This window comes from Euprymna scolopes, chromosome 23, assembly GCF_053919585.1.
Source record: "Euprymna scolopes isolate OS-2025 chromosome 23, ASM5391958v1, whole genome shotgun sequence".
Classification (NCBI taxonomy): Eukaryota; Metazoa; Mollusca; class Cephalopoda; order Sepiida; family Sepiolidae; genus Euprymna; species Euprymna scolopes.
In genome coordinates, this window is record NC_136504.1 from 96,949,013 (window position 1) to 97,021,101 (window position 72,089).

The window sequence follows — 72,089 nt, forward strand, 5'->3', positions numbered from 1 at the left end:
CATCTTCAAAACGCATTTATGCTTCGGAATAACTATGTACTTTACGTTTTACCATAAAATCGATATTCATTCTATAACCCTTGGAAATGTACGAGTAGATTTATTTCGACTTAAAAATAGTCTAAGTTTATATTTCCCCGATAAAATCAATATCAGAATTCATTATAAAGTATGAAACCCAAATATGTATAAACGATATTTTTCTGAGTTATTTTTAAAAAGTATCAGCGTTTCAGTATAACTTTTATATGTTGACATGTTTTTTTTTATCTGTTTATCATAGAAAATATTCCCGATTAATCTTGGTAAGACAAACATCTTTGGTGATTAATCACATTTTTTACACTTTCTCTAACATTCGCTTTCTTTTGTGAACTTTTGTTTCAGTATCTGATGTCTAAATTATTTTAATTTGTTCAAAGAACTCCAAATATATGCAAAAAGTGTATGGCAGAGATGAGTTAGAATATCATATTTAATATTCTCGAATAACACCGATTATTTATTACTCTAGGTATACTTTATATTTAGTTTTTTTTATTTTTCTTTGTGTAAGTACAGCTATATCTTGCTACGATATGCAGACCGTTTCAAACATAATTGATCTCATTAGGCAGGAGAATTAAAACGGTTCAAGACCATCTTCAATTTTAGAAGAGAGAAAATATACTTTGCCATGACTGACGTGAGGCAAGGTTACTGTTCCTATGGATTTTAATTTAATTACAAAAATCAAATTTCTATTAAAAGAAGGGGGCAACATGATAGTTTTGGGGAAGGATTAGAGAGAGTTATAAGAAGAGAAACGGATAATACATAGGTATAGAGGAGGATATAAATTCACTTAGAAGGAAAGGTAGAAAGCAGAGGTGGGAAAGAAGTCGTATAAACGAAAACAGTTGACACGGAACGAAGAGGATGTCAGGAGGCGATATTTACTATTTTAAAATTCAAGCCATATGAAAAGGTCTACACCACAGAGAAAGGTTAACTGAATTGGGTTATACTGTATGTCTATAAAACACGACGTTTTTGTGCAATTTTTATTTATTTATTTATTATTTCATTTTTTATGAATTATATCTTTTGTTTTAAATTTGACATTGACTTTTTGTGGCCAGGATAAGACGTTTTTATGTACTTTCTAGTTATATCAATTCAATTAATTTATACCTTAATAAGTTAATATATTTAACTTTATCAAATAGTTATTGTGTAAGGATACATCACACACCTTCTATAGACTCAATAGATGGTGTGTGATTAATCCTTACAGTTTGCGAGTCCAGGGACATAGGAAGCTGATGCCGTGTGGCTCTCAAAATGGCACAGCAACTCTACTAGAACTTTCCAGTCGGTTCTACTTCATGCGAAAAATGAGAAAAATATCATGAATGAGATTTTGCTTAATCGCCATATATATTTTATTACTTACTAATATATATATATATATATATATATATATATATATATATATATATATATATATAATATATAGCTGAATGTATGTGTGTATGTGTGTGTCTGGTCACGAATAGGCTCTTATATGGTTGACTATTTTAAACAACTGATTACATATAATGATAGATGTATCCAGACACAGGAATGAGTATGTTTGATCTGGTAGAACGGTGGTTCATTAAAATTATGGGATCTGCGTTCGCGCCTGGTCCACAAAGTATGGAAATAAAAAATTTAAAAAATTAAAAAAAACGTTTACAAGTGTTTTTGATATAGATGTACATAAGAATACTTTGATAAGTATGTTTTAACTTAAATAGGGATGGTATAATAGAATTGTGGGGTCTACGTTCGCGCCTGGCCTCCATAGAATGGAAATAGACACACATTTAATAAAGGCATGCCATATCTATCTGCGTAAGTATACTTTGATAATTATGTTTCAGTTTGAAGAAATATGGTATAATAAATTATGGGGTGTTCGTTCGCACCTGACCTCCATAGAATGGAAATATGTCACAAAGTTTAACAAGGTTTTTTTAATATAGATCCACAAAAGATTGTGATAAGCGTTTCAGTGTGAACAGGTATGGTATAATAAATTATGGTGTTTATCTATTTTATTTTAACTTTCATTATATTTTGCTTTGGTTTTGATACCCCCAAATTCGAATCTATCTATTTACAACCTTTCCTTTTCATAATCTATCATACTTTCATATATCAGAATCCATTTTCTGTAGGCTGTTTTTGAACCCAGTCAACGACGGGTACTTTTGCTAATATATATATATATATATATATATATATATATATATATATATATATATATATATATATTTAGTTTAAAAATTATTTGTTTTTATTTTACTTTATTATTCATAATTAGCATTGCTTACTTGTTTCCCTTTTTCTTGTCTTTTGCACAATTGATTTTTTTATTTTTATTTGTTTCAATATACAAAAGGGCGTATTCTTATTACAATTATTTTCCAAGGATTTTCAAAGAATTTTAAAATCCATTTAAGATCCCCTATTATCTCTATGGTTTTATAGTCTTTTCGAAAATTCTCAAGTTTTTTTATGACCTTAATTAATCTTTATAATATCACCATTTGTTCTTAACGCTTCGTATATATTGGACAGTATATTTTTTAAATTATATTATGGGGATCATTAAGTCGGACAATTTTCAATATACGTTAGGGAATAAAGAATATATATAACAAACTCAGCATCTAAAAATAAAAAAAATGATTTGAGGCAAATGGTCGAAAAGAACTATATATCGTATACATTAATCTAGAATACAAATATATACTTATTGGACGAATGAAATGACCCTCTCAAACATAACTTCAGCACACATTTTATGTGCTAATATAGTCTAAGTTTGATAAAAATCGATTATATGTTTGTTTTTTAATTTTAGGCTCAAGCTTAAGGAGCCTTAATAATGAATGAAATGTAAATAATATTTTTTACTTTGAAACTTTAATGTCTATGCACATCGCAACTGTGTGGATTTTCACATCATGCATTATATTAAAATTATGAGGACTATTTACTAGCTGTGGTCTATTGTTAACGTTCCAGTTCCCTTGGATTCATGGAAATTTTATTTTTATAATTTTGAATGTGCTTATACATTATATGTACGTGGCTTGTTTAGCATAATCAATTTATTGTTTTAGTGCATTTTCTCTTTTCTGGACGTTAGGCAGTTCGTCCGCAATTAAGGTTCTGTATCTGATATAAAATGCCCTTTACTGATATAGTAGAGGTTTTAATCAGTAAGTGTTCTTTATTTCTTACCTAAAGTCAGTAGTTTCTTTATCTCTTATGAAATGTCGGTAAACGTTCTTTATCGCTTTTATAAAAATTAGTGAAATGTCTTTACCGCTTACCAAATGTCTGTAGACGTTACTTTATCGTTTAGCAAATGTTAGTAAAAGTTCTTTATAGCTTAGAAAATATCAGTAAAAGTTCTTTATAATGTCAGTAGACGTTAATTTATAGCTTTCAAAATGTCCATTAGATGTTCTTTATCGCTTTGCAAATGTCAGTAGAGCTTCTATATCGCTTAGCAAATGTCAGTAGAGGTTCTATATCGCTTAGCAAATGTCAGTAGATGTTCTATATCGCTTAGCAAATGTCAGTAGAGGTTCTGTATCGCTTAGCAAATGTCAGTAGAGGTTCTATATCGCTTAGCAAATGTCAGTAGAGGTTCTATATCGCTTAGCAAATGTCAGTAGCGGTTCTATATCGCTTAGCAAATGTCAGTAGAAGTTCTTTATCGCTAAGCAAATGTCACTTGAGGTTCTATATCGCTTAGCAAATGCCATTAGAATTTCTATATTGCTTAGCAAGTGTCATTATAGGTTCTATATCGCTTAGCAAAAGTTTATCTGATATATAATTTACAACGCCCTGGAAATTGTTTAGCTTATTGGTTTTTTCGTGATAAGTGGCAAATTACCTCTACGATCTCTCCCAAATTACTCAGACAATCTCTAGTATAAACATTTGAAATTTTACGCAAAGGATATTCAGAGATAGGGCAAGCTTTTTAATTGATTGGGTTGAAAATTTTTAGTTACCCATATATAAATGTATGTATGTTTGCATGTCTGCCTAAAACTTTCGACAGAGGCAACGGATTTTTACATGATTAGAATATTTTTGAAGTTCGACCTTTCAGACGACAATATCGAAAAACTGACTAAAAAAATTAATATGTTCACCTTAAACTGGGCACTTTTTTACAGGGTGGGGGCGCTTTTTTCGTCGATATTTTTGAAAGTCATCCTCTCCTTTAGCCTTTATTAAATCCCACGTCACTTCCGGTTTGGCGATGGTCGTAACAGCAAAGATGCCAGGGTTTTCCCCCGTAATTTTCCTCCTTTGCGGTAAGTGTTCGAGCCTGCCTTACTACTACCACTTTTTTTTTTTTTTGCTCAACATACTCATCCAAACACCCGGGCAACGCCGGGCTGAAATGCTAGTAAAAATAAAATATATCAACTTTAATATTTCTACACCGAACAATTAAAACGATTATGTTCCTAATGTACATTAATAACATAGTAGTTATTATTATTAAACTATATTTCTTTAATGTTATTTACAATTGATGCATTAAGTTTAATGTGGATTTCTTTTGAATAACAATTTATATAAGCCGTTTTCTGTTGAAACAGTGTCGTTTTGTATGCATTAATCAAATTGAAAACCAACTAACAAACCATACAGAAAGGAATACGACCACATACACACATATATATACATATATATCATATCATATATCACTTATACAGTATTATTTTTTAAGAAATCAGTTTACTCTAGACCTAAGTATTCGCGTGGAAATTAGTCGAATAAAAACAGTAATCGAGTCGAGTCCACGATATTTAGTCGACAGAACTTCCGTCTGAACCGAATTTCCAAAATAAATCGGTTTCAAACAATGGCTTAAATTTCGAAATATTTTTACATTTTTTTATATTGGCGTCCATAAACTGGAAGCGCAAACAATTGGGAGCAATTACAAAGTTCGTCTGAAAGGTAAGGCACAAAAAACACAATAGTCGAATATTACGTATTTTATTAAACGAACACATTTCAGCGACTCAAAGAGGAATTTAAAAAACTATTAGCGAAACTTTAAATACAACGCTAATTCGTCTTTTATTTTTAACTAGCAAGGCGATCGGTCTTGTCCGGTCGTAAAATACGCTTAGATCTGATGTACTAATTCATGCAGAGTTGGTATTTGTTATTATAGAGCGAATTCTGTATTGATAATTAAACTGTCCATAATATATAGTAGTGGTCGTACTCTATGTAGTCTGTAGTAGTAGTCGTACTCTCCGCATGATATAGAAGTGGTCGTACTCTACATAGTCTATAGTAGTGGGCGTACTCTACGCAGGATATAGAAGTGGGCGTACTCTATATAGTCTATAGTAGTGGTCGTACTCTACATAGTCTATTGTAGTGGTCATACTCTACGTAGTCTATTGTAGTGGTCGTACTCTACGTAGTCTATTGTAGTGGTCGTACTCTACGTAGTCTATTGTAGTGGTCGTACTCTACGTAGTCTATTGTAGTGGTCATACTCTACGTAGTCTATTGTAGTGGTCGTACTCTACGTAGTCTATTGTAGTGGTCGTACTCTACGTAGTCTATTGTAGTGGTCGTACTCTACGTAGTCTATTGTAGTGGTCGTACTCTACGTAGTCTATTGTAGTGGTCGTACTCTACGTAGTCTATTGTAGTGGTCGTACTCTACGTAGTCTATTGTAGTGGTCGTACTCTACGTAGTCTATTGTAGTGGTCGTACTCTACGTAGTCTATTGTAGTGGTCGTACTCTACGTAGTCTATTGTAGTGGTCGTACTCTACGTAGTCTATTGTAGTGGTCGTACTCTACGTAGTCTATTGTAGTGGTCGTACTCTACGTAGTCTATTGTAGTGGTCGTACTCTACGTAGTCTATTGTAGTGGTCGTACTCTACGTAGTCTATTGTAGTGGTCGTACTCTACGTAGTCTATTGTAGTGGTCGTACTCTACGTAGTCTATTGTAGTGGTCGTACTCTACATAGTCTATTGTAGTAGTCGTACTCCACGCATGATATAGAAGCGGCCATACTCTACGCAGTCTATAGTAGTGGTCGTACTCTATGCAGTCTATAGAAGTGGCTGTACTCTATGCAGTCTATAGAAGTGGCCGTACTCTACGTAGTCTATAGAAGTGGTCGTACTCTACATAGTCTATAGAAGTGGTCGTACTCTACGTAGTATATAGTAGTTATCTAAAGAGTAAAAGAAAACTAACTTTAGTGTTTTCAGCTAGAATCAAAACAAGAAATATTTAAAAATGAACAATCTTTAACATATAAATGTATATTTACGCATGCCTGCAAATGCACTTTAAATTGATTACGCCTGACAAATTCCAATTTCTTTTCAATCTTGATATATCAGCAGATAATTTTCCTGGTTTATATTTATATAAAACAACGTTCCACAATCTGCGACCTTTTGTCTTGGAGGAGATGCACTTCGACAAAATTGTGACATATGAACATAGTTTTATATATATATATATATATATATATATATATATATATATATATATATATATATATATATACTAGCAGGTTACCCGGCGTTGCACGATCGTAAAATAATAAAGTTGGGATATTAATAAATTAGAGATAACAAACTAGCAAATAAACAAAACATGTAAAATCTAAAAAAATAAACGGCTCTGTCTGTCTGTCTCCATATTTCAAACTATCTTCTCCGAAACTAAAAGGAGCAGAGCGGCGCTAGGGGCCTCAAATGATTGTTTTTTTTTTTGTTTTTTTTACATGCCGTTCTTTTATGGGTCTTTAGCCGGTTTAAATAGATTTTAGGTGTCAAAAATGGTTAAAAGTTGTAAAAATCGTAATACATTTTCTATATTCATCTTTTTAATCAGTTCATATGTATGTCACGTTCGTACAGTTGAAACGTCACCAGCTTTGAATGCTAGCTTTGCTTTCGGTTTCGAATCTGCGTGATGGCAGCCAAATACTTTTTTTTTACTTTTGAAATCACGACTCCATAATATATACGGAATCAGGTAAAAAGATATATATCTCTTCTTTTTTCTATCTTCTCTGTTATTCTATCTTCTATCTTTCTATCTTCTTCTGTCTTCTTTCTATCTTCTTCTATCTATCTATCTTCTTTTTTCTATCTATCTTATCTTATATATATATATATATGAACTCATTTTTTCCCTGAGATTTTAACCTTAATAGGATTGAAAATCAAGACATTTCATGCAAATGTAATGTGAACGCACTGCAGCACATTGCCTTGGGTGTGTTATAGGCCTATCATCTATCCACTTACTCGATAATCTTAGATCCATATATTTTTTCTGCTGAGAGTCCACGGCCAAATTCGGTTACAATCAATGGAAGTGGTAAAATCTTTCCCCTCTATTATATTCATACTCCTCCCGCGCCCACTTATCACCGGTGGGGATATGTCCACAATGGCCATTACGAGGAAGCACCGGGTGTAGTTCGTAGTTGCTTTAAAAAAAAACGGATTGGCATTTTTCCGTCAGTTGAAACGCAACTTTCGATTACCTCGAATCCAATGTTTACTTATGCCATTTCTTCCTTTTCTTTTTTTATTGTATTTATATTGGGGGTGGAGTAATGAACCGAAGGGTAACTGACGCTATCTTTTTAGTTTTTTTCGTTTTCACTATATTTTTTGTCTATTTCATTTACAATCGGGGGTGGGGGGTTACGGACCTAAGGTTTACTGCTGCCGTCTTTTTTTGCAGACTTTCTTAGCCCATGTTCAATTTTACCTTGCTTAAATAGCAGTCTATGACAACGCTCTCTTACTGAAACCCTTTCTCCCCCGCATTAAAAATACAGTTTACACAGAGAAAATCGCGTTTATTACATAAATAAACAAACAAACGAAACCAACTACCATTGGATTCCCAACTGTATTTATGCCACGTTCCTTTCTTTTTCGACATAACCTCATCAATTAACACTACAAAGCCAACATTCAGGTGAATACAGTTCAGTTCTCTTACAGAAATCCGTTCTCCGCCGCATTCTACTGAGAGAGAGATCACCTTCTTTCGCATAACTGAGAGCGAGATAACCTTCTATCGCATTTGATTTTGTTTTTAAGTTGATGTTTAAAATAAAAAATCAAATAACGATGATAAGTCGGGCCCTCACGCCCTATCTCTAAGCTCGAAGTCCACACTACTAGTTTAGCTACGGTTGAGGTCGCTATGAACACCATTCGTTTCTTTCTAAGCCACAATGGATCTGCGTTGTAGACTACGTATGCGAAATCCAAGATCGTCTCCTGATCGAGGACGATGCGAGCTGTGACCTCACTGACATACTCCAAGAATTCACGGAGCTTGAACCAAGTAAAAATGCATGATCACTAGTTTCCATAATATGTTCCTCGCACAGATGACAAAAAGGATTAATTTTTAATTAATCTCCAGGTCAGGGAAAATTCGGAGTTGCTAAGATAGCCCCGATCTGGTGCCCAATTTCATAGAGAGCGGACCTCCCTCTCCGACAAAGGCAACCGTTTCCTTAGCGAGTCTGGAGCGGTTTCCACCACTTATGTCCGATAAAATGCCATTCTAGGCCGCGTAAGGTCACTGGATCCTGACAACACTCTTAGCGCATCTCGGCATTCGTTGAAGAACTGCGACTGATTTGTTGGTCTCCGTCGACATTCGACCAAATAATCGGGGATAAGATTGGGAACCCACGCATACTCCTCCATTAGGGTTCTACCCAGGAACGCCAATCTTTTGGCATTTTTATGACAAGCCAGGTAAGGCATCCTCATGGTCCTCATCAACGGCTAGTTGACCGCTACAGACGAATGTTTTTTTTTTCTTCTGATTTTCACATATTATGTATCTGGGGCATTGCCCTATCAGATAGTACCACTTATCACCCGCTCTGATGCGGATGACAAAACTTTTTACTAGACAGCCAAACAAACACACACAGTAACACACAGACAACTCTCCTTTATAAAATAGAAGATAACAATGTATGGATACGCCGTATTGCCACTTTCGTTGTATTTATGATTTATGTTTTTATTCTAATTTACGTGAGTAAAATATTTAAAAATATGTTTATATTTTTATGTTTACTAAAATATTTTAGTTTGTTAAAAATAGTTGATCCCTTTCCCAAAAATATGGCTTTTAAATCGTAAACTTCTTCGACAATTTCAGGAGAAAATAATAAATATAAGTAGATGTCTGTACAACCCACTTACAAAGAATCTTGTTTAAGAAGTCTTCACTCAAAAATGGAAAATCTGATGGATTGTGAAAATAGCATGTGTTATGATCGAACAATATTTTTGTAGAATCAATTCCTATTTGAGTCACGTAAATTCTTTCGGGGTGAGAACAGACAAAGTTGTTTTTGTTTTCTTCACGACGAAACAAATACGTTTTCGTGATTGAACGATATTTTTAAGAGATCAATTCCTATTTCATCCATGGAATTACTTTCTAGTTGAGATAATACCCAATTAATAGTAGTGATTTCAAAATATATAAATACATCGCTGCAGCTTCCATTCTGAAATTCGATCGGTAACTGACGTTGTCAGGTCGTAAAATATATTTTAATTTATCCAGCTTTCGTATATATCATTATCGGTTATTTCATATAATATTGTACCGAATGTACTCAATATATATATAGGATACTCAATATATATAGTGTTTTAAAAAGTAAAAAATATAATTATGTTGTCATCAGCTAGACCTGAAACCAAAATATTCAACTATTCACTAACATATTACTTACATCGTTAAAGATTGACTTAGTTGCGCGTGTAGTTGCACACGCGAAAAGGATATAAATTATGTCAACTTGCTCCTGCTAAGTTCCATTTCTCCCAATTTTAAAACCTTAGCAGCTACTTTTACGAGCGAAAACCTACTCAGATATGTTTTACAGGTCCAAATTCGCCATTTACCAAGTTTCAAGTAGACCAAATATTAAAAGTGCTTTGACAGAAAAAGTAACATTTTTAATATATATATATATTGTTTGAGATAATTATGCTATGATATGAGAGGAAGGAAAGTTTTAAATTTCAATTAAAATTTTCAATTTTATTTTTGTCTCATTTTTTTGTGTCTTTAATTCCTGTTTATTACGTTGCCAATAGTCATGAATGGGATTAATTGAGCATTTTCGAAAAAAAGTATATAATAGTGTATTGAACCACCCTTGTTTTATCAGTATTTTTGCTCGGAAAATTGCGGTAAAATACAATTGATCAGTTCTAACAGATACATCATATATTCACTGGATGTTATCAGAATTGTAATGGATAAAGTTTACATGCTGATTACGTAATTCAGCAGGTTGTAACTTTAATACTGATATAATAGTGATAATTTAATGGTTTATAAAACGCGCTTATATATTGATAAACATTGTAAAGTGTTGAATTAAGCTTTATTATGAAATTATAACTTTTATTTTTTTTATGCCATAAATTTTATACGCATAACAATACTTGAAAAGTACTAACAATATATTTCTATACTGAGATTATTTTTTCTGCACTATACACATATACACATTTCATCTGTTTCTGTATAAGTTTTATATACACATTTCATCTGTTTTTGTATAAGTTTTCGAATGTTCTTTCTTTAATATCAGGTTAGTGAAATAATAATGCGTTTTTACGTATATATCTAATAAGAAACGACATTATTTTTGCATTAACCTAATATAAACTGTTTTAGTATTATTTTTAGATAAATAGTTACAATACATGAATAAAAAAACACTAAAAATAAATTTATAAACTCATTAATGATTAATATACCATGTTCCTTCAATGAGTTTGCTGACTTTTTTCGTATGGCCACTTTTACATACATAAAAATCTACTCTCCTTTAAAGTAATCTCCTCCGGCTGCAATGCACTAGTTGTACATTTTAACAACTTCTGGACGGCCCCATAACAGTCCTCTTTCATTTAATCAATGGCCTAATGACGACAGCATCTAATGTTTTTATGTAGCATAAGGAATAATCATTAGCCACAGGGAGCAACTTCTGGTGTGGAACTATTTTAATACCAATACTCTGTGAAAAGAATAGAGCACCGTTGGGAAAACTTCTTTGCGATTAATTGTGTGTATAGTTCCTGTACCGACATCAAAATGTGCACTTATTGTCTATTGACACACGACTGTCCTTATCCATGAAATTCTTTATTTGGCCAATCAGCTCTGGTATTCCGACTTATTTTCTTCTTCCACACATCTCATCCCTCAGACTCCCTGCCTCCTTAAATCTCTTATACCACTCATAAACTGATGGCTGATTCATGCAAGATAGTCCAAAAGCAGTCTGAAGCATTCATACGTTTTTGTGGTATTTTCTATGTTTAAAACCATTTTATTGCATATCATTCTTCTAACGTGTTCTCACGTCCAGATTGCGTTATTGAAATTCACCTGTCGTAAAAATCAGGATTTAATAAGCTGTATTCCAATCAGTTTTTTGTCTCTGTTCATTCGAACATGGAATCATAAAAATTTGTCATCTCATAAAATGTATAGAAATACCATAGTGAATTTTCAAGAGTCTACGACAATTTTAAATGCCTGCACACGAATGTCTGGAAACTTATTGAAGACACCTTGTATCATTTTTATAAGAGGCTAATGTACAATGGGCGCTCGAAACAGTGTAAAAGAAAGTCTAGAAACTTACTGAAGGCACCTCGTATTATTAATATTCGTAAATGAATACGATATTTCTCGTTAAGATGGAAATAGATATGAATAAGATTCTAGCTATCAAAAATCATCCGAATCTTATTGAATTCTAATTTGAATTTATTTTAATAATTCGTCATATGATTTAGGTTCGTGGGAATGGTTGAGAAAGAAATATAAAAATAATTCGTATTTTAAAATTGATAAGTTATATACTTAACTAATTAAGAAACAAAATATTTAATAATGTTAGAAAACGCCATTATATTTCACTATGGAATTATTCTTCTTGATTTTGTTTTAATTGGATGAATGAATCTTAGTACACATCTTTAAAAATTGATGTTAATACTTTTTTCGGCTTGTGATAGTAAATGAAAAATGTTTAAACTCTTGAGATGACATCTCCTTATGGAGATTGAAATATATATTTACGTACATAATTAAGTGTTTTAATTAAAAGTATATTTGATTTGTAAGTAGTTTCAGTGTCGTAAGTTATGCCTTAAGTTTTTCATAGATTAGTGAATCGAATTAAATATTGATGTATTTTTATACACATTTTATAAAAAAAATTTTCCAGGCTTATTTCTAATTATAATCCTAACACTAAAATTTTAACAATATAACGATATATCTTTTTTTTAATATAAGGGGGATTACATAATAAGACTGATTCCACATCTATGGTTTGAGGTCAATGAGATTTCATTTATAAATACTACAATAAGTAAGATTTATTTATTCTAATATTGTTATGAATTCTAAAATTCTCTATTTTCTTATATCAACATTATTTCTTATCAACCCATTTTACGTTTGAAAGGCAGAAATTCTTTCCGAATATTTTATGAGGAATATATTTGCGTCTATGTGCGCGGATTACACTATTCAATGATATCTCTGAATAGCTACTTAAAAGTATATGAATTAAATAGGGGCGAGAATTATATGTATCTTCCGGTTTTAGAAAGGTCAATTCTGTAGATTAAAATATGCATGAAAGAAAAAGAAAGAATTTGTTTGAAACAAGGAATATATGGAGAAGAATTATATTTATTTCCTTAATCCATGGATTTTTAATTATTGATATGATATAAAAAAATTACTTTTTCAAAAAGTGGGGATCACTTCTCTATATAAATTTAACGTAAAAGCTGTTTTGGTAAGTTTTTGTTTACTTTTCCCTTTAAAAATCACTTAAAATGGCGATTTGTGTAGATTTTCTGGTATGCTGAAAGGACCATCGCATTTATAGTTGGCATAAAGAAGTAATTTTCCGGATATTACACAATGTAATTACGGTAAATTTTGACTTATATTCCACCTTGCGCGCACTTAGGCGCACAAAAAATTTCCACCACTCATAACATAAGGAATTTCCTTGCTTAATATCCGGAAAATTAATAACTGGTCAAAATTGAAAAATAAAACATTTAACGTTGACGAGATTGTGTTGCCTTCTGAGCATGCGTATGTGTACACTTTTATCGTGAAGTATAATTTTTTTTTAATTCATCTGGCCATAGTTCATAGTCTGAATACTCGATATAATAAATTTCAAGACTGTATCTCAAAAATTCGTTGTGTATGGAGGTTGAAAAGTGTCTTCATGCGCACGTTCTCACTTTTAAAGATATGTAAATAATGTATTATCTTATGTTATTATAAATGCATATAAATAAAATAGCAATAGATATATTTATTCATCGCAAAGTATCTCAATTTTATAATATTTTGGAAATAATGCGTACCCCAGTATAAACGGATGTACATGTTTTTAAAGAACTATATAGCAAACATTTTCGTAAAGAAACTTAATTTTGCAAAGTAATACTTAAATCAATCTATAAAAGTGAAATTGTCTGCCTGTGTGTTTAGATTTTCCTACCTAATTATTCTGTAGATTTTCAGTCTACAGACTCGAGATTTGACATAAGAGGTATTGAGATTTGGGAAAATCCTTTTAATCGGTTTTTGGCCAGAAATTTGGCTTCCAAGAGGTCAAAGTTCAACGATTTTCTCTTTGTAAATTTTACCAAACTCCTCCGCTAATTTTGGGCCAAAACACTTGAAATTTTAGATGTAGATTCCTTGGATATGAATCAATTTTTAAAATTCATTTTGAGACCCAAACAAATGTCAACAGGTAAAAATTGGGGTCAAATTTGTTAAAAATTTGTACCTTTCAGACAATCTTAAACACTTGAAATTTTAGATATAGGTTACGTGGACAGGAGTCAAACTTTGTAAAATAGGGCCCTAGCAAAGCTGGGATGAACTGCTAGTATGCAATAAATAATACTGGAAAAAAATCGTTTAGAAAATTAAAGGGCCAAGCATATAAATTTTAATTACATTTAGCAATCACACTCCAAAACGACAGTGGAAACTGTTGAAAGGATTATGTCTTAGGTAAGCAATCCGAAACGTTAAGGAAAGCACGACTGGTATGGAAGATTTAACTGTCTTGAGTTTTGGCAGAATATTGATTCACAGACAGGAAGTCCCTATTGATACGTAGATGATAAGTGGATCTGTTGTTTATCGTTTGTTTTGAACTACGAATCGTCGTGTGGAAAGTAGTTCTCCTCATACGAAATGTTTTGGGTTTAAACGGAAAAGTGACACATGTATTACCTATGTATGTGTTATGCTCCCTATTTAAAGAAAATACACGAAAACATTGTTAATCCTATATTATTGTGTGCTGTCTTAATAGCTTTTAAAGTTGCTATTATTAAAAGGGAGAAAAAGATGCTTGAAATAAAAAAAATACGACAAAAACAGAGCGATGTCACTATCCACCGAGCAACAACTTAGGCCGTAGCACAAATAGTTATTTCATGTGCGCATTACAACACGATAGCCAGAGATGAATGTTTACAGTTTGGATTCAATAAATTAATATTCAATTATCTACAATCGTAGATATTGTAACTAGTGTAAAAAGAATATTTGTCGGTGAGTGATTTGGATTGTACACGCCGTCGGACGTCTCGAGAAGAGTTGTTATGTCATGTTACGGTGATAAGCTCGTCGGGTGTTAACACAATAAAACGATAGACACATCCAATTTAAACCAATGGATGGTTGTGACGTCTGTTTCGTCTGTTTGGCGAGACTTGCGTCGAGATCTCGGTTTCATTAGCGGTAGGTTTTCATCGTCATTATTCTTTGCTAAGAATTAACTATCTGCGCCTGGATATTTGGTGCTAGAAATGAATGTTGTATGAAATAGGCTAACAATGAATGTTTTTTTAATGAAAATATAAATTTATTTCATTCAATGTGAAGAAGTAAGATTTTAAATCTCATGATTCGCGGCAAGCCATCGATGCGCGATCGAATTCTAACCGCTTGTTATAGCTAAAGTTCCAATTGAATTAAAAATACTCCCTCTTGGATAAAATTGTGATATATAGAAAGAAGGATATATGGAAAAGGAGAAACTGAAATACATATTGAAAACAAACCGACTAAGATATTTTTGTTTGGCATCAAATGACAAATTCACTTGATTCATTATTTTGACGTTTCCACACGATTCGTTCTCGAATTAATAATATAAGCATCTGTAATCTCTAAGTAAAATCTTCTCTGAGTGACAACACGCTCTCAAATCTCCATTTTTTTATAAGAATTTTTTAACCCTACTTGTCTCATCAAAAGGTCAAGGGAAATCAGGTATAAGACGAAAAGGGCTTTTTATCACGGTGCCAGACTGGGAGCTTGTTTAAAATATTTAATGATTATTAAACTATTATTCCTGGAATGAGCAATCATTTTAACAGAATACCACTTTATTGGTCTAATAATTTAGTAGTTAGTTGCAATTTAAACAGGCATAGGTTTCTATACAAGTATATATGTACTTGTACACAATATATGTTCATTTACATACGTTAGCATCTCTGCTGTGTGTGTGTATATATATATATATATATATATATATATGCGCGTGCGTGTGCTTTTAGTTTGTGGATATGTCTATTTTTAGTATATGTGCCTGCGTATGCATTGTGTACATATGTGTTTTATGTTAGTTTCAGAGAGGGACAGCGATGATCGAACTAATAAATTGAATCTCTTTTTCGCGAAATTCGATTATGAATTCACATCCTCTTTCTCTCGATTATTATCTGATATTCTATCAATCTATCTATCTATCTATCTATCTATATCTCTCACGCGTCTATTGTACTTATGCCTGTGTTTGTCGCCGTGCTTTTGTTTTTATGTACCGTTTTTTCGAGCGTTTCTTTTTGCACATTTGTTAAAATGGCGACGAATCCACTTCATCTCCTGATATGACGTTTGTATTGACATTCATTTTGTTTGCTCTGCTGGATACGCAACATTCGGGTCGGGTCAAGTCCCATGACAATATAACAAGAAGAAGACAGTGTCAGCTTTCGAGCTTAAGAGCAAATCCTGTACAGAAGTAGAACAGAAAGGGAGGGTGTTTTTATAGGAATTAATTTCTTTGGGAAAAGGGAAACTCAATACGAACTTGATTCGGTGTGTTTTAACGAACTTTCTCTTTTTCTATCGTTCTTTATATTTCACAAGTCGTCAGCACATGCACACAAACATAATTTCTTCAGTTTATATTAGTACATTTATTTTTGAAGTGTGTATATATATATATATATATATATATATATATATATATATATCAGATATGCGAATGTATAATATATGAATTTTCATACGGAGATTGGACTTGTAATATAACTCTTAAATCATTTTAAAATATCCGTAAAATAAACTTAGAGCAAAAAATATTTATTAATGCCCAAGGCCTATTATTCCAAGTTCAAAAATCCTAATTTAAAATTAATAATTAATCCTAATTAAACTAAATATATCAAACATTACCCACTCTCACGTTAAAAAGTGCACCAGGATTCATAATGACCAGTTAAGTAGTTTATGAGTAAATTTTGTGCACACAGACATGTAAACATATGATACATTACATACGTTTGCACACGTAGACCCAACATGTTGTCGCAGAGTAGGTCGCAAGGAACATAAGGTATGTAATAACTCGACCTTTTTTTACTTTAGCAGCGACATTTATTTCCGGGTAATTTTCCGAATAAAACGTTATTCCGAACGTGCTCCTTCTCAACGACCTCGCTCTTCTCTAAACTAATCGTCTCTCTTACGTGCTCCCCTGTAGGTTGAATACTTTTTTTTTTTAATTCTTTTATTGATCCTTACGGTGACGTCATTTCGCCTTCAGTATGCATTTGCATAGACGCGTCCGTGCTCAGTTGCACAACCACACAAATCTAAGTTTATATATTGTTTCTTTAAACATAAATGTTAATGCCCGCTTTTTATAGACATCGTTGTGTTCATAGAATATTCAACTAAATTAAATAAGGTTTACATTATTCACATAACCTTAACACACGGTTAAAATGTTCTCCGATTCGGCCTGGGATTACTTGGTGCAACTATATGCTAAGTCGATAAAATAAATGAATTCTCTAAACTTCAAAAAGATGCAATTAAATTTTGTAGATAAATTGGTTCCGTATCATAGAACGCAAATAAAACTAAAGTAGGTTTAATTCAAGAATCCATTTAAAAATTGTCATACTTATTTTTATTGCTGCTTTGACTCTCCCTAACATATTTATGATTGAAAATGTTATTTGTTTTGATTTCTTAACGCAATTCCTCATTTTAGAGCTCTTAAAAAGTTGCTCACCAGATAGTTTTGTTTTCAAAGAACACCACCACGCTAGCTGTAGTTTCATGTATATACCTTGCCGTCAAATATTGCTTTTACTTTTTCCTTCAAAGAAAATATCTTAACAACTCTGTTTATTGCAACATCAGAGATACCGGATGTAGTATGCACGAATGAATTTATATATATATATATATATATATATATATATATATATATATATATATATATATATGCATCACAGTCCGTCCGACGTTGCCCGGACGTAAGATACGCTTAAATATGTTATTTTAATTCAAGCAGATTATGCATTTATTATTATAGAGACAGTTCTCTGTAGATTATCATATCGGATCTAATATGGATAGTTAGATTAAAATTTTAAAATATGATTTCGGTGTCATTAATTAGAATCGAAACCAAAACATACAGCTCTCCATCCTCATTTCTAAGCCTTTTAGACACGCCTATACGCACACACATATGTATATATGTTTATGTATATATATATATATATATATATATATATAATATAAAATTTTGATGTTTTTTTTTTACATGGGTGTCACCACTTATCAAGGCCCAGAGGCCACTCAAAGATAAGGGTTAATAGGTATACATTAGTCATTGTGATTTTAGCATAGTAAACAGTGGGAATTTTGTAACTTGGATTACTTAGGGGGACGATTTAATTAGAACTTGTTCACATTGGACTTTTTCTTTTTTTTCATAGGTATCAACGCATTATCAAGGCCAAGAGGCCACTCAAGGATAAGGGTTAAAGAGTGTACAGTAGAAATTGGACAATATAGTAATCATTAGTAATGAAAATTTGTTAAATTTGATAACATATATGGAACGGCTCATTAAGAACTTATTTACGTTAGACTTGAAGACAACCATATTGAAGTCAGCCGGAAAGCAGGAAAACGGAAGACAATTCCACAGGCGTGCAGTTCTAATAAAAAAGCTTTGTTCATGGAATATACGTTTAGGTTTAGGCACAGATAAAGAGTGGGGGGAATTATTGATAGTGTTTACAGCTAGACGAGTGTTTCTTGTGAAAGTTTGGCGAGGGGGGACCATAGATTGAAGCTCAGTCGAACACTTTCCATGAAAATAACGATACATCAGAGACAAACTCGCAACATCTCTTCTGTGAGATAGAGGTTGCAAGGAAGAGAAAAGGACATCTCCTACGAGGCTACGAAGTCTATTTTGAACTCTATCAAGGCAGGACAAGTCCTTTCTAGCAGCTCCTGCCTAGATGTGGCAACAGTATTCCATCCTTGGACGTACCTGGCTCTTATATAAATAGAGAATTGCATCAGCAGTGAGATATCTACTGGATCGATAGAAAGATCCGACCATTTTTCCAGCGGCCTTGGCAACAGATTGTATGTACGTGTTTCATTTAAGATCAGGAGTAATGGTCAAGCCCAGAAGCTTGTCAAAACTTGAGGCCTCCTGAAGACGAGAGCCATTCATTTCAATTGATGCCAGATGGGGATCAGAATGTTGATGATGTAAAGAGAGAAGCTTGGTTTTAGATGCATTAAAAGTAACCAGCCACTCCTTTCCCCATTGTACTACATGCTCAAGATCAGAGGAGAGAGAATTGGAGAGAACTTGGTCGTTTACTGTCTTAGATGTGCTACCATAAATGGTAGTGTCGTCAGCATAAATGTCTACAAATGATGTAAGAATGTGATTTGGAAGATCATTAATGTAGATCAGGAAAAGAGTTGGGCCCAGGATGGACCCCTGAGAGACACCGGCATTAATACTGTGGGCTTCTGATTTTTGCCCATCAACTACTACTCTTATGAACCTATCAGAAAGAAATGATTTAATAATTGAGAAGACATTTCCAGCTATACCATAGCTAGAGATCTTATGAAGTAAACCTTTATGCCATACCCTATCAAAGGCCTTAGATATATCAAGAGCAATTGCCCTAGAAAGGTTGCCTCCGTCGAGAGATTTGCTAATCCTATGGGATATAACTGTAAGCACATCTGCTGTAGATCTAGCAGAACGGAAACCATATTGAGTGTCACTAAGAAGGTTATTTTTGTTGAGATGGTTGATTACTTCTGTATTTAACACAGATTCCAGCAACTTACTCATGACGCACAGGGGACTTATTGGCCTGTACTGAGAGGAGGATGAGCGATCACCTGAATTCTTAAATACAGGGCATACTGATGAAATTTTCCAGGGAGATGGGAAACTATTCTCCTTAAGACAACGTTTAAATAGTTTTGTAAGTATGGGCGCTAGTTCAGGTTGAAGTTTTTTTAGTACTATAATTGGAATACCGTCCGGGCCAGTTGCTTTACTGGAATCAAGGTTTTTGATTAGCTTGGCAACATCACGTACAGATATACGTATATCACATAGTGTGTTTTCAGATACAGGAGGAAATATAGGGGGTTGGCGGCCTTGATCTCAAAAGGTAGAATTAGCTGCACAGTTTTTGACAAAGAGTTTGGCTTTGTCTGATGCTGACGAGATTACCTCAGGTCCATTGATGATAGTTGGGATGGAGCACACGCTTCTGTTCAGAATTCTGTTTGCTATTTGCCAAAACTGGTGGGAACCAAGCCGCTGCTCAGCTACTTTGGACTTAACAGATTGAGCATACAACCATCTTGCGCTCTTTATTACTTTCTTACAATGGTTGCTGGCAGTCCCGAAAGCGGCTTTAGTTTCCATACATCTATTACGTTGGAAACAGTGGAAAAAGTGATTTCTGTGCGCAATCGCAGCAGCACATTCTGGAGAGAACCATGGCTGGCTGTTAGGTTTTTGCTGAAACTTTTTTCGAAGGTATGAAACGATCAATACCTACAATTAACCATTCTGTCAGGTCTAATACTATAGAGGACACATCCTTTTTAAATATGGAATGCAGAGGTAGATCAGTTATAAATGTACGGAAGCTATCCCAGTCAGCCTTAGTGCATCGATATACTGTATGATGGAGAGGTACGTCTGGGGACTTATTACATTTCATTTTTATCTTAATTGATACAACAGAGTGGTCGGAAGATCCAAGAGGCGACAGAACAGAAACTGAACATAGTTCAGGGCAAGTTGTGAGAAAAAGGTCTAGTAGGCTCGCATACTGGCCGTCATTGTCGGGCACACGGGTAGGTTCCTGAACAATCTGAGTGAGGTCATAGGCAATGGAGAAATCATGACAGAGCCTTCCCTCATCATCGGTCTTGTTTGAGTGGGTCAACCATTCGACGTTGTGAACATTGAAGTCTCCACATACGTGAATGTTAGCTGAAGGATAAGTAGAAAGGACTTGGTCAATTTTCTCAGATATGCTTTTAAAGATAGTAACTCCGCTGTTGTGGGGGCGATAGAGAGTAAATAAAAATGCCGTAGTGTGAGCTAAAGCAACCCGGAAGCACATATAGGGTAAGTTAGGATCTTCCCTGGAGATGTCCCTTCCACATGGAAAGCTATCTTTAATATAGGCACATATTCCATGCCCATGGCGATCTTGGGGGTCAGATTTAGAAGTTAAGTTAGAGTATCCTTTAATTGCAAACTCTTCTAGGGAAATATCCTGTCCAATGCCAGTTTCACTTAAAAATAAAAGGTCTGATTTAGTCTCCTGTAATTGGGTTTCAACCTCTGGAAGGTTAGAACGTAGACCCCTGATGTGGGAGATGGAGACATGGTAGTAGGGGTCTACGTTGGAAGTTGGAGAACCGGGTTTAATCGTGTATTTTTTCTTGAAACTTGTCATGATGAAATTTTGAAATTTGTGGACTAGGTCGTCAGATTTACTTGGAGCAGGACAGAGAGGGGAAATTAAGAGAGAAAAAGAAACGAAGATTTTTTTTATTTGTAGCTAATAATAAGGTAAAGCCGTAACAATTACCCACTAGTATGGCATCGAGAGGCCCCACCAGAAGCTACTCCATGGTCCAGAATCCATTCACCAAATGGCAATACAGCAGCCCCAGTACTTTGCACCTACTGATAGGACAGCCTCCTTAGTGGTTAATCCAAGGTTCGGGTCCCTGACTATCAGGCGGATAACGTCAGCCCAGACAAAACGTTTACCTCCAGCACCCTTACTAGTGACATGGCTACAAGGATAGACATAGAAACAGAAAATTTCCGCCATCACAGCCAACTGTTCGCACAAAATACTGCCAACCTAGAAAACAGCTTTTTCTTCTCCCTTTGTCAGAAAAATCACTCATTAAAAAATGAGGACTGAGGGACAAATAAGAAGAAGCGAGAGTAACAGGAGCTGCCGATAACGCATCCACAATACGTTTTCTACTCTCCATTAAAAAAAACTATTAAGTATTGTACTTAATAAAAGTCCAACGGACGTGTTTAAGGGAAAGTATGGTGATAGATTCCCCTCACACGAATTAAAAATGAGTACAATTCGTAATCTATTTTTGCAATCAACTCGGTAGATAAATAAACATATATATACAAGAAAAAAAAAGCTAGCATTTAATAAAACAGAAATACACAAATTAAATACTGAAATAAAATGGAGTTGTTAATATTTTAAATCTAAAATAAAAGGCATGATTAAAATTGAAATCACTTATCTCAACAAAAAACAATTCCGTCTCCAAATTGCAAACTATATTGAAAGAAATTGAGTTAGTAGCGTTCAAAACATTTTTTTTTTTTAATTAACCGTTAAAAGAAAATCGTGATTTTATTTTGAACTTAAGCTAGTAACGTTTTAAGAAGCTTACGATATAAAAGAAAAGGCGGATGGGGGGGGGTTCTTCCGAAAGTAAGTTGGTGACGTTATAAGTAATTTCGAGATAAGATGGAAGCCGGTATTGGACGAGAAAAAAAGCTAGCATTTAATAAAACAGAAATACACAAATTAAATACTGATGTTGAAAATATTTACATTTTCAAAAACCTCTATAAACCTGTAAGATGTACAACTAAAACAAGAAATCCCCTTATTCCATGGGGTTTCGAATAGAGCAAATCTTCGCATCAAAGGGAAGAATTTCGCAAAACATAAAACGGATTTAGCAGGTTAATGCATCACGGGAAACCAGCAATATGATTTTTTCATAATTGCATAAAAAACACCATTTAACAGGTTTTAGACAGTTTCTAGGGAGTCAAAGAGATAAGGAAAGCAAGAACAGGGAAAAAGGGACACGATATGATCACGATCACATGGGAAATACGGTGTATATATATAATATATATATATATATATATATATATATATATATATATATATATATAATTTATTTATACAAACATCGATTTCTCACTATCTTCATTAGCAAAAGAAGGGGGGTGATGCAACTCATACTTGTTTTTTTTTTTTTCATTTTCTTCCCAAACAAGGCTTATTGCCACTTGGACGTAAGGGGCATTTAATTGAGACCATACATAAGAAAGATTAAGATGTTGGTTTACGTTGCTTTTGAATTTCTGCATATCAATATTTGGGAATCATATTTAGGAAGCAAACAGAATTCCAAAATCTAGCTGTTCTACGGAAAAAGCTATTTGGGTAGAAAACTTTCTGACAGTTAGGGTACCTCAATCGTGTGGGGGGGGGGTGTGATCGACCATGAAAGATCAGATAATAAACATGAATTTATAAAACCAAAAAATTCAACCGTGATGGTCCGTCGGGGCCTGTGGCACAGTTGATAGAGACGTTTAATATCTACGGTTCAAGGTGAGCATTGTCTGAAGATAGCGACTTTAATCCCACCCAAAGCCGGTCAGAGGCTTACTTGGCCAAAACGTGGTGAGACGACGGCAACTACTGAAGGCAGTAATTGCAGTGAATGTAGTCAGGAGATTCAGAGTTCCTATCCCGTCGCGGTTACCACCTGACAGAGGCTAGAGGAATAAATGGCCGAAACGTTGTGAAACAACTAATAAAAGATGAGGATAATTGTCCGCAATAAATGATACTGACTTCTCTTTCTTTTAATTAATTAGCCAGTGTCTATTAAATGTGTGTGTGTTTGAAATAAACGTATCAACATATGATATATCGTTAATTGAATGAATAATAATGTTTCTCATATGAACTGTCTGTGAGGAATGGTTTTTACCAAACTCTTCTGTCAAATTTTGGTTTATAGACTTGAAATCTATTATATACGTGATTCAGACCAAGGAATAAATTTTTTAGGTTTTAGCCGGGAAAGATAGCCGCTAAGAGACTTAAATTTACCAAACTGGAACTTGTAAGGCGTAAGTCAACTAAAAGTATCTTTTTAAGCATGTGCAAATATACATCGATAAAATTTATAGTTTTGATATGTTTTTAGCTCAGACCTTAACGAATAAGGCTGAATAGCTATGTTTTTATTTTGAACCATGCTGATCGAAACCACAGTCTTCAATAGTGGAGGAGATAAAAAAATGTAATCTAAATTTTCTATGTATTATCCAAACTTATTTGTCTAATGATTAGGGGTAAAATTAAATACAAATTATAAAATTTTCAGAGTGAAGGTTGTGTCCATATTATATCCTATAAAATCCCTTCAAACAATAAACTGAAATTTAGGCAATGTTTTTGATGTCTTTAATAGTATGTTTTATTAGACATTTTTTTATGTTTAATGAACGGCTAGCATCGCATTTTTGCGTTTATGCACAGCATTGTTTTCGAATAAATATAACCCAAAGCAATGCCCGTACACTTAAGTGGATTTCGGATTTCATAAGAATTAGGTGTTGTGTACATATTGATATAAAAACATATACACGCATATATATATATATATATATATATATATATATATATGTGTGTGTGTGTGTGTCCACAAAGTCTGGCTACTTAATGTAGCCAGACTTTGTGGACACCCTGTCGATTATGTATCCAGACTTTGTGGACACCCTGTAGAATATGTATCCAGACTTTGTGGGCACCCTTCATATTATGTATCAATACTTTGTGGGCACCCTTCAGATTATGTATCAATACTTTGTGGGCACCCTTTAGATTATGCAGCCAGACTTTGTGGACACCCTTTTGATTATGTATCAATACTTTGTGGACACCCTGTAGATTATGCAGCCAGATTTTGTGGACATCCTATATATATATATATATATATATATATATATATATAAATTTTTAATTCATAGATGCGGAAAAAAGGTGATGTGGAGCTTCACTGTTTCATCAGATCAATAAAGTCGAAAATGAGAAAAGTAGGAAAATCTCTTTAAGTAAATAGCATTTCGTAGTATAATGTTTCTTATCAGAAGCGAAGGTATACATATCCCCCAAAAGTAGATATTAGTACTGTAGAGGAGCTTCTATCTTGATAGGTTTGCACTTTTAAAGATATTATTTTTAGGTTCATGTATTATATATATATATATATATATATATATATATATATATATATATATATATATACATGTTTTATCGTCTACAGCCCTGTCGTTTGTATAGACGCAGTAAGTGCATTAACGCTGAGATTCAAACCACGAATGAAAATTCACTTTCAGTTTTGATCCGTAGTGCCGCAGCTCTTATCAGCTTCACTAACAAAATTGCAATTGATAGTTGAAGAAATGACGCGATTATATCCATTTCCTTTGTTTACCTAGTTAACTACACTACTACTAACAATCAATGCTTTGTTAAAAGTAAGTGATCTAGTCTAAATAAAATGCGTTTTTCTGTATACCAGAGGAATGATTTCAATATTGCACAAATATAGTTTGTAATCGACAATTTTTTTAGTTATTTTAAATATCGTGATGGCGTTTGTTTGTTTTTTTTTTTTTTTTAGAATAAAACTGAAGTGAGCTGCTCGCCGGGCAAAACGACGAACAGCTCCTTTAAAATAATTTTTATAAACATTAATAAAAAAAAATATTTAAAAAAAATTAATGAAAATAGTCAGACTTGGTTTGTTAAAAAAGTGTAATTTTATTTACCCTTTTTGTGTATCACACATGTGGTTTCTTTTGTGTCCGTAGAAAAGAAAGAAATCTTGACTGACTGGGTAAATGTTCTCTTTTTTGGCGTAAAGTCGAAAAGAAAAGATAAATTAAATATTTTTCTTTGGGATAGCCGTTCGAGTGAAAAGTGGCGTGGAAAGGTAAGAAGAATGTTTTTTTGGTTTCATTATGAGAACTGGCATAGCGCGTGTTGCGCACATGTGACAGACACAGCAGTAGCGCGTGTTAACTCCTCAAGGTTTAGCGAGCGAAAGAGGAAGAGAGGGCACTCCGAATTTGGCGCCACGGTTTTTTTTTGTCCTCTTTTTTAGAGCTCTCCGGAAACGGTGACAATTCAAAAGTCTGTCAAATTTTAGTTCCGGGGTAGACGCTACATTACTCTCCTACTAGACAGTATGTCGATAAGGAGAACAGAATGTCACTGAGTGTAAACAGCAAATCGGTGTAGGCGCTGAATGCGTCTACCCGACCTGGTAGAAATGGTCGTGTTCGATGAGTCGGTGTCGTCGAAATGGACCATAGTCTTTGGTTTCTGCATGTGTGTGACATCATCGTCAAAAATCGCTTTCTTTAAGCGATCGACACTGACCGAGTCACGTCTGCCGTTAATCTCGATTATGAAGAATTTCGGGTATCTCTTGAGTACTTTGTAAGGGCCGGAATACGGCGACTGAAGGCGGGTAGTTACGCCACTATTCCGGACGAACACGTGGGTCTATGAGTTCATGTCCTTGGGAACATGCGTGTGTACATCTTGTGCTCTTGGCGCGATGTTGAAAGGTATTGGCATATAATCCTTTACACGGGAGGTGTAATTCGCCGGGTCTGGCATGCGTTCGGGGGTGGTAGGTGTGACCATCTGCTTAGGCAAGGTCAGTAGGGCTCCGTAGACCATTTCAGCTGGAGTTAGACCAATGTCCGTTTTGATGGTGGACCTAATATCTAGGAGAACGAAGGGAAGGTATTCCATCCATCTGTTAGGGTCGGAGTATGCTTTCAAGGACGCTTTCAATTGCCTGTGGAAGCGCTCAATCATGCCGTTTGCCGCCGGATGGTATGAAGTAGTGCGAACAGTTGCTGTAGATGCTGCCTGTAACCCTGTCGTTGCTAAAAACATGACGAGTTATATTAAGGAAACCTTTTAAGAGGTCTGTGTATGGGTCCGTAGCATCCTTCAATATAACCGGGCTTATAGTCATCTTTCTATTAATCTTCCCTTGCACGGTAAGTCCAGTGCTATTGTCGATTAATTTGCCGCGTTTGACGTCCACAAGTATGCCAAAATGATGCAAGAAATCCGCTCCGAAAATTGGAATGGGCAGCTTCGCGATAATAAAAATCTATTGGAAGGTGCGTCGGAATCCCAGGTAAGTCGGAATAGATGAGTGATTCACGGCTTGTAGACAAAAAGTCGACGGGGTACGTTTCTCTTTCAACAGTTCCTTGGGGATTATGCTGACTTCTGCGCCGGTATCAACATGGAATCGTGTACCAGTGTTCTTGTCTGTGACGTAAAGGGTGCGACTAATGTCGTTTCTGCCAGAGGTATCGGTCGCCCCTACCACCTGGCCTGGCCGTTTCCCGCTTGCTTATCGATCTTCATGAAAGAGCAAGGCCTGCGGCATCGGAAAGCCTTTTCGCCGTAACGCGCAAGGAATCGACACAGCCTGTCACCATTTCGACTGTTACTTCGTGGTCGAGAACAGTCCTGTCCGCTCGGACGCGGGTATCTGCTTGGTCTGAGCTCCATATCACGAATCTGGTCACTCAGGTTTTGAATTAGTTGGGCTTGTCTCTCCAGTTCTTCGCGGATATATGTGGAGGTGTCTGAGGTTTCGGGAAAGGACTCCTCTAGTGCCTGTGCGTGCACCGGGGCTACTGAAACCGTTACTTCCATGATTTTGTCTGCCAATAAATAAATAAGTGAAGAATGAATGAATAAATAAATGGATAAATAATACAAATTACTCATTTCAATAAGAATTCCAATTAACTATAAATGAGTTGTTCCCAACTTTTCAAATATAGCGACTTATTTTAGAACAAGAAACTAGAAAGCAAACCCAATCCTCATAATATATTATATACGCATTCATTTTCGTACAACCAATTGCCATATATTGCGATTAATGGATCGAAAAATAATTTATTCGCGAAGTAACAATATATTCTCTGAATTAATGACTAATTTCAAATTTATTAATAAAAGTTCAAAAGTTGCTACAAAATTACTTGCAAATCAATTGAAAATTACTCGAACACACAATAGATGTGCACTTCTTGATACACGCAGGTGCGTATGTTTGCATTGACGAATGTTAAATCTTTGCTTTCGTTTTTTTACAAACGATTTATTTATTTTTTATTTTTTATCATCAGTCAGGTAAGCTGCCATCATAAAGAAACGTTAAATTTCACAAATCCACAATGGATTTAGTGGTTTAACTGTTTTGCTGTATTTTAGTCACTTATTAATCAGACATTGTAAGGGACCCAAAATGCAGCAAAGACATAATTCTGTAGACTTACTCGTCGCGAACGAAACAATATTGTAATGGTTACCAATTAAAAGTAAATAACTTATTAACTAATAAAACTTGCTGTTTGAGAACTATATTATATTACGGTATATATGATCTGGAACTAGAAAAAGGCATTTATTGAGTTTGAACTTTTTCAATCCTTATATAATTCTTTTAATATAAAACGTAATTTTTTAATTATGAAAATGAATTAATCTATTATTATAGGTATATACGAATCAAGTAAGTTTCAAGAAAATGGTTAACATATATATATATATATATATATAATCTCTCACACTTTCTGAAAATATATATATATATATAATTCCAACTTCTTGTATAATACTCTAATGACTGTTTATTATGCATGCCCGCCGATAGGGGATTCATGAGTACTGGATTTCTATCCAGTTTATGTATTGGTTGCATGCCCAGAAGAAAAGATGCTAGCTTCCAAAATAACGTATGTCTTTGTTGACCGAGTTCGATTTTCCAGACCAGTAATAATCATATTTTACTCTGATAATTGCATAGTCATGCAGTTCTAGTGTCTATAAGTATATAAATAATATGTATTTTAAAAACATTATAGTTTGATTTACACACACATTTATATATAACATGGTCAAATTCTCTTTCGGCCAAGCAAGACAAACGCAGAAAGTGTCTATAACGAATGATAAGTACTAATTTTTGTTTCTCTTGTTTTTTCTCTTTGTTTTATTCATTTATATTTATTTATTATGTGTTATTTTTTCTTGTTTTTGCAAACTTTCACTAGTCTTAAGATGAAATTTGTTACCCCCCCTCCCACTCGTATGAGTTACACAGCTTAACTCCTGCTATACTCCAAGTAAACTAACGATAAAAAAGCCTGGCAAAATGTATTTCAGAATCTACCACAAACCGGGATTTTTTTCCTAAATTAGAAGAAGATAGAACTTTATTTAAGTAATATATTTAATATCTACCATTACTGCGCTCGTTTGTATTGAAAATGTGGCGTTCCTGCTAGCTATACCAAACCAGTGAATATAATTTGTCTTATTTTCAATTATAGGTGTAACTAAAATTCAGTGTCCTTAGCTATGTCACTAAGACTATTTCTCAATAGATATACAATGATTAGCGTCTGACCTAATTGGCTGTCTTTAACTATGAAATCCGACGCGCTATGTACTAGGTTTCTCTTATTACGGTACAAACACCCCTGCTTGCTTGTACAATTTTCCTCCAAGACGACAGCCTCTGTCTGATCTGCATGTTAAAAAAATGCTCTCTCTCTCTCTCTCTCTCTCTCTCTCTCTCTCTCTCTCTCTAATAAAGCTTGACACTAAAAGTTTAACAATTAAGTTTTACTGTATTCTGTCAGTTTAATCCTCTCTTGAAAACTAACAATCAGCTCTACTCCCCAAGCTTCCACTTACACTCGTACATCACACACGCCTTGGGAGTCCTTAGATTTCAGCCTTCGCATGCTGACTGATTGGAAGTCAGTATCACTAAACATCTATACGTTTCTATCTCTATGGCATACAGTATCTTATTCTTATCTAGGTAGATACTTACCAGCTACAGTCTGTATTTTGATTTACGGATATCTACACTACATAGCAATAGCTGTCTCTTCCTTACCTTTGTAATATTAAATACAAAACGTGAACCAATACATTGTAATGCAAAATACAACTCCCTGATTTTGAAACGAAAGCTGAAGATATCCTTATTAGAAGAGGAAACATACTTAATACCTACAACCTCCATATATTCGCAACTACTGGAAAGCTGCCCATATATCTATTTACTTTATTATACATACTGAATACGCCATAGCTTATAATTTACTTCCAATTATACCTGTACTGTATTGTACTTCATGTCAAAAAGTACGTCACTTGTATCTACATTGAATATACATCTTAACCCTCCTGACATCTGAAATATCCAGAGCTTGGACAACAAAATGTTTAGTTAATTTTTAATATCAAGCATTCTGTAACGCCATAAATATAGCTGCTTCCACTGCATGAACTCTTACTCAACCCTCCTCCACTAACAATGAAATAGCAATGTACCTTAATCACTTTGAGGAGTATTATTTCACAGTAGATATATAACCTTTACAAACTAACATTAACTATCCCAGTGGGGTCGCAGAAATACCTGGATTAGGACCCAGGCGCGGAGCACACCCTCCTGGTGCTGATGAACCCATAGATCTTCCCAGGTCATCCGTCTAGGAGAAGGAAAACTCTGAAACTAAACCTAAAGGGAGGGAGGCTTCTTCAGTCTTAGATGACAACTTTCCTAGAGCTGGTAATTCAAACAAATTACCGGTCTGCACACCTAAACTGCTTAAGGAGTAAATAGGCACTTAAGTAGTAAATAGGCACTTAAGGAGTAAATAGGCACTTAAGGAGTAGATAGGGCAATGAACGCCGTTTTCCCCACTCCCGACACATCCCATCCCTTTAAACTGGGCACTTGGAAGTGCTTGAGTGCCGTAATGCCAGTGCAAGTAAATTTGGTTGACCATCGTCTGATGGGTTGAGGGTACCGGATTGACAGTTGCTGGCTGCTGTTCCCGACTGGTAGTACAGGTGCCCTAACTATTTGGTAGCGCTTAGAGCAGCTGCTACATCAACAGTCGAATAATATCGGGATGTTTGTAGAGCCATGTCGCGCATGGAAAGGAACCCTGCACTCATCCTCGGTGGGTTTTCCTAATGGCAGAAACACTAGAGGATGACCTCCGATCTGTAGTGGAATGGGGACAAAAATGGATGGCCACATTCAATGCTGCCAACACTAAACTTCTTTTACAAGAAATCTTCTCTACCACCAATAGCAATGGCCACAGACTCTTTAACTGAAAGTACATCTTTTAAACTTCTCGACCTAACGTTCATAGGAAACATGAATTGGAACAATTACATTGAGATTATTGCCAGTACCGCTGCGAAGAAGGTAGGATCTCTCTACCGTGCTAGAAAGCTACTAACGCTCAAAAGTATCCTGTACCTTTATAAGGTCACCATTTGCCCATGTATGGAGTATTGTTGTCATATTTGGGCTGGTACATCTGCTACTAGTCTCTAGCTCCTGGACAAGGTCCAAAAGAGAGTCGCCAACCTAATAAGTCTTGAACTGTCATCTAAGCTTCAACTTTTGTCCCATCGACGAAATGTAGCATCCCTCTGCCTGTTCTACAAGTACTTTAACGATGAATGCTCTGACAAACTGCAAGCACTTGTACCCCCTCGACGTAAATACCCCCGACAGACCCGACAAGCAGCTAAATCCCATCCTTTTACAGCAGAGATCCCTAGATATAAGAGAGCCTTCTACTCCAGTAGTTTCTTCCCCAGAACCGCTAGCATTTGGAACTCCCTTCCGGGACCCTGCTTCCCCAACTGTACTGACATACAGAAGTTCAAGTGTATCGTGAACCGACATCTTGCTGCCCAACTCCCTACATAGTACCCCTGTAACTTATGTCCCTGATAGTAGCCCCATACATCAAAGTGACGATGGGCCTTGTTTGAGGTGAAAATGTTTATATATATATATATATATATATATATATATAACTGATTCTCGAACTTTCTACGAAACGCAGATCAACTCAAAAAATTAAATCCCCAACCTCTGACGATCACACAAAGACCACGAACTCAACACAAATTATCGAAAGCAAATACCCGAACTTGTTTAGTGTCCGAATTTTAAAAAAAATTATAAAACATGGTCACCGAATTTCACCTCATATCGTGTTTTGCTTTAGATAATTCGCATAATATTGACATTTGTCAACTGTTTTCTCAATTTTGGCTGCAGATTACTAACTGAATTTAAACTTTAAATGATTACGCATTTAGTAATGCATAGCAAAAATAATATAAAATTATTTTAAATGATTAAAGAGATGTTTTCTCGCGTTCTTCACTGGTCACGAGCTTTACACATGACTATACATTCTCTCTCATATATAATATATATATATAATATATATATATATATATATATATATATATATATATATATATATATATATATATATATATATATATATATATATATATATATATATATATATATATATAGTAATATTTAACGTGTGGCGTGGAAAAATTCTAAAGGGACGCAACTCCAGAGGCAGTGAACGTTTTCAATTGTTATAAGCATAGATACTTCCTAAACTTTCCTTTTGGAAAAATACGAATTTCATTTGTATTTCGGATGTAAACAATGTTATCTGTCTAAATTAATCAACGGCTTAAAGAAAACATAACCCGATACAGATTTGGTGACATTTGTCAACGCTTGAAAGGTCCAGAATTCTTCGGTTTCAGCTAAATGGCAACCAACTCCTAAAGGTAGATTTCCGAAATTACAGACATCGAAGAAATAGATAACAGTTAAATAAAGATAATAACTTTGATATTTTCAACAGTGTAAGAACGTATCTACGGTCGAATACAATCAAGTATTTCTCAGCTTAAGGTGAAGAGAGGAATATGTTGTATCTGAACGTCGAAAGTTGCGGAAAGAATCACTAAATTTATATCTCTTTTTCTTTCTTTCTCCCTCTCTCTCTCCTTCTCTCTTAATTTTTCTCTGCTACTTTCTCGCACTCTCCTTCGCTCTTTTTCTGTCAATCTTACTCCTATTAAAGATTGGCCCTGTCGGTGGGGCATTAGAATACGCCGACTGCCCCCCTGCAGAGGGTAAAAGTCCCTCAATGGGGGTCCTGGATATGACCTTAAACTATATCCAGTGGTGAGGCCCCAGCTTGCGGGCTTTGAGTAGTATGGAGCCACCCTTTAATTACCATTGCTCACAGGTCCACTCTGACCCGGAGTGGTAGTACCTGTTAGGGTTCCAACTATGGGTTAAATAGAAACCAACTTGAAAACAACAAATATATTCTACTAAATTTTTTTTCTTCAAAATCTTTGGATTCGGCATTAAATAACCCGAAAAGGGTTGATATGCCGCAAAACAAAAACAACCAACCAACCAACCTATTAAAGATAGACATAGAGTCCGGTAAAGGATACCAAATATGTTTCATTTAACTTTATTTAAAACGGACGGCACAAATGTTATGATCTATGCACCACTAAACCACACATTCATGCACACACGCACACACACACATCACAAAAGATCATATATATATATATATATATATATATATATATATATAGTCACAGAAGGTCATGACAACATCGATACCTTCGGTTTCAAATCCAAACAAAAGTGACCTTATCTTGGTATCTCTCTTTAACCTTTGATTATGTCTGTCCACCCGGAAAATGGCGGCTCGCGTGTTTGTGACATTTTGACGATATTTCGATACTTTGCTTTTTTTATTTTCATTTTTATTATTTCGGAGTTTCCATCAGCAAATACATCTGTTGTATACGTAATGGGCAAGTAAAAGTTTTTTTGTTTTTTTTTTCATTTGATCTGTGAATTTAAGTCGATGTTATGGTGACCTCTGATGGCTTTTCGTTTCATCTCCGTACCATAAAATGTGACATTAATTATTCGAACAGTTTTTTTTACACATTTTTAGCCCTATTACAAAGATTGGAATAACTGCATTATAAGACTGTACCTTATGTCTAGAATTATTATACCAGCTTTAGTCAAGAACCATTACATGGCTAAAATTTAGTGCTAATGATTAACGAATCTTAAGCAACTCATTTTCAGAGAATCATTTTTGGTTGATGATTATGTATCGAATTCAATGCAAATCTGAAAGAGATAAAATTTTAAATGGGAGATCGTGCCTATATTATGGCTCCTCATTACATATTAAAATACTCTAAATAAATTAAGATTTAAGAAATAATGAATTATTTATGTCTAGGTCCTATTATTAAAATCACAAAAATAGTACTTATCTGGATTAGCATGGGATGGCTTCCCAGTTTACCCAGGTTTCATAAAACTCAAATAGGTGCTAATGCACTTATTGATCCGCGCTATTTTTTTTTAATCGTATTTCCACGTTTAATTAAAGTGTTATGATATGGTTTTTATTCAATTGTAAGGTTAAAGTATAGAATAGTTACAAAACACCCTCCCTCCCCATGTTAAGAACGGCTTTTTAAATAATAACGTTATTATTTCAGCACGGATCAATAAGTGCACTAGTACTTTCAAATTAAATATAGTCCACCTCCTTCCAGTTTACTTCTGACGATATTTCCATATTTTGCTTTTTTTATTTTCATTTTTATTATTTCGGTGTTTCGACATGGCGATTGTCGTTTTATCTGCTTGTCACGCTTTGCCTTCGCTATGGCCTCTCGATGGATCTGCTTAATAATAGTAGTGGTAGTAAGATTAATAAAGACAGTGTTATTATCGATTTTCGTTAATCAGCTAAGTAAGTTACATTTAGACGCGTTTGCTTACATTTAAAATTACGAAAAACCTTCGTTGCGACACGATGCATATTTTAGTGGATAAAGCAATGTACACCTCGTGGTGTTCGACAATCGTGTTATTTTTTGAATTCGTGACCTGAATAATACAAATGAAACGTTTTGTTTTTATGTATGAAAATAACTTATTAGAAGTTAACATTAAACCGCAGTACAATGATTCAGGATACAATCAAGTAATGCCTGTTTCTGAGTTAACCAAAATTTAGATAATTCTTCTGGTTATACACTGTAAGTACACCCTTGTAATATGCGGTCTTACGTTAACAAAAGAATTTTACTGAATATTTTATAATATAAGATGTAATCAATAAAAACCAATAACTGAAAGGTGTGATTTACGTAATTTACTGGTTATTCACAATAAAAATCGATTTTGTAGAGTATAGATTATTGCAATCTATCTTTTATGATCGCAGAGATTTAATTCGTTCATTAAGTTTCATATGTTTGTTCGTATATACAATGTGTTTAATTTGCTAATAGACAGGAGATTGCAATTTAGAGTTGTATTATTTTATAAATACATTTATTAATACTAACACTATTGGCTACATATGTGTATACATGTTTCAGTTGCGATTTTTTTTTTTCGAAATCCAACATTCTCAAAAAACAATCTTGATTAAAGAAAAGGTGGTTTCAATAGTATATTGTGTTACTTACTGCTATCTAATGTCGTGTTGAACACAGATATGAAATTATAACAATCATGACGAGAAAAAAAAATATATGACCTATTAAAAGAAAATAAACACTGTTATCGAATTGAATCTAAATCAGTCAGATGATTCAATAATCAGATTCTTCGATTCGATTTCAGGAAATACAAATTATTTTAGCAACGTCAGGAATCTCGACATTTCCGGAAAACTGATAGATTTTGCGCATTTTCGAATTTGAGACGAAAACTTGATAAATATTTTAAATCGGACGATAATGCAATGAAACTATTTGACACTTTGACTTGAAAAATGTTTGGTTATTTCCCCTTTTTAATTTGATTATTTGGTTTATAATGTTCCTAAACACTCTTTTCTCTAGCGTCATCTTTATTCAATTTTTTTCGGTTTATTTTTATGCTATAGATTTATCTTTACTTTATTATAATAATAATAATAATAATAATAATAATAATAATAATAATGATAATAATAATAATAATAATAATGATGATGATGATGATAATAATATTAATTTCAATTTTCAGTTTCATTTAATCTTTATTTTAAAAACATTTAAAATTTTGTAGCTTTTTAATACTATTTATACATTACACTGTTTATTTGGTAAACATCTTATTAAAAATGCTTTACTTTTGAAGTGATACATTTATAATATTACATTTGTAATATTTACACGTTAAACAGTTTATTTGGTAAACATCTTATTAAAAATGCTTTACTTTTGAAGTGATACATTTATAATATTACATTTGTAATATTTACACATTAAACAGTTTATTTGGTAAACATCTTATTAAAAATGCTTTACTTTTGAAGTGATACATTTATAATATTACATTTGTAATATTTACACGTTAAACAGTTTATTTGGTAAACATCTTATTAAAAATGCTTTACTTTTGAAGTGATATATTATTTACTTTTTTGTTGTCGTTTTCGTTGATTATATTAGGACCGCAACTAATATTTATATTATTCGCTTTATCTTAATATGCATTCAGCTATTCTCATCAGGCAAGTACCATGACATTTGGATGTAAAATAAAAGAAAGAAGTAAAAAGAAATTAAAATTAGGATGAAAATGAATAGAACGTATTTACATTTACCATAAAATAAATATTTACAAGAGGGAAGCAAATGAATATATATATATATATATATATATATATATATATATATATTAACGTGTATGTATGTTTATCTGCCTGTCTTTGTACATCTCCCTACGCAATAAATCTGTCAATTTTTAGGCTACAGACTCGAATTTTTATATAGAGGGTACTGAGATTTTGGAAAATCGATGTGATCGGTTTTCGGCCAGAAATTTGGCTGTTAAGGGATCAAAGTTCAACGATTTGACCTTTGAGAACTCTACCAAACTTCTCCGACAATTTTCGGTGTACACACTTGAAATTTAGATATAGGTTGCTTGGGCATGGATCTAACTTAATAACTTGATTTGAACCCAAAACAATAAATTTTAAGGGGTCATAGTTAAAAAAAAAATTAACCCCCTCAGCATACACCTCCTTACACCCGGGCAACACCGGACTGAAATGCTAGTATATATATATATATATATATATATATATATATATATATATATATATATATTAAATATTAAAAAAAAAACTCGTAAAAGAGAATACGAGTAAGAAATAATATTTCTCGCCTAAAATATATGGGAGAAATAAAATTAAGCATGTGTATATCTCACGTAGAAAATATACACGTGAAAGAGAGAGCAAAAAAAACCTTTATATATATTAGGGTATGCGGATATGTGTAATACTTTAGCGAGATGAACGCCCCATGGGCAGGCATAGCACCTGTTAACCTCCGTTTGAGGTTTTGGAGGGTTACTCTATATATATACTAGCATTTCAGCCCGGCATTGCCTAGGTGTTTGGCGGTGTATGTTAAGCAAAACAAAAAAAAACGTCAATTTTTTTAAACATTGACCCCTATTGTGACTCCTTTGCATTTATTGTTTGGGGGTCAAATCAAGTTATTAAGTTAGATCCATGTCCAAGGAACCTATATCTACAATTTCACGTGTTCAGACCCAAAATTGTCGGAGGAGTTTGGTAGAGTTCTCAAAGGTAAAATCGTTGAACCTTGACCCCTTAACAGCCAAATTTCTGGTCGAACACGGGTTACAAACATTTTCCCAAATCGCAGTGCCCTGTATATCAAATTTCAAGTCTGTAGAATTAAAATTGACAGTTATTGCGTTGGAAAATGTTCAGACACACACACACGTTCACTTATATATATAGATAGGTAGAGAGAGAGAGAGAGAGAGAGAGAGCGTATATGTGGACACATATGCACGTGTACGCATGTATGTATGTATGTATGCATGCACCCTGGGACAATGAAATATTCAGGTTAGTATCTGGAGGCGCGGTTAGATCACTGGGGGAGATGAACCCCTAAGCTTATGCATCTAAGAGAAGGAAAACTCTGATGCAACATCAGCGGTTCTCAAAAAGTGTGGATGGTTTTACAGAAGCCTACACTACTAAAATCAAACCATGTATGGGTTTCTGACAACTTGATAGTTTGGTTTTTGGTTGAGTATCATTGTGCCCACTAAAAAAAATAAGTTCACTGGAGACAGTGATAAAACGACGGGGACAGGCAAAGGATATTGATGGGAGTCTCTTGCTGGATAAGTTCACAGTGGCAGACTGATAGGTGATGGTCGCTCAGCACAAAAACTGTGAGCAATTGTGCTGTCGTGTCCTTCTTCAGTGACAAAGCAGGCCTTTTTAGAACCAGCACTGAATTCTTCAGGTTGAGGAAGGAAAAAGAAAAGATGCATGCTCACCATCAACGTTGGCAGCGTACTGCAGTTGTCTCGGTATCCAATATTGCAGTCGAAACAAAATAATGTACAAAAGTTTTATCTTGGAATGAACGCACACTTCAAGATAGTGACTGAGTACCAAAGCAACAAACAACCCCGATTTCTCTTGAACTGAATAAATATAATATTGAAATGATGGTTCTTAGCGAAACTCGACGAGCAGGTGTGCCACAAATGACTGAAGTGAAAAGTGGATACGACTTTTTTTCTGGAATGGTAAAGACAAACTGAACCTCGCCAGTCAGGTGTGTGTGTTGCCATTCTTTTATTCGCAATCTTGATTCATTACCCAGGTCTGTATATGATAGAATTATGACATTGACTTCGGAGTTGGAGCATAATACACGTGCAGTTCTTGTAAGTTGCTACGCTGACACAGTCCTGAGCAAAACAAGGATGATTTTACAACCAACTTCGAGATGTAATATCTGGCATTCGGCATAAGGATAAAATCATCCTCATGAGTGATTTTAATGCTAAGGTTGGAAATGATTGTCAGTCAGGTGTTTTGGGTTCTCCTCGTATAGACAAATGGATTCCGCCTCCTTTTTTTTTTGTTAAGAATATAGTTTATGCATAACAAACACCTGGTTTCAACAAAAAACTATCCATAAAATCTATTGATGCATCCGATCAAAAGATTAGCACGCCATTGCCCTGATGTTTGGGGGGTGTTGAGCAAAAAAAAAGTGATAGTAGGCAAGCAGCTTCGAACGCGTATCGCGAAGGAGGAAAAAAAGTGAAAAAAAACGTGAGTTCGCCAACCGGAAGTAGCGAACGTTTAAATTAAGGCTAGTCATTCGATAAGAGGATATGACTTTCGATAATATCAGCGAGAAAAGCGACCCTTCCTTGTAGAAAAAGCGCCCAGTTGAGGGTGAAGTAATAAATGTTTTTAGCCAATTTGTCGATATTTGTCGTCCGAAGGGTTGTCGAAATCTGTCGATTCCATCGAGTTTTTAGCAGACATACAAGCATACATAAATACATACATACAAATATTTAAACAGGCAGGTGAGATTTGTATAATAGATGGCAAAAAAAAAAAACAGACCGTGAATGGCTTTATTCTGACAAGGTTCTTTCACACTTCCCGTTGCCTCTCGGATCATGCCCTATTTCGAAGCAAAGTTACACTACATCTATCACACAGATGGGTGAAAAGTGTCAAGTGCCAAAGCACATAAACACACTTCTCCTTAAATGTGTTGAAGAACGGTCAAGACTTGCAGAAAGCACAGATGCAACACTTAATTCAGTGGACATGAATCATCCTGGAAATCTTTGCGGGAGGCTATGCATGCCACAAGAACTGATTCAAAGGATCGGCAGTTCTCATAAATGAATAGAAGATAAGAACTCAGGAAAAAAGGCATAACTAGTTGTAAATCTCTAGATCAGAAATACCTAACAGCGATGAAAGAGGCATAGTTGTCCAAACACGCTACCTTTCTACAGGAAGCTTTTGACAGAAAGGATTCAAAGGAATTCTATGACGGCATGAAGAAAGTATTTGGTCCTCAATAAAATGGTCTCTCCCATTTTCTCAAGTGAAAGTGATTTTGACAGATAAGAACGATATCCTGAAAAAATGGAAAGCACACTTTGATTTTGTTTTGAACAATGTTTCTCTCTACCAATGAAGATGTGCTTCCTTTAATATTTCAGTGACCTGGAATTCCAGAGCTCTCGTTTGAACCGACATTGGAGGAGTCTTGGAGGATTATTAAGGAAATTTTGGCTGGAAAAACACCGGACAAATATTTCCAAAGGCTAGCTAAGACACTTGCACGCTTGTTTGAGATTTGGAGACAGGGGGTGGTCCCACAAGACTTCAAAGATACATCCATTCGCCATCTGTTAAAAAATAAAGATAACAAAAGATATGGGATAATCACCGGGGATTTTCTCTTTTGTCTATTGCTGGAACGATCTTGGAAAGACTGACGTTAAACCGTATAATAACTAACGTGTTTGATGACAATTACCCTGAATCACCGTGTGGCGTTCGTGCAGGTCGCGGTACCATTTATATGATTTTCTCCTTAGGTCAGTTTGCTGAAAAGTTCGTGAGAGGAATTAGGAGCTGTATGTGTGTGTTTTGAGTTGTCCCCCTTTGCAAATTGGCTGTTTGGAGAAATGGAAAACTAGATGGCTCTGTGTGGTTTGAGTTGTCCCCCTTTGCAAATTGGCTGTTTGGAGAAATGGAAAACTAGATGGCTCTGGTTGATAGTCAATTTGCATAAGTGGAGAAATGGGCAACATATAAACGGTACTTTTTTAAAGCAGGGTGAAGAGCGCAGAGAGTGAAACGACGGTTGGAAGAAGTGACGGCGAATTCTTTTTGTGACGGTGAATTATTTTTGGACGTTGAAGAGCTCGACCTTTTGGAAGGAACAGCTGTGTCTTATATATATTTTTAATTTCCTTTTTTTCTACTTCACTACAAGCTATTTCGGCGGGAACTATGGAAGCAAAGAGGATCAGCAGTGAAATGCTTAAAACGTTTTCTGGAGAGGAAGATGTTATAACATGGCTGACCAAGGTTAAACTTGTCGCTAAGTTGCGGGACATCGCGAATGTAGCCAGCTTGATATCGCTGTATCTTGATGGTGATGCTCTGGACCTATATCTGGAGATGCGGGAGGAGAATCGACTGTCTGTTGACGCCATTGAGGAAAAGCTGAAGGAAGCATTTACCGAAGGACCGTTTGTGGCATATGGCAAACTAAGCCGTATGGTGTGGACCGGAGAGCCTGTCGATGTTTACGCCAACAATATCAGGAGGTTGGCGGGACTAGCAGGATTCAATGGAGGAGGCCGTCGACAAATGGTTAAGATGGCCTTTATCAATGGCTTCCCGTACCATATTTCTATAGCTCTGCAGCAACTGCCCGGTGTAAATACTATGGAGGTGGCGGAGTTGATTATACAGGCTAGGGTGCTGGCCAGGAAAAAAGAGAGTGAGCAAGGAATCGTTGGAGGGAGGAGCGGTGTTAGGGCTCCAACTAAGAAAGGACCGGATAGGACGGTTAGTGTTCCGGAGGGGAAATTAGATCCCGGAGGTGTCGGAATAATTGAGCAGGCGAGAACTCTGCTCAATATGCAGAATACTGGTGCGCCATTACCCTATTGCAGGATGGCTACGGACTGCATGTAACTATATCAAAAGGCTAGCTAGTGGAGCGAAGTGGGAGGATGGAGTTGATAAAGTGACTGTGGACATTATGAGAGAGATTATTGAAGAGGTGAAGAGGGAGGATCCAGTGAGAGGTGTTTGGCATGTACCTAACAGTGCAGAAGGTGTTGTGTGGTCTGATGCAAGCTGTATAGCAGTGGGGGTCACCTTGGAGATAGGTGGTGTTACTGCAGAAGATGCTGCTTGGTTGCGGAAGAAGGACGACGTTGCTCACATAAATGTGGCGGAACGGGGTGCGGTTATGAAGGGCATCAACTTAGCCTTGAAATGGGGGCTACAGAATGTTGAGGTGAGGACCGACTCAGCCACTGTGTTCTCTTGGATCCAGTCCGAAGCTACAAGAGAAAGGAGGGTGAAGACGAAAGGCGCTGCCGAGATGCTAGTAAAGCGTCGATTGATGATGTTAAGGGAGCTGATTAGGGAATTTGATCTTCAACTTAGGGTCACTATCGTTCCTTCAGCGAAGAACAGAGCAGATGTGATGACGAGGGTGCGGAAGACCTGGCTAAAGGCGCCGAATGAGGCGGCTGTTGCAATATGTTGTTTGAATGAAGACACTCTGAAGGATTTGCATGACATGCACCATTTTGGAGTGGATAGAACCTTGTTCTTGGCCAGGAAGGTGGACCCCTGAATCACAAAGGAGGCAGTTAGGACAGTGGTTGAGAGATGAAGCCGGTGTCAATCAATCGACCCTGCGCCGAGTAGACACGAAGCTGATGAGGTTCAGGTGGCAGAGAACTGGAGCAGGTTGGCGATAGACGTAACGCACTATCGACAGAGGCCGTATCTGTCAATGGTCGACTGTGGACCAGGAAGAGTAGCCATTTGGAGGGAAATCAAGGCGGAAAATGCAGGTGAAAGGTCTTGGAAGAGGTGTTTTTGGAGAGGGGTCCAGTGACGGAAGTGCTAATGGACAATGGAACTGCCTTTCGCTCAGCTGCCATGGAGAATGTGTTGGATAAGTGGGGAGTGCGGCGCTATTTCAGGGCTGCATATAGACTAGGCGGAAACGGAATTGTGGAGCGGCATCACAGGACCATTAAGGCTATAGCTGAAAGGGGCCAGATTTCGCCGCCAGAAGCTGTCTTCTGGTATAATATGGCTCCAAAATCAGGGCAAAAAGTGGAGTCAGTGCCGCAGAGAGCAGTCTTCAAGTACGAGTGGCGGCATCCCCGAACTGCACAGGTACCCGCGGAGGAAGGCGAGAAGCGAGCGACTGTGCGAGTGGGAGAGGAAGTGTGGACAAACCACCTAATCTTCGCTGTACCACACGCTGGGGGAGGGGCATTGTGACAAGTGTCCAGGCCCCGAACAATGTATCTATCGACGGCATCCCTCGACACATCCTTGATGTGCGGCCGGTAGTGGTGTCATCAGAGGAAGACAGCGACGTCGAGCCAAGTAGCGACGTTCACGAAGAGGCTCCGCGGAGATCGCAGCGAGAGAGACGGCCGCCATGTTGGTCGAGCGACTACGTGATAGGTTGACATGTGATGATCGTGTAGATCAAGGGGGCGTGTGGTTTGAGTTGTCCTCCTTTGCAAATTGGCTGTTTGGAGAAATGAAAAACTAAATGGCTCTTGTTGATAGTCAATTTGCATAAGTGGAGAAATGGGCAGCATATAAACGGTACTTTTTTTAAGCAGGGTGAAGAGCGCAGAGAGTGAAACGACGGTTGGAAGAAGTCACGGCGAATTCTTTTTGTGACGGTGAATTATTTTTGGACGTTGAAGAGCTCTACCTTTTGGAAGGAAAAGCTGTGTCTTATATATTTTTTTAATTTCTTTTTTTTTTTCAACTTCACGACAGTATTCAAGGACCTCACGAAGGCGTCTAATACAGTGAACCGCGCTGCCTTGTGAAAGGTTTTGAGGAAATTGGAAATACCGGTGAATATGTTGGAGGTTATTATCGCTTTCCATGACGAAGGCCGAGGTAGTATTAAATGGTGAAACATTAGATTTCTTTCCTGTAACTAACGGCACACAACAATGTTGTGTTATGGCTCCTGTTCTTTTCCCCCTCTACTTTTCTGTCATGCTGAAGCATGCATTTGCACAAGTGGAACCTGTTCAATATCACTATCAAAATATAGAGGTGTGAGAAGACCAGAACCGGCATCCACAGGAAAGCACTCAGGCACACGACGCGCATGTCGCTAGATACGAATGACGGGCGTGTAACTTTGAAATCCTTACCCAACCCCCTACTCTGCTAAATTTGCATATTCTGACTCTCATCTGTTTCCAATCGTGGAGTTGTTTTTGAAAGGAAAGCGTTTCCCAGATGATGAGGGCTTGATTACCGAGGTCGGAGTACAAACCTTAAGTGTTATTCAAAAATGGTCTCCAGAGTTGCATGAAACTCCGGGTGAAAAACATAACTTTATGTAGTTTTCATTTAAAGTAAAATTAATAACTGTGCCAATACTGTCTTTCATGAGAAAATGGAGGGGGGGGGCATCACCAATTGAATAACCCCCCCTTCCCGTAAATTTTGTTAATTTTTTTTCGCCAAGGAGAGTGAATATTAGCTGTTGACAGTGGTTGTATCTAGACGTGCTTTACTAGAGGTTCCATTGATTAAAGGTCAAATTATCACGTGCCATAAAAAATGAAGATGAATGAAAACTAGCAGAGTATTTTATGTTAAAATTAGGTAGTATGGATGGAAAAAGGGCACCACTGCTGGATTTTAAAATCAGTTTCATACTCTACGGATGCGTGACTTGGCGCTCTAAGCAACGCCCTTCCACGTGCCTCATATTTGTACGTACTTCACTATTATACAGGTAAGGTATTTCGTCACATTCACACATTAAATTTTAAGGTTAATATGCATTGCGTAAATAAAATCTTTATCGATTATCAGATTCAAATAGGAGAAATATCCAAGTATTTTTCTTATTTTACTATCGAATATTTTCAATGGATTTTGCTGGATTTGATTTTAGTTTATCCAATTTCAAATATAAATCCAGTTAAGCTTTCAAACACGACAGTACGTGGATTCTATTAGTTTTCGGGAAAGGCTGACGTTCCTGACGCTGCTAAAATAATTTGTTTCCCAGAATGGAATCGAAGAATCCGTCAATCGAATCGTCCGTCTGATTTAGACTCAATTACATTACAGTGTTGAAGAGAATCCTTTTCAATTAGGCGCCAAGACTTGATCGATAGATTGAGTTAAAAGAATGATTCAGGATGCGTGATCCCGATTTGAATGGGGCGACAAAGATAGTGTAGCGTGGCTTCTGATAAATTCAAGTTCAAAAGAAGGCTGTTTCAGAAAATTTAATTAATTCACATGATATTACGTTTTTGCCCGGTTCTTTAGTACAACGGAGATGCCTGTGAAAAGTGTTTACTTTTGGGCTCTTGGATTCTTTAAAACTCACAAATCTAATATATAAAAAAGTTATATATCTAACTGTCTCCATATTTCCAAACTCTATTTCCTCCGGAACTAAAAGTCGCAGAGCGGCGCCAGGGGTCTCAAATAATTGAATTTTTTTACAGACCTTACTTTATGGGGCTTTAATTGGTTACAATTGTTCTTACGGGGTCAAAATGGGTCAATACTGAACAATATGCAAGTTCTACATTTAGTACATCTAAGTGTATTTTTAATTTTTAATCACTTCATATAGGTGTCACGTTGGAACAGTTGCAAAATCACCAACTTTGAATGCTACAGTTTCGGGATCGCTTCTAGCTAATAGTGCCCAAATACTTTTTTTTTACTTTTGAAATTACAACTCTATAATATATACGAAAGCTGGACAAATTAAAATATCATATTTGGGCGTATTTTACGCGCGGGCAAAGCTGCCCCCTCTGCTAGTGAAAAGTAATTTATGATTTTAATAAAAATCCTATGATAGAAGTCAGTTATGCTGATTTTTCCTTAGTTACACATTTGAAACAATTACTGTATGTTACACTCTTTTAGATGTTGAAAATTTAATTCGGAGTGTGAAAACACTCAATATACAATTGTGAATTATTATAGGTTTTACCCAGTCATGGCTAAACTAAATTAAAGATACATCTTAAGATGGTATGAGATCACATAAAAACGTTGTGAAATAAATAATACACAAAATGAGGATAGTAGTCCGAAAAATTAAAATAATGGTTGATGCTTACCTTTCAACTACTGTTCCAGATACGTGCTAATTTTAAACGTTTTTCTGAACAGATTTTCAATAAAAACACATCCATTAAACCTTTGCAATTAAAATTAATGGAACGGTCACTAATTTAAAGGAAGAAATAAGCAGGCTCCTCATTGGTCGGTTTGTGCGCCCACGATTTTGTTTAACCCATTCAGATTGCCTGTTATTACTAACTGCCGAGGATGTCCTTGTTGCCATTTTTTCCCTTCCAGATCACCAATTTCGAGACAGACTCCGGTTGAAGATTGACGCACGAAATTCACTCGAAGCTTGCAGCCTCAACATTAATTTCTCTCTTTGAGGCGTATTGAAGCCCTTATGTGGGCGAAATGTTATTTTCATTTGCAAACTTCAATGCCCTTATGTTGGGCGATTTATATATTTTCGCACGCCCTTGTGCTCAGTGAATCTATTGACTTTCTTCATTACAATATAATGGTTGTCATAGACGAAATAAAGATCTACAGTTTGACCTGTCATTTGTCTGCCATTTGGACAGTTATCTACAGTGGACTCCTCAGGGTTACTAAAAATGCAGTATCCATCTTGGAAGATATCACTCAACTCTTCAACCTGTTGCAGCGTTCTTCATCAGCGGAGTTTTCTACCCAGCATTTCTCGAAGATGAACTATTATCCCTTTGTAGTGTTGCCGGTCCATTTCGGCAAATAGCTTAAAATGACGCGTCTTTTGCAACTTGTATCTTTTTATTTTAATAAAATTTACTTTGAAGTTTAAAAGGTGAGCCTGTTGTAATCTCTGATTGTTTTTTTTTTCTATTCTGCCAGGGGCAAAACCAATGTGAAAGAATTTCTCACAGCATCATTATGTGTTTGTTTCGGTTTCTGTCCTAGTTTTCCAGTATTATCAACTCACTGAAGTGACTTCTTTTCTTTTCTAAATTTAATGCTTTCTCGTATTGACGGTATTTCTTTTTAAAATCCAATGAAAATCGGTGATTTTTACCATCTAATTCTCGGACTTTTACCTCTGTCCTGACCATACAAAACTCATAACTTATTAGTAGATGAACGTCTGTCATTTGTTAGCCGTATTTCAGGATCCATCGTCCTTCAGCAACTGGAGGGGATTAGGCCATCTACAACTTTTGTAGATGTTTTTGTAGCGAGGAGTTCTTCTTACAGGGTTGGGGTGCTGGTCCCATACCCAACCTTCCCAGAAGGTGTATACAGTGCCTAACCTTCCCAAATGCTCACCCATCTGGTACTGGCCAGGCTCAACGTTGCTTAACTTCAGTCAACGGTGTGTCAACGTGATTGTGCCGTACCATGTATTTCAGGATGCACACGGTATTTTGTTAAACGAATACATCAAGAATTAACCAGCAATGTAACGATCAAAGATCACGTGAAAATTCACAAGGAGATTACACCATGTATCAAGTCGATGACAAAAATACATGAGTGGCTGTAAGAATTGCTTCTGCACACAATGACTACAGGCTGTTTTCAGACTCCAGAAGAATCCTCCAGATAAAGAGAATGGCTTCAAGCTATGGGAACTATAGCTATGTTGAAGCAAAAAAAAAAATGAAAGAAAAAACGCATAAAATTGTTAGAGAAGCTTTTTAGTTGATCAAATTGTTCGAGAAACTCATAGTCGGACATTCTGCCTTACATTTGTTTTTTATTAGTCCGACACGTATATTTAAGTTTACCTTAGTGTTATCGTAATATTTATAGTTGTTGTATTTTCTATACGAAAACAGTTTAAACTCATATAGTTATTAACGAAGTTCAGCATATTGCAGACTTAACATTAACAGTCGGCTTTCCATTACGGAATCTACAATTACAAAGCGGCATTCAACTATATACAAATGAAAAATGAACACGCCTTAATTTAAATGGTAAAATAGAAAATCATTAACTGTTTACCATGCAGCTATTTCGGATACTTAAAAAGAGAAAGGCTGTTTAATTCATAGCTCCTCAGTGGTACTAATCAATCGCGAAATGGTGACACAAGGCAATTAATCTTTCATTTATATATAATATATAAAAACAGTATATATAATATAAAGCTGAATCTCTGTGTGTGTGTGTCTGGTCACGAATAGGCTCCTATATGGTTGAGTATTTTAAAAAACTGATTAAATATAATGATAGAAGATGTATCGAGACACAGGAATGGTTATGTTTGATCTGTCAGACCGGTGGTTCATTAAAATTGCGAGGTCTCCGTTCGCGACTGGTCCACAAAGTATGGAAATAAAAAAAATTAAAAATTAAAAAAAAACGTTTACAAGTGTTTTTGATATAGATGTACATAATAATCCTTTGATAAGTATGTTTTAACTTAAACAAGGATGGTATAATAAAATTGTGGGGTTTGCGTTCGCACCTGGCCTCCATATAATGGAAATAGGCACAAACTTTAATAAAGATTTTTCATATCTGTCTGCGTAAGTATACTTTGATAATCCTGTTTCAGTTTAAAGAAATATGGTCTAATAAAATTATGGGGTGTTCGTTCGCATCTGACCTCCATAGAATGGAAATATGTCACAAAGTTTAACAAAGTGTTTTTAATATAGATCCACAGAATATTATAAGTGTTTCAGTGTGAACAGGTATGGTATAATAAATTGTGGGGTTTATCTATTTTATTTTTACTTTCATCATATTTTGCTTTGGTTTTGATACCCGAAAATTCAACCCAAATTTACAACCCTTCCTTTTCATAACCTATCATACTCTCATAAATCAGTCCATTTTCTGTTGGCTGTATTTGAACCCAGTAAACGGCGGGTATTTTTGCTAGTATATATATATATATATATATATATATATATATATTCTTTTATTTGTTTTGCATAAACGTTTGGATATCTCTACACAGTGATGAGTATATTTCATTCAACTAGGTATAATTAACTAGAGGCATCATTGAGCGATGTTGCTTTTACAAAAGTCCAGTACTTTTATAAAAACAACATCGCCTTATGTCTTATGTCTTTAGTTAGTTATGCGTGTATATATATATATATATATATATATATATATAATTGCACAGACGGTAAAAAAATTTGGTACCGTCGTTTTCTAGCTTAACATAAGGGGGGGCCAGTTAACAGTAAATAGTAAATAATGTTAGGCTCTCGTCAGCCATGTTGTTTTCTGTAAGGCTTGAAACCGACGGTACCAATGTTTTTCTGACCTTCTGGACAATTATAAAAAAAATAAATATTAAGCTCTTATATGTAAAAGTTTTTTACTTTGTAATCAAACACTTCGTTGGAATTCTTTCCCCAAAACAGTTATATATATATATATATATATATATATATATATATATATATATATATATTCGTCATAATCGCGTTTACACACCATTTCTCGTCGAATCACCGAACGTAAGCAACGTCGAGCCTGGTTAGTACCAGATGGGTGACCATTTGGGAATTCTAGGCGCTGTATGTGCTCTCGCCTATCTTGGAATTTGTTTCCTGTCGTCCTATACAGGAACTTCACTTGCCACTGCTATTCAACAATGTCGACTGAGGAGCGGTGTGGTTAGAGATTGTTCACATCGTACAATAAAAAAAATTAAATGCGCATGCATCCCTTCGAAAGTTTTTTTTTTTTTACATAAACGTCACCACTTATCAAGGCCGATAGGCCACTTAAGGATAAGGGTTAAAGAGTGTAGAGTAGTCAAAAGGACAATATAGTAATGGATAGTAATGGAAGTTCAGTAAATTTGTTAACTTAAGTGGAACGGCTCATCAGAAATTTGTTCACGTTGGACTTGAAGACAACCATATTATAGAAAGCTGGAAAGCAGGAAAACGGAAGACAATTCCACAGGCGTGCAGTTCTAAGAAAGAAGCTTTGGTCATGGAATCTATGTTTAGGTTTAGGTACAGATAAAGAGTGGGGAAAGTTATCGATAATGTTTTCAGCTAGTCTAGTGTTTCTTGTGAAAGTTTGGCGAGGGGGGATCATAGATTGAAGCTCAGTTGAACACTTTCCATGAAAATAACGATAAAGCAGAGACAAACTCGCAACATCTCTTCTGTGAGACAGAGGTTGCAGCGAAGAGAAAAGGACATCTCCCACTAGGCCTCGAAGTCTATTTTGAACCCTATCAAGGCAGGACAAGTCTTTTTTAGCAGCTCCTGCCCATATGTGGCAACAGTACTCTATCCTTGGACGTATCTGGCTCTTGTATAGATAGAGAATTGCATCAGCAGTGAGATATCTACTGGATCGATAGAAGGATCCTACCATTTTTCCATCGGTTTTGGCAACAGATTTGATGTACGTATTCCATTTAAGATCAGGAGTAAAGGTCAAGCCCAGAAGCCTGTCAAAACTTGAGGCCTCCCCAAGACGACAAACAAACAAAAATACATGCATACATTTAAACAAACAGGTGAGATTAATATTTTAGATTACTTTATTCTTGTACTTTTATTATTATTATTTTTATTTTCTCGCAGTCTAAATTTAATATTTTTAATCTTTTATTCTTAATTTTAATTATATATCTCAGCATATTTCACTTTCATTGGAACCTATTAATTCCTGAACCCCCGTAACATATAATAATCTATGCTTCTACTGCTAAGCCTGTTAAAAGTTCACTTTATTATATTTAAAGTACTATATTTATTAAATACTCTCTGGATAATCCTCTTTCCTCCCTCGCTTAATTATATTCTTTATATAAGATCCTATAATATGTCTATAGCTAGACGTGGCACCTACATTTTGTTATCTAGAAAAATTATTTCTCTTCTGGTGAGAAGCGTTAGGCTTCATCGATTAACACTGGTCGATAGATTCGAATCCGGCAACGAAGCCATCTCTGGTTCCATTAACCAGGACCACATCGATTCAGTCACCGTTGACGGCATGAAATGCAGTTGAAATTTAAACATTTATTTTTTAAACGTTTTTTAACGTCTGTCAGATTAATCTAATCATTATATAGTGATCTGCGCCTGCAAGCTGAATTGATTGACTTTATTTCAACTGAAAGTTTTCAACGATAAGAAATATGTGTCTTAAAGGGGCTTACATAATTATTTACTATAATAATTATTAAATACCTAAAGACACTAGTGTTTCTTCCTTTTGGGAATCGTCAGTGCAGGGTGCCACGATAACAATAGAAAAATGCGAGCATAAGAAGCAATATGGTTGAACATGGAAACGAAAATTACTAGTTGTTAAAATTTGAAAAGATAAGGACAATATATTCTAGTAAAAAATATAATACATTGATAACTTAAAATATTATAGCATTTAATATTTTTTAAATTCAATTTATAACATTATATAATCAATTCTTAATGTTGCAATATTTTAAGCTATAAATTTATAGTTTTTGCAAGAATATCTTTTTCTTTTTCAGTTTTTACAACTAGCCCTTTACTTTTCTATGTTTAAACTTTAGTATATTACTTTTAATGATCGCATTTTTCTATTGTAATCCATGATTTTTCCAGGCTTCCAGTAAATTCGCTTGTTCTTTGTTTGGTTTCAGTCTTATTTTTCACCCCATAAACATAACATATTTACATATGTCATAACAATGTACGGTACTCATCGGCTTTCAATAAAATCCCTCCAAATATCTTCCGTTCCTTCTTTCATTTACTTTGTTTTACTTGTTGCGTCTCTTTTTGCGATAAAGGTGAATTTGTAGCAACAGTAGTCGCTGAAGCGATGTGGTCGTTATGGAAACAAGTCATTAAAAAGCCGCTCACCTCCTTACATTTTTTTAACGATTTTAAACACTAGTGAATTAATCATAACTTTTGTTTTAATGAATAAAAATTGAATTTTTTTTTACCAAAAATTGATTTTTTTTCACAATATAGCTTAGAAGTTGATCTATAAACTGTAATTATTGTTTGAAATTTGGTTGAAAAATGAGTGAGCGGTGAAGCTTTAAAGCAATTCTAAATGACTAAAACTGCCACTTAACTATAGATGAAAACAGTATTTTTTTAATGAAATATTTAACACGTGTATCTTGGTGTGTCTGTCTGTGTGTAAATATTTACCTGATAAACTCTCAAACTACTGGTCACATATCATGAATTTAACAGGATGTAGTAATCATACACTAAGGATGGTTTATAACGAGTTTAATTTTGTTCGTACAGATGAATGACATATATAGAAATATGACGACAAGTAAAATTAAACAATGTAAATTTCAACTTGCCGATAAAATTCAAATATAGCTACAAGTTGTTTCAAGTGAGTGTGTATGTGTGTCTACATTTCTCTATGCAATGACTTTATCACTTTTAAGTCTACAGGCTCCAAATTTGATATGCAGGGTACTCAGATTTGAGAAAATCTTTGTGATCGGTTTTCGGCCAGAAATGTATCTGTTAATCGGTCAAAGTTCATCGATTTGACTTTTGAGAACTCTACCAAACTTCATAGACAATTTTGGATCTAAACACTTGAAATTTTAGATATAGTTTCCTTGGACATGAATCTAACGTAATAATTTGATGGGAGCCAAAAACAAAAAAATTTAAGGGGTCATAATAGGGGACAAAGTTTTAAAAATTGACCGCTGTGGTCTCTACCAAATTACTCAGACAATTTCTGGTCTAAACATATGAATTTTTACATAAAGGGTATTCAGAGATAAGGCAAGCTTTTTCATCGGTTTGGATCGAAAATTTTTAGTTACGAATATATAAATGTATGTGTGTATGTTTGCATGTCTGCCTAAGACTTTTGATAGAGGCGAGGGATTTTACCAAGATCAGTATCGTTTTAAAGTTCGACCTTTTATACGACAAATATCGGAAAAATTGGCTCACAACATTAATATATTCACCTTCAACTAGGCACTTTTCTACAGGGGGGGGTCACTTTTTTCGCCGATATTGTTTTAAGTCATCCTCTACTTTTGATTGCTTAGCCTTAATTTTAAAAAATGCCACTTCCGGTTTGGCGATTGTCGTAACAGCATAGACGTCAGATTTTCCCCCGTTCTTTTCCTCCTTCGCGGTATATGTGCGAGCCTGCCTTCCTACTACCACTTTTTTTTCTCAACAGACATATCCAAACACCCAGGTAACGCCGGGCTTAAATGCTAGTATATATATATATATATATATATATATATATATATATATAATAAGGAATTGGATCTGTAATACTATATACCAACTTTTTCATAAGTTAATTTTAATTTAAGCGTATGTTAAGACCCGGCAAATCTAGCGACCAAGCTGGTATATAGATATACACGCATACCTCAATTCAAATTATTGTGGCGATAAGTAATTATACATACAGCGACGCCAAAAACTGTCAAATTGCAGTTGGGCTATGCTACTAAATATTAACTAGTTCATTGTGTTCCTGTATTATTTGTGTTGCATTAATATTCAAAAGTTACATTTAAATAACAATTTTTCCCTGTGCAGTGTTTCTTTTTGTCTTCTCGATTTGAAGTTATTTTTTTAATTGACGTTTACACTTCAGGATACTTCAATTAAATGTCATATATGAGCAGGTAAAATTATAGAGCAATAAAAGAGGAATCAATTGGAGTGCAGGTTATGTTAACAGTTTCATTCAATTTAGCTTCAATTTGCAGGTTTTTTTTAATAAATTACAAGTGCACACTTGCTTTTTGGCACAACAGTATATTCGAGCCTGCTTATGCTATAATTTTGCCTTCCATTTTTTTATTCTCTCTGAACGCAACAACAATAATATATAGTCACTTCAAAGAACGCAAAGCCAGTAAAAGAAAAACGTCGTGCTTTATGTAAGCAACTTCATATTACCCGAAGGGAGGCTGGTTTTTACACGGGTCGTTATTACGATAATTTTTGCTAAGCAAAAGAAGATCCCCTATGAGATCGTCTCCAGAATAAGATAATGGATTCGTTTCAAGTGTTAGCTCAAAAGTAGCGCAATTCATTTCTTTTGATCTAACTGAGAAAAAAAAAATGCAATATCTCTTGTTGCGCACGTTGTTTGTATTGGTGTTAACACGAAATCGGTATTACCATGACGTCCTCCTTGAATTGCTCGGAATATCAAGAATGACAAAAGATTGTCAGGTTTGTGGGATTTTGAGGATAATATTCTTTATTTGTATTTGCGTTATTATGACTATACTTTTTATCATGAATGTTGTTATTGCAGAATCAAATTGATGATATGTAAATATTGATTAATAAACGCAATACGTCACCTATAGTTTATCCATTCATGGACAAGCAGCCAATCGAATCGCAAAGAAATGACTTGCTCATCTGTGAATAATTGTAGATTCTAACCTTTTTTATGGACCGACTTTTTGCTGTTCTTGTCAAATTAATTGCTAAGAGTTGATCCCTGGCGACACTGTCCCATAATTCTTTACGCTTTGGTAGATGTGACCTTTAAACTTTTCGGGACTTTGTACATAATTTGAACATAATCCCGAATTACCTTCTCTTCATTCTGACAGCCACGAACACGGATGCTTACTGTTTTTTTTCCGATATGGATAAAAGTGCTAATTAAAATCGATCGGAAGTAATAAACTTCAGGAGGTTGAAGTTTCAATCTTTAGTACAGGGAACCATACTAAAAAATAAATACTAAAAATACAATCACGAATTACTTTAGACATGTATCCGCTTTTGGCTGAGGAAGCAATAACAATCTACTCCCGTGGATTAAACCACTGTTTCCGTTCGAAATTCATTAGATCCCTGCGTTCGACAAGATGCACATGAAAAAGGTTGGAGATTAAATTCACAACACTGGTTCAGATAATCCAAATAATACAAATTATAAGAATAATTTTACAAAAATCTATGGTAACTAATATTTTTGCAACCGAAATTCTTGCGGTAGCAACAACAATTGTAAGTGTAACTCAGGTGTTGCTAATACGGACCGCCAACCTGGGTGTGCCAAGTTCAATTTAATATTATTCTACATAAACACTTCTACTTAAAGATATTGGAAATGTTCCCGTAGTTCGTTCTGTGAGTAAATGACGCTTTTTTAAAAAAGAAACATAATTAGAGAGATATCAGAGAAATTAATGCCAACTATCAACATTTGATTCATACAAAATGAATAAATGATCAACAGCCGTAGTAGTTAACAGATTTTTTATAAAATGTTTGATGTTTATTTGTTGAAATATTTCATGCATTATTGTCACTTCTATCAGAACATTCAATCTCAATTGGTTCCAACACGGGACGTTGTTATACGAGCCGAACACCTGCATAACATTTACTATATAAGAGAAAATAGCAAAAGATGGTATTCATCTTGAAAAACCTCGCGTCGTCAATCACAACTCTTTAGTTGGACTTCTTATGGATAAATTAGATCTTGCCTTGTCCTCTTCACTGCATGAATTTCGGTAAAAAGCACTAGACACAGTTACCAAGTACTCAATATAGCAACAGCTTAGATACGATCTCACAAACTCATTCACAAGTTCCTTGGAACTCTTATTAACACTTGCTCTATCAAGCCAAAAATTAGGTTGCATGGCTAGACCTTATAAGTTTTTATGAATCATCTTCCTCTTTATATTTATTTACACGTATTTATTTGGATTATTGGAACTGGTGTTCTCGTCTTGGACATTACCTCAAAAACTCTTTTTTCAGTTGCGTCTTGTAAAATTCATGAAGGGATACGGAATTTCGATTTAACTTTTTTTTTTATTAATACACAAGAGGAATTAGCTTTTTTCCCGTTCTCATTATTGAGTAAAATCCTGAAGAAGTCTTTTAATTATTCACGTTTAGTATCGCTTATATTGAGTATTGGAGTTTTTACACTGAAGACAAGTTTCCTTATTCACTTACTTCTATGAAATGTAGACACAAGGCTTTTGTGCCGAGGGAATATCCTGTTGGCTTTTGTGCCGAGGGAATATCCTGTTGGCTTTTGTGCCGAGGGAATATCCTGTTGGCTTTTGTGCCGAGGGAATATCCTGTTGGCTTTTGTGCCGAGGGAATATCCTGTTTGCTTTTGTGCCGAGGGAATATCCTGTTGGCTTTTGTGCCGAGGGAATATCCTGTTGGCTTTTGTGCCGAGGGAATATCCTGTTGGCTTTTGTGCCGAGGGAATATCCTCTTTGCTTTTGTGCCGAGGGAATATCCTGTTTGCTTTTGTGCCGAGGGAATATCCTCTTTGCTTTTGTGCCGAGGGAATATCCTGTTGGCTTTTGTGCCGAGGGAATATCCTGTTGGCTTTTGTGCCGAGGGAATATCCTGTTGGCTTTTGTGCCGAGGGAATATACTGTTTGCTTTTGAGCCGAAGGAATATCCTGTTTGCTTTTGTGCCGAGGGAATATCCTGTTGGCTTTTGTGCCGAGGGAATATCCTGTTGGCTTTTGTGCCGAGGGAATATCCTGTTGGCTTTTGTGCCGAGGGAATATCCTGTTGGCTTTTGTGCCGAGGTAATATCCTGTTGGCTTTTGTGCCGAGGGAATATCCTCTTTGCTTTTGTGCCGAGGGAATATCCTGTTGGCTTTTGTGCCGAGGGAATATCCTGTTGGCTTTTGTGCCGAGGGAATATCCTGTTGGCTTTTGTGCCGAGGGAATATCCTGTTTGCTTTTGTGCCGAGGGAATATCCTGTTGGCTTTTGTTTCGAGGGAATATCCTGTTGGCTTTTGTGCCGGTAGAATACTCTCGGCTGAGCTAAAGAGAATACCATTGAAGATGAGTAATGTAGTTTGTATGTTACCAAAAACGATTACGATGCAATACATAACAAAATCGAGACTTGAAAGATCATATCTTCTCATATTTCATTTTGTCACAGAAAATATATACATGATATAAAAGTTACCCATGGACGCTTGTGTATTTTGCTTTCTACAAACTACATGCCTTTCCTCTGGCTATGATCGAACTTATATCTGTTTGGTCTGGAATTTGGTATTTTACGACTAGGCTACATATCCTGGCTTAAACATGTACGGATTTTATCGTATTTAATATTAAGTTAATTGTATGGTTGTTGTTTTTTAATTGCGATTACTGTCATTGATTGCTCATTGATACTAACAGTTTGTGTTTTTATGGATCCGACAAGGCAATTTCTCCAAGATTTCCAACATGGCCGCTCTTTTTAATAACCATTGGGGATTATTTTGCTATATAGCTGCGTACTATATCTGTTTAAAATGAATATCTCACTTGTTTATGCGAGACAATCAAGACGGAAGTTGCTTCTAATGAAAAAAAAATTAAAAACAGCACAAAAACAAAATGTTTACTAAAATGATATAGCAACAGGAGATTGTCAGTGAACAATTATTTTCATAAATTAAGAGGACGAATCAACGCTATTCAATCCATCAATGACGGAACATTGCGCCCTCAGTTTTGTGTTAGGTCAAATAAAACAAGGGATAGAAGACGGGGCTGTGCAACCGAGCGATCGTGAACGAGAAAGAGAAGGGGGGAATGATGCGCGGGAAAGAGAAATAAAAAGAGCTTAGAATTCTAGCAAGATGGATCGGAGATACGAAACTACTGGCTCGTAATTTTTCTTTTTTTATTAAGGAGTTCTCTGCGCTTTGGCATGTAAATATATACGTCAAATATATGCACATCAATCACCTTAGATAGCTTATCCTTGTAATGAAAATAATTGATCCAGAACATAACTAAGATTTTTCAATGACATTTATATATATATATATATATATATATGTGTGTGTGTGTGTTATGAAATTTAAAGCATAAAATCCTGTAGCAACGAAAATTTTTCCAATCCACAATGCATTACATTTCTGATTGTTTGAGACGATGATTATTTTTTCGTATTATTTGGATCCTATGTAATACTGTTCTCAGCTTGAATGCCTTTTTCTTAGTGTAGGTGACCAAACAAAAATATCCATGGCTCACGGAACGATAGTATGATATCCTTGTGTAATAAATAAAATGTTTCGATCGAAATAACATACAAATACCCGATTTTGACATGATACACATGAAGAAGATCGTAGGTTACATCTTCCGAAACATTGTGAAAATGACACTCAAGATGAGAACAGTAGATCGGAGAATCCAAATAATACCAGAATACATTAGAAAAAGAACAGTCTTCATAAATTCAAATACCATTTTGGAGAAAGCAATACTTATAATATAACTACATTGATGTTACTGCTACTAGCCTTTTACACAAGCTTAGAATGTACCTTATAAAATCTAGCTGAAATAATGAACATAAGCAAATTACTGATTCAAGAAAAATTCTTGTTAAATGTGCGAAAATAACATTCTGGAACAATCTAAAAAAGTAACATTCCTCAAAATTATTTTTGTTAAAACGACTCTGTTTAAAAAAAAACAATAATATTTTGTATTAAGCAATAAGAACCCTTTTTAAATGTTATACGTGATATAAGTCTTCTAGTGGGATTACAGCTAGCGTCCAGGAATTATTTTTTTTTCCTCTGGAAAAGCTCCGGTTTACTCTTCTGACACAAAACTTCACAAGCGCGTTTATTGCTGCTTTTAAGAAATGCTCGTCTTAATTAGGGATTCTTTGTTTATTTTTTGTGTCATTTATGAATCATTCGAAGAAGAATCGAAAGTGCTAATGTTACATTTAATGATTTCATTATTTTGCATTTCGATTTGTAAAGTTTCATTGGATTAAAGTGAAGTTCACAAAGTTTGTTTATAATAAATTGAATAACTCAAAAACATTATGAAAGTAGTTAATATGGAGAAGGTTTGTGGGATATCAATTTGCAAATAAACTCCGTGTTGTTAGGAAATGCTTAAAACTTTTCTAAAACTTTTTCGACTGGTATTTGAGAACATATTTCCTTTTTAAAAATAATCAAAAAGACAAACAAAAACATCGGTATTACAAAAAGTCACTTTATTGTACATAAACTAAAATATTATTTTTGAATTTAATGCCATCAGCACCAATTACAGCTTCTATTCGAGACCTAAACCGTTGGCAGGCATGTTTAAGTTGGCCCTCGTCGACATCCTGCATTACTCTGACTATGGATGCTTTCAGAGAATCTTTAGTGTTATGAGGATGTGTTTATTAACATCTCTCTCAACAACGCCCCACACAATAATCCAACGGATTTAGGTCTGGAGAGCTTGGAAGCCACAGATTGGGTGTAATGTGATCATGGAAATTCTCTGCTAACCATTCCTGTGTCTTCTGAACCTTATGTGCCGGTGCAGAGTTTTGTTGAAAGATTTAGGGCCTTCCTGTTCTTACTCTATAAATTCAAGTCTTCACAACAATACTCAGAACTTCAATGTAAGCAACAGAATTGATTTTTAGTCCTTGTGGAAAGAAATGTGGTGGCATCACATGTCCCTCATTGCTAACCACCCCCAAAACCATAACAGTTGCTGGAAATTTTGGGTGCATGACTCTTGGAACTTCAGAAGGGTCAGCACATAACCATCTGTCATTTCATCGGTTTACCTTTTGCTCAGCAGGATTAAAAGCCTCTTGGATCTTACCAAACGATTTTCTTTTGTGTTCTCGGAGATAAACTGGCCTCTCTTCATCACATACGACTTGTATTGAAGATTTTCATGACAAGTCTTACGAATTGTGGCTTCTGGGACATTAAGATTGTTTTGCAATTGACTGCATTGACTTTTGAGGGCTCTCATCAATGATGTTCAGAACTCTTTGGACAAATGCAGGTGTTCTTATGCTGTCAGAGCGTTGTTGATGCTTTTTGGGTTCAGCAACTGGAGAAATTGGACTATTTTTGTCCTCTAATTCTTTGCGAACTTTAAAGACAAACGATCGGGCAACTTTTAGAAATTGTGCAATTTTCAAATCACTGTGTTCTGCCATTATTGCAACTATCACAGCCTGAATTTTCATTTCCTGAGTTATATTAATATCTGCCATAATTAATTTTCTGAAAGAAACGAAATAAAAGATTAAATAATAGATGAAATAAGTGATGTTCTCAAATACCAGACACACCCTGTATATATATATATATATATATATAATGTATATATATATATATATAACTATTTTGTAATTAACATATATATAATCTTTCACGTTTATCATCGTTGAAAATTGTCAAGCTATAAGTCCACGTATTGAGCACTGTTGAAGTCCATACTGAAACTGGATACTTAAGGTTTCAACATTTCATTTTAAATACATGAAAAAATACGCACATAAATATTATATATATAAAACATTGTGTTAATCGTATTTATTTCGCAATATTTGAAAAACGTTGCTTGATGTAATGGCGCAAACCGTTTATCAAGACATTCCTATTAAATATAATTTTTATTTGAACACTAATCAGATTTTTTACACAAATAAACAGAATTGGCGATTAATGCATCCTCAATTAATTCCATTCGAAGATTGCATCATCTATCTCTATTAGATTATGTAATAGATATTGTATCAAATAATTAAAACGTATGATTTATGAAACGATTCCACAAGTCACTCGGTAAAAAGTGTATTAAAGTAACTCTTACATAAAAGGCAGAATACATTTTGTATTAAACACAAGCATCAACCATTTTATGATTATTGGTTGTTGATTGTTACGGCATACTAACCATCGTTAGATTGATTCATGCCGAAACTGTATTTGATTTTTATATTATTGCTAAGCGGATCATTTTTTTTTGCATGAGTTTGAACAATTCTATCTTCAATATCCTTCAGTGTAATAATGGACTGCCCCATATTATAAATGATGCTGCTGCTTTTACAATTCCATTTTTGCTAAACAAATGATTAGAAAAAAAATAACAAGAAGCATAGTAAACGTATTTAGTTTTTTTAAGCAAAGGTAGTGTTAGTACATTTATAATGAAGATCATTACATTATTTTTATTATTATTATTATTATTATTATTATTATTATTATTATTATTATTATTATAATGACTATCGGGACCTATGAAAATTTCACAGGGGACTCATTCTTATGTAATATATTGATGTTAGCATTCTGTAGATGTTCAGGGTAAATGGAGATGCTCTTATATTATTGTAGCTTTTTTGTTAAAACTGCAAAAGTATTTATCTAAGCTAGCACGAACGCCCGGCAAAACCCGGTCGGTACGCTTAGATGTGGTATTTTAATTTTTGCAGATTTTGTATATATTATTATAGAGTTAATGTTCTATCGGTTTTTAGATATTATAAAGTTGCGATTTCAAAAATAAAAAAATATATATCCATATGACTTGGCTGCATTATTTTGAATCGAAACCGAAATAAAAACTTATGAAATAATATATATATAAGAACCATTCGCCTTATGTTTGGCTTTCATGCGTCTTTATTGTAACAGTACCAGTTTCACTCAAAACATTGGCGAACCCTCCCAGAAGAAACACCAGCAGATATTTCATCATGTGTATTATTCAATGTTTTCTCTGTCAAACACACACACACACACACACACACACACACACACACACACACACTAGATGAGCACGCCGATAAAATAGACATTAACTAGCCAATCACGATCTGATGAATAAGACCGTAAAGAGATACACAGCTAGAGAACACACAAATAAGTAGATGAGAAATGAACAGACATCATCATTACATAATATAACATTTTTTGTATTATTTAATTAGAATTCATTATTGAGTATTATTTATTAATGTATTGAATGCGGGCTATTAGTCTTTTTGTTAGTTATTGTTTCACAACGTTTCGACCAACTATTCCTCTGGCCTTCGTCAGGTGTAACCGCGACGGGATAGGAACTCCGAATATCCTAACTGCATCCTGAGCAATTACTGCCTTTCATAGTTGTTATCTTAAGACAATGCTCACCTGAAACCGTAGAGATTCAACGTCTCTATCAACTGCGTCACGGGCTCCGAATGGCAATCGAGGTTGGATTCTTTGGTCTTATAAATCCACGTTTATTTATCAACTGATCTTCCATATTTGCAATTTAGCACAATCACGTTGACACACGGCTTCTCGCCAGATCACCGAAGTTAAGCAATGTTGAGCCTGGTCTGTATCAGATAGGGGGCCATTTGGGGAGGTGAGGCACTGTATGTAACGCGAGGTAAAATACCAGGTAGAGAAACTGGCACTCACTTAAGCCGCAATATGCACCCTAATTTAGTGATGGCGTCACGATAAAAAAAAATAATACCCTTGATGGTCTTGGCGAAGCATTAAGTATTCAGCTACCGAAAACATTTGAACACTACAAACTCGCGTAGTGAGTTCAATCTCGACTGCGGCCGCGCTCGGGGTGAAGGATCTTCCAGTGTACGGACCCGACCATGGAAGATCAGATAATAAATAAACGTGAATTTGTAAGACCAAAAAATCCAACCTTGATCGCCCTTCGTGGCCCGTGGCACAGTGGATAGAGACGTTGAATCTCTACGGTTCCAGATGAGAATTGTCTGAAGATAGCGGTTTCAATCCTACCCGAATCTAGTAAGAGGCTTATTTGGCCAAAACGTGATGAGACGACAACTATGGAAGGCAGTAATTGCTGAGGATGTAGTATGGTGATTCAGAATTCTAATTCTGTCGCGGTTACACCTGACGAAGGCCAGAGGAATAGTTGGCCGAAACGTTGTGAAACAGCAAGTAGAAAAAAGATGAGGATGATAGTCCGCAATAAATCAATAACATTTTTTATTGGAATCCTTAGAGATGACTAAAATGTAGATTTATTTATTTACTTTCGGACCGTTATCCTCATCTTCAAGGTTGTTTCACCACATCTAGCAATAGTAAGCTGAAACGTGGTAAAACAACAACTATGAAGGTCATGATGCGGATAACAGTCCGCAAATAAATAAATATGCAATAGACTAGTTTAATTTCTGGAGCAGTTTATTAGAAATAAAAAGTAAAGAAAGTCCGAAAATATCTTTTGTGATAGTGTATAGAGAACTATCGAGTTTTGAGTTGCTATGGGGTTTGCATCTGTATCAGTGTATAATTGCAAAGTTCAGCTATCATTATTGGTAGTGTTCTATGTTCACAAGCTTTAATACAGCTTTCATCTTTTTTAAGTGGCATTCTTCTAATTTTTGAATATGTTCATTTATCAGAAATATTATTTCAGCTTAAAGAATTGTAAGAATTGGTGGGGAATTTTGGGTTCTTTTAGAACAGCGCCCTGTCAGTATTGATTCTGCTAGCGTTCTCATGGAATTTTCTCTTTTATTTAAGAGGGTTACTGGATATTATAATGATTTGCTCGGAAATTTCCCTACACAAAATCTCTTTGTAATTTTTTATCTTTTTGTTTGTATGATGGTGTTGCCCTGTTTCGTCATTAAAGGTGATGTCATTCATGATCTCGCCATCTAGCCTTTACTCTCGCCAGTATTATTGACTAACTGACCTTCATGACATTTTGATTTTGTAGTCAATTAAATCGATACGAGCTATTTCGGTGCTTATTTTTTATTTTTATTTTTAGATGAAGGTTGATCATTTGTAGAATAATAAAAAAAGAACTGTAGTAGTCAATAACACACAACAACAACAACAATAATAATAATAATAATAATAATAATAATAATAATAGCAGCAACACTTACCAATGGTCCAGCTTATGCACAAGACAGACATCAGATTGAGCTGGACTGAGGGCTTGTATTTCTGTACAAGCATATCCAATCAGGTGATTCAGCCAATCATAATCCAAAGAATAGACTGGCCCATGTGTGCACTATGGAATCTCCCATTGTGCCATAAATAGTTCTCCTCTTTCATGAGAGGTAACTTTAGTCTTGGTCAAGTTATCCACAACTTGAACGCTGACCAAAAGTCCACTACACAATCCAACATGGCGCTACGAACATGATTCGAGACAGAAGATTGGGAAGACTATTTCCTCAAAGCAGGCATTGCTTCCGATTCCGCCAAGAGCTACGCTGCAACTTTTTTGAAGGAAAAACTGAGGAAAGAAAACCTTCAAGTAATGGATCGAGCCATGCTAAGAGAATTGGGAATCACAACAATGGGAGAAGCTCTGTATATCCTTCGACAAGCCAAGGAGCCCGCTACCCAGACCACCTATGCTAAGGCACAAGCTGACAGGCCTCCCCAACTTCATCTCGAAATGACCCCTCAACAATTCAGAAAATTTCGGATTGATTGGGAAGTATTCACCAGAATAACGGACATGCCAACTTCTCAGGCAAATATCCAGTTATACAGTAGGGCTGATGAATCCGTCCAAAACGCAATGATATATACGTACCCCGAGTTCTTCACCACCAACCCAGACAAGCTGCTAGAGATGACAGAAGCATTGGTAACTCCAAAAAACAAATCCCATGGTCCATCGGATGACATTTGCATCTATATCACAGCATGAAGATGAACCCATCCAACAATACCTTGTTCGTCTTAGGTCCACGGCCATAGACTGTAATTTCTCATGCCCCAACTGCGATCACGACCTGCCCGACATTTACATCAAGGACCAATTTATAAAAGGGATATCGAATGATACGCTTCAGACCGATCTACTGGCAAACGCCGGGTTGCTAAGAACTCTCAACCAAAATATTTGTCATGCTGAGGCATTTGAGTCTGCACTACGGGACCAAACCGCAATGACTGATGCCTCAGACATAGCTACAGTCCGGATGTCAATATATCGCAGGCAAAAAAAAGAGTGCTGTACGGACTAGAAGGGGGAATATTCGCACTAGCTCTACTGCTACTCACAACGATAACATTGCTGATAAAGAACCCCGTCAAACCTGCATAGGTTGCGGTAGTCACCAAAACGGTACTTCAAGGGCAAGTGCTCGCCATTTAACATGTCCCGCATGGAATCAAATGTGCAACACTTGTAAAGAAACTTAACCATTTCTCAGCAGTGTGCCGGACGAAGAAATATCGCCCGGCAGTGATAAAAATTTTTTAAGACCAAGAAGCTCCGATGAATACACTCATGGCCCATATCACATTCGATCAAATGAGGGGCACCATTGTGACTACAGAAGGTGATCTGTTAACTGAAATAAATACATCAGTAATCCCATTCTCACCAAAACCAGATCCCAGACAAGCTGTCAATATCCCTAGGAGTCCTAGTACAACGCTAAAGGTTTTTCCCGACAGTGGTGCCGCCATTTGTCTTGGGGGACCAAAGCATTTAATCAAAATGGGCCTCACAGAGATTAGTCTTGTCCAATCAAGAAAGATCATACGAACAGTTAGAGGTTTCACACTCATGTGTCAGGGTTGGCTACCAGTTGAGTTTTTGGGCAGAGGGAAAACAACTAAACAAGCCCTCTACATATGCAAGGGCATACAACGGCTTTATCTAAGCAGAGCAGCCTGCATCGATGTGGGAATATTGCACAAACATTTTCCAAACCCTTTAGCAGACGAACATGAAGAGGTAGACACCGAGTCTAAAAAGTGTGTAGATCAATTGCCAAACCGCCCCAAAAACCTCCCTTTTCCCACAACAGAAGATAACATAGGCAAACTTAAGAAAGTTTGCCAAAACGACATTCAACAAAGATGGGATATTTCCAGCCATGTCCGGCCCAGCTGCCCATATTCACCTCAAAGAGGGAGCAATCCCTAAAGCCAGGCATAATCCAATTCCTGTACCCTTCCACTTCAAGGAACCAGTAAGACAAGCCCTTTGGAAGGATGTAGAAAAAGGTATCATAGCTCCAGTACCCGTGGGTATGCCTACTGTTTGGTGCAGTACTATGGTAATAACTGCCAAAAAGAATGGTAATCCACGGAGAACAATAGATTACCAACACCTTAACTCTCAATGCAAGCGAGAAACCCACCATACTGGGTCACCATTCCAGTTGGCACTGCAAGTGCCACCTAGAACAAAGAAAACAGTCCTAGACGCTGTTGATGGATACCACTCGATTCTCTTAGACAAAGAATCTCAACCATTAACCACCTTCATAACTGAGTGGGGAAGATACATGTATCTTAGGATGCCTCAAGGATATGTCGCATCTGGGGATGCTTACACTCGCAGATACGATGAGATAATAAAAGATATCCCACGCAAGGTGAAGATAGTAGACGATACCCTGCTATATGACTCTAGCATTGAGGGAGCATTTTATCATACCTTCGATTTCCTGCTCCAATGTGCTAGGAATGTAATTGTGCTCAACACCGACAAATTCCAATTCTGTCAGGATGTCGTACAATTTGGAGGCCTCCAGATAACTTCTTCAGGAGTGACCCCTTCTGAGTCCATGATACAAGCGATACAGGATTTTCCAGTCCCAAGGACAATTACTGACGGCAGATCATGGTTTGGGCTTGTCAACCATGTAGCCTGGGCATATTCACTGGGTCCAATTATGGTGCCTTTTCGGGACCTCGTCAAACAAAACTCCAAATTTGTTTGGAATCAAAACCTTGAAGACGCATTCAAAGATTCCAAACGAGTTATAATTCACCTAGTCCAGAAGGGGGTAGCAACATTTGACAAAGACAGAGCAACTTGCCTTGCTCCAGATTGGAGCAAAGAAGGAATGGGCTTCCTACTCCTACAAAAACATTGCCAATGTACCATGGAAAAAGCCCCAATCTGCTGTTCCGAAGGTTGGCATCTGATATATGCCGGCAGCAGATTTTGCACAGATGCTGAACGCAGATACGCACCAATAGAGGGTGAGGCAGCAGCAATAGCATGGGCATTGGATAAATGCCGTATGTTCGTCATGGGTTCTCCAAACATCATAGTGGTCACAGACCATGAACCTCTGAAGGGGATATTTGGTGATCGTGATCTGAGCAAGATCCAAAACCTCCGGCTCTTTAGACTAAAGGAAAAGACCCTGAGATATAAATTTACCATACATCATTGCCCCGGGAAGTGGCACAGACGTCCTGATGCAGTCTCCTGCCACCCAGTGGCGATGGTGCAAGCCCTCCTCAATGTATTTCCAACAAAACCCTCTCAAATGGATATACTGTAGTCAAGCAACATAACAGTGTCAACAGCCTTAATAGCAACATTTTCAGACAGCAGTAATATAGCCATGATATCACCAGACCTAATTCGTTCAGCAGGTCGTGGCGATCAACAATATAACAAATTAATAGACACAATACAGCAAGGCTTCCCAAAAACACGTAATCTCACTGCGCCCGAAGTCCATGAGTATTGGGAAGTGAGGCACCGCCTTAGCACTGACAATGGTCTAGTATTGTTGGATCGAAGGATCGTCATCCCCAAAACACAACGAAAAAAGGTCCTACACTGCCTGCATTCTGCACACCAAGGAGTAGTCGGCATGAAAGCACGTGCCAACGCATCGGTGTACTGGCCAGGGATGGATGCATCAATCTGAAGTATTAGGGCGAATTGCATGGTATGCTCAACCATCGCACCTAGTCAACCAAGGGAGCCTATCATTCTAACACGATCCCCAGAGTGGCCATTCCAGCAAATCGTAATGGATATTTTTTATATTGGAGATCACACATACCTTGCCTGCGCAGATAGGCTAACTGGTTGGCTAATTTTATACCGCCTAGAATCAGGTCACACTACTACAACCAAATTGATGTCCATATGCCGACAACTGTTCCAAACATATGGTGCCCCAGAAGAATTCAGCACCGATGCCGGCCCACCTTTCACTTCCAGCACGTTTCAAGAATTTCTGAAAACATGGTGTGTTAGGCACAGATTATCTTCTGTTGCGTATCCCCAATCCAATGGCAGGGCAGAGGTCGCAGTAAAAACTGCAAAGAGGATTGTGAAAGGAACACACAGGCCCCCAGGGTTCCTTGGACAATGACAGTGTTGCCCGGGCCATCTTGCAGTATCGGAATACCCCAATCCAAAGCATTGGCCTACCACCGGCTCAATTATTACTTCACCGTCGACTACGTGACTCCATCCCTTCACAGCCAATCCTCTACAAGCCTCATCCTGATTGGGTGTCAGCGGCACAACATCGCGAGGAAATGCTCCACCACCGCAATGCAAAAATAGTAGAAAGATACAATAAATATACCCACAACCTTCCACCGTTACAAGCTGGTGACACCGTAGCCATCCAAAATCCAGATGGAACACAACGGGCATAATCATCAGTTCCCTACCAGATCGACAATACCGAATCAGGGTTAACGGATCCGGAAGGATCACACTTATAAACCGCCGTTTCCTCAGAAGATGCGAACTCAAGCCTGCACCAACCCCAATACCAAGTGCAGCACTAGGACCAACAATTCCCTCAAGCGATACTACATTCTTGCATCTCCCACTGTCTCCCTGCAATAGAACATACACAGCAACGAAACCCCAACAACAAACCACACATACATCCCCACGCTTTCGATCAAGGATTTCCCGAGCTGTTTCTAGGTTACTACCACACAACAAACTAGGCCTAAAAGAGATATACACCTCTCATACAACCCAGCCTACTCTTGGGGGGAAGAGGGGAGATGTAGAATAATCAAAAGAACTGTAGTAGTCAATAACACACAATAATAATAATAATAATAATAATAATAATAGCAGCAACACTTACCAAGGGTCCAGCTTATGCACAAGACAGACACCAGATTGAGCTGGACTGAGGGCTTGTATTTATGTACAAGCATATCCAATCAGGTGATTCAGCCAATTACTATCCAAAGAATAGACTGGTCCATGTGTGCACTATGGAATCTCCCATTGTGCCATAAATAGTTCTCCTCTTTCATGAGAGGTAACTTTAGTCTTGGTCAAGTTATCCACAACTTGAACGCTGACCAAAAGTCCACTACACAATCCAACTACACAATGTTATTAGAATCATTCTGAGTATTATTCTCATCTTGACTGTTGCTCTTCAGGTACGCCTTGTCGAACTAGAAGGCCATTCTACCAAACTGGATAATGTGCATGGAATTTCGACCGGAACAGTTTCTTTAATCTATAGAGGTCGCATGCACCTGCCATGTTCGTTATCACAAGGTACACACCTTGAATATTTCACAATTGTTTTAATATTGTCTTCACAGGACTTTCAAACTCCAGAAATATGTCATTAAAAATTTAATTTTATCAGTACTTTATCCTTTACGTTACACAATATTAGTTCTATTACTAGCCTGGGTGCCAACGTTGCCTGTGTGCTCTGAGGTGTGTGTTGAGCAAAACAAAAAGTGGTAGTAGGCAGGCAGGCAGGCTCGAACTCGTAGCGCCAAGGAGAAAAAAACGTGAGAAAAAAGAACGTGACGTCTTTGCTTTTGCATATATTGCCAAACCGGAAGTGATAAAGTTAAAATTAAGGCTAGTCAATCGAAAAGAGGGGATGCCTTTAAAAAATATCGACGAAAAAAACGACCCCTTCTTGTAGAAACGTTCCCAGGTGAATGTGAAGGAATAATTGTTTTTAGCCAGTTTTTTCGGTATTTGTCGCCCGAAGAGCTTTAAAACAATACCGATCTCTTAAAAATCCGTTGCCCCTGTCGAAAGTTTTGAGCAGACTCATATACATACATATATACATACTTTAAAACAGACAGGTGAGATTTATATTATAGATGAGTAGTCGAAGTGGAATGAAAATTGTTACGGGCATGGATTAAAAAGTCTATATTGAGTCGGGTTAAAATTTCGTTTGACCCACTGTTTGAGTTTCATTAATATATTTGTGAACTTTATGAATCCATATATGCATCCTCCAACAACTGACTAGATAGAAGAGTAGACTGTACTTTCCAGATTTGGTTTGCACAACTTACATAAAATAAAAATAAAAAATAAATGCCGGAATTAGCAGAGACATACTGGTGTTATTTCGGAATTTTTATGTTTCTGTCTTTTCCACTTAACCCAAGCAATGTCCGTTTCCTGAGAGATGTGATTGTGAATTCCATAACTCTAGATTCATTATAGTTTCCGCAAAGACACACTTAAAGAGTGTATGCATTGTGCGTCTGTTTGTTTGTTTTTTTTTATCTGAAAAGCATATGGATATATTATACATAATTAGTTTATTATACCACCATGATATGTAAAATATGCCATACGTGTTTTTATTTGATTCATTTCAATAATATTCAGACTTGCATCTTTTTTATTTTAGTAGTAGTAATAATAACACCTGATACATTTATAAATATATGCAATTATAATGTTAATGGACTAATATATTTTCTATCTATATACTAAACACATTATGAAAATGAAATTGCTATTTATAATTTCCCATTAGTTATCAAAGCACAGATCATAAAATAAATTGATCTAAAAATTGGACATTTTGCTTCAACATCTGTCAGATTAATGTCAGCCTCATCTTTTTATCTTTTAGATTTAGAGCATCTGAAATGTATTTTTATAAATATTTATGTATGAACACCGACCGTATCATCACGTAATAATAATAATAATAATAATAATAATAATAATAGTGTAACAAAGCACTGTATGTGAATTACCAAGCCGTGTGCGAAGTGACGTCACGACAAGGAAGAAGGAAAACTATTATAAAAAGAAGAATATGTGCGCAGACCGAGGATTATCTTTGAGGTGGGACACAGACGTGTTTCATACATGGGTCGATAGCGATTGGTTTGAACAAGGAGCAAGGCGTTAATCTGGAAAGTACTTGGAAATAAATGTCGGTTATTTACTCGGAAAAAAGTGAATCAAGTTATATTCCTTGTGTTAGTTTTTTCTGCGACTGTCTACATAATACGTGTGGGTCTTTAGTATGGTCATGTAACGAATACGTTTCAACAATAGTAGATGTAAAAAATACGTTTCAACAATAGTAGATGTAAACAAATACGTTTCAACAATAGTAGATTTTTAAAAAAATACGTTTCAACAATAGTAGATGTAAAAAAATACGTGTCAACAATAGTATATGTAAAAAAATACGTTTCAACAATAGTAGATGTAAACAAATACGTTTCAAAAATAGTAGATTTTTAAAAAATACGTTTCAACAATAGTAGATGGAAAAAATACGTTTCAACAATAGTAGATGTAACAAAATACGTTTCAACAATAGTAGATGTAACAAAATACGTTTCAACAATAGTAGATTTTTAAAAATACGTTTCAACAATAATAGATGTAAAAAATACGTTTCAATAATAGTAGATGTAAAAAAATACGTTTCAACAATAGTAGATGTAAAAAAATACGTTTCAACAATAGTAGATGTAAAAAATACGTTTCAACAATAATAGATGTAAAAAATACGTTTCAATAATAGTAGATGTAAAAAAAATAGGTTTCAACAATAGTAGATGTAAAAAAATAGGTTTCAACAATAGTAGATGTAAAAAAAATACGTTTCAACAATAGTAGATGTAAAAAAAAATACGTTTCAACAATAGTAGATGTAAAAAAATACGTTTCAACAATAGTAGATGTAAAAAAAGCAAAGGGTAATAATAACAATTCTGCTGACGGAGAAGTAATATAAATGAAGACGTTTGGTGATACTTCAGATAATTATTCCAAATTTATTTTTGGTAGTTAGGATTTACGCCATACTAAGCAATAATGTGTAATTTTATAACGAAACCGAGCATATGTTTTGCCTTTTCCCATACAGATATGCGCCTATAAAAGCAGTAATCTACAAAAATAGATATCTGTTTTGAACAAATACAATCGTAATAACAATATGTAGTTTTCTTCAAGCAGCGTGGTATATGTATAGAGAGAAGTGTTAAAAGCTTATAACAACGCAAGAAATGGTAACTTGCCGGTGTATAGAATGAAAGACAGAAATACGTGTGTGTCTTGTTTGTTTTCTTTTTCTCAACACCAAGTGCTTTTTCTATATGTTTGTTTATGCTTAAATAGTAAGTTTTACTTGAATAGTCAAAACGTCGACACAATGATGTATTGTACCTCTTTCCATAATATATTTTGGAGAAAAAATCTCCGTGAAATCGTAGGTGTTCAAGAATTCTGTGTCGATTTACAATATTATTTATGTTAATTAACTTATCTTTTTTGCAGGTCTACACGTATTTATAAGAATTTGAAACATCTATCATTTGTTAAATCAAATGTCCATCAAATTATATCTAATATATAAAAGGCTATGTGTGTCTGTATGTCTTTCTGTCTCTATACTTTCAAATTCTATCTCCTCCGAAACTAAAAGTCGATGAAAGCGCCTCACATGATTGTTTTTTTTTACGGACCGTTCTTTTAATGGGCATTTAATCGACTATAATAGATTTTAAATGGTCAGAAATAAGTAAAAATTGAAAAAAGCGTTATAAATTTTGTGTGTATATATATATATATATATAATTGGTGATATATATATATATATATAATTATTTGGCTAAAATAATGTATATCTTTGTATCTGATGAATTAAAACATAGCCTCGTGTAAAGCATATTACCTTTAACCTTATATGCATTTTATATTTCGAGCAGTTTGCTGCCCTTTTTAAAACCGATTATAAAAAACGAATATAATTGAAACTGTTGGAATGTTCAACTCTGTGTTTGTATTTTTTGTGTGTGTGTTTTTAAAGACAAACAATGAACGTTGCAAACATCTTCCCGTCCTATAAATCGCGTGTATGCGTGTGTAATAATTTACTTGTTGAATATGGAACGAAAAATTGATGTTTCAATACAACGATGACGTGTCAGCAAACAAAATTGTATTTCCCATCCCAATAACTAGCTAAAGTTAAAACACTCCTTTCTACAATCATTACAATGTGTTTTCAACG